The 59459-nt window shown below is 44.1% G+C and overlaps 2 protein-coding genes across 4 annotated transcripts in view; one reads left to right on the top strand and one right to left on the bottom strand.

The window, feature by feature from the left end:
• The first annotated feature begins 1218 nt into the window (after window positions 1-1218).
• LOC110486561 (neuronal pentraxin-1) lies at window positions 1219-10558 on the top strand. The gene is made up of 5 exons (XM_021558260.2): window positions 1219-1762; window positions 2185-2392; window positions 3465-3709; window positions 4009-4188; window positions 8439-10558. The coding sequence occupies exons 1-5, from the start codon at window positions 1301-1303 to the stop codon at window positions 8658-8660; spliced, it is 1317 nt and encodes a 438-aa protein (XP_021413935.1). The 5' UTR covers window positions 1219-1300; the 3' UTR covers window positions 8661-10558.
• A 37056-nt stretch (window positions 10559-47614) lies between these two features.
• Window positions 47615-59459, bottom strand: part of LOC110486560 (SEC14-like protein 1) — an 18753-nt gene continuing 6908 nt past the window's right edge. For 2 of the 3 annotated variants that reach the window (XM_036941278.1, XM_021558258.2), the window contains exons 3-17: window positions 56908-57057; window positions 56549-56680; window positions 54911-55039; window positions 54409-54541; window positions 54100-54209; window positions 53747-53936; window positions 51865-51953; window positions 51676-51746; window positions 51415-51586; window positions 51119-51253; window positions 50796-50930; window positions 50350-50604; window positions 48503-48681; window positions 48135-48236; window positions 47615-48023 (exon numbers count right to left, since the gene is read on the bottom strand). In XM_036941278.1, coding sequence (XP_036797173.1) covers window positions 47951-48023; window positions 48135-48236; window positions 48503-48681; window positions 50350-50604; window positions 50796-50930; window positions 51119-51253; window positions 51415-51586; window positions 51676-51746; window positions 51865-51953; window positions 53747-53936; window positions 54100-54209; window positions 54409-54541; window positions 54911-55039; window positions 56549-56680; window positions 56908-57057 — 2055 coding nt within the window. In that variant the 3' untranslated portion in view covers window positions 47615-47950. Of the gene's footprint in view, window positions 48024-48113; window positions 48237-48502; window positions 48682-50349; window positions 50605-50795; window positions 50931-51118; window positions 51254-51414; window positions 51587-51675; window positions 51747-51864; window positions 51954-53746; window positions 53937-54099; window positions 54210-54408; window positions 54542-54910; window positions 55040-56548; window positions 56681-56907; window positions 57058-59459 lie in introns of all 3 variants that reach the window. The other variant, XM_021558259.2, reaches the window with a different exon arrangement.

Genomic DNA, 59459 nt, shown 5'->3' with positions numbered 1-59459 from the left:
CCCCAAAAGGCGTGGGGATCATCAAGATGTTTTTTGCCAAAAGTGAGACGAGCCTTTTATGTTATTTTTTGTCAGCAGTGGTTTTCGCCTTGGAAACCTGCCATGGATGCCATTTTTGCCCAGTCTCTTTCTTATAGTTGAGTCATGAACACTGACCTTAACTGGGGCAAGTGAGGCCTGCAGTTCTTTAGATGTTGTTGTGGGTTCTTTTGTGACCTCTTGGATGAGACGTCTCTGCGCTCTTGGGATAATTTTGGTAGTCCGGCCATTCCTTGTAAGGTTCACCACTATTCCAAATGTTCTCCATTTGTGGATAATGGCTCTCACCGTGATTCGCTGGAGTCCCAAAGATTTAAAAATGGCTTTGTAACCCTTTCCTGACTGATAGATGTCAATTACTTTGTTTCCCATCTGTTCCTGAATTTCTTTGGATCGCAGCATGATGTCTTGCTTTTTGAGATCTTTTGGCCTACTTCACTTTGTCAGACAGATTCCATTTAAGTGATTTCTTGATTCAACAGGTCTGGCAGTAATCAGGCCTGGGTGTGGCTAGTGAAATTGAACCCAGCTTTACAAAACAATGTGATTAACCACAGTAAATTCATGATTTAACAAGGGGGGCAATTACTTTTTCACATAGGGCCATGAAGGTTCGGGTAGCTTTTTCCCTTATTAAATAAAAGTATCACTTTAAAAACTACATTTTGTGTTTACTTGGGTTTATCTTTGAGTAATATAAAAATGTGTTTGATGATCTGAAACATTTAAGTGTGACAAATGTGCAAAAAAAATCAGAAATCAGGAAGGGGGTCAATACTTTTTCACAGCATTGTATATGGGGCTATCAATGTCACAGGTCACAGGGGAATCAGCCATGCTGGGGAGGGTCCCTGAACTTCCTTTCGATGTGAATTCAGTTCTGTTGGTTTTTCCTATATGCACAAAACGAACACAGCTGACTCTCCTGATACCCAGTAATGCCATTGCTGTTTGCCAATCCGCACATTTTAAATGAATAATACACGTTAAGAAATGACTAATTGTCGTCGTGAATGATTTAGCATCCGGGAGCCTTGAGTTTCATCTTTGAAAGTGAGGCTCCTTCCACCTTGACGTCGAGAGGCGATTAAACTGCGAGAGTGAGATTCCTCCCCTCCTCTCCGTAATGGGGTGAATCTGATCAGCGCAGACCACGCGCGCTATATAAACCGGGCGCGCGCCACGGACGGATTACAACAAAAAGCTACAGCTCCGTGGTCCTGATATCACTCGCAACACACCACCGCTGCTCCTAAACCAAATGCAACACAACACACACGGCGAAATGCAGGCCATTAAGAAGGCAATCTCTTGGAAACTTTTTATACTTTCTTACTTATTCGTGGAGGGTTCGTGCCAAGACTTTGGTGGTGGACAGACTCAATTTATTTGCACGTCGGTGCCCAAAGATATGGACATATGCGCCGCTACCTTGCAAAACAGTATGCCTGGAGAGGATCTGAAGACCACCGTAATGCAGCTCCGGGAGACCGTCCTACAGCAGAAGGAGACCATTATGAACCAAAAAGAGACTATCAGAGAACTGACTTCCAAGTTAACTCGCTGTGAGGGCCAGAGTGCGCCCGAGCCCGGACCTGGGGGAAGGAGAAAAGAGACGGGGATCAAAAATACTATGGGGGATGTATCAAGGGGTCCCTCGGACACTTTGGCGCAACTATCGCAGACTTTACAGTCTCTAAAGCAGAGATTAGAAAATCTCGAGGTATGTGGAGAACCATAATCTTAACGAAATAATAGCCTTTATACATTTCACCAATCATTTTGGGTGAAAAACGACATGTTTACACTCTGGGCTAAATCACGTTGCACTGTCCTGTCCAACTCGCACTGCCGCCCTCGTACATTGTTTATCACATTTACTTCCAGGAGTGAACAGCCCTCCACCATGTAGGTTAATACTCTGCACTAATCGTGAAACTTAACAAGTCATGCTGAGGTCAGACACCTTGCCGGAGACGAATTTAGTTGCTTGATGTAGGCTACCATGTTGCTAACAACACAGGGCAATAAACCTTAAAGAAGTTAATCTGGCATTAGCTTTGCAATGTCCCTGTGCATATGGGTTGTATTGTTTCTCAGTATTATTTAAAAGTTTTCTTAACTAATCATTATTTCATTCCACAGCAATTCAGTCGGAACAACAACTCGGTCCAGGCGAACAGTCTGAAAGACCTGCTACAGAGTAAAATCGACGATTTGGAGAAGCAGGTGTTATCCCGCGTGAACAGTATAGAAGATGGCAAGCCTGGGCTGCGGAACGAGACGGAGCAGCGCGGTAGAGTGGAGTCGACTCTCACATCCCTGCACCAGAGAATCACCGACCTCGAGAAAGGTGCGAGCTCAAAAACGCGCCAAATTCTTGGCCGGCATAGTTTAACTAATTAGTATCGCCGTTTAAAAAACAAAAACGAGCTATTCCGAAATACCTTTAAAATCCAACTGAAGTGGTGTTTATGACTAATGAATGTCAATATACGAAATCAATTGGTAATATGGTTGGTGTCCATTGCAACGCAGGGGAGGGGATGGGATCCGGCGAATAGCTGCATTGCTTTGCACATCCAATTCCACAAAGATGTGTGGCTTAAGGTGATTTACTTTTCAAGGCATGCGTAAAAAAGGATGGTGAAACCATCTGTATTCAGCACTTTTCCCTTAATTCATGCAGATCAAAATGTTTAAATTCTATTGAAACAGCCGTCTCCACTTGCACCACTAGCCGTTTGAGCAGAGCAAAGTTCGCCAGGACCCTATGGAGCTCCAGCTCCTTATAGCGGGCAACAAACATGGTTGTAAAGTTCCGCCGAGGGAGGGGTGAGGAGAGACCAGGACCGCTATTCCAACCCCTTTGCTCATGTGATGCCTATCATGCCGCAGAAAAAAAACGTGGAACCACAAGAAACACGATTTTGTTGTATAACTACATTAATCAGTCAACCTTAAGCAGCAATCCGCTGCAAATCTCCCCTGCGCATTACGTGATGCTCAGCGACATATTTTACAACCTTCAAAAAAATAAAACTCAAATCCTCACGTTCATCTTGACCTGACAATCACAGTTGGTTGTTAAAGACAGGACAAATGTCCAACAAATTGGTGTCACTCAGATAGCCGATATAAAAGGCTCTAACTTCTATACAGTGCTTGACTTGGAGTGAAATATGTTTCTGTACTAATTTTGGGTGCTGGTACTGTTTATATTTAGGTTCAGGGCACCACAATATGTTTTAGCTAATATTTTATAAGAGGAGCAGGAGCTCAAGCAGTAGAACATTTGAGGTGCCAGTACTCAGTACCGATGAGCTCCTGCCCAAGTCAAGCACTGCATCTATAGGCCTAGGCTAGTCCACAATAATTATTGTGACAGGTGACATCTTTAACCTTGTCCTCTGTTTTGTTTACAGGTCAGAAAGAAAACAGGCCGCTGGATAAATTCCAGTTGACATTCCCGTTGAGGACCAACTACATGTATGCCAAAGTGAAGAAGAGTCTCCCTGAGATGTACGCATTCACTGTCTGCATGTGGCTCAAATCCAATGCATCCCCAGGGGTGGGCACGCCGTTCTCCTACGCAGTGCCAGGGCAGGCCAACGAGCTGGTGCTGATTGAGTGGGGGAATAATCCTATGGAGATACTCATCAATGACAAGGTATACTCACATGTTATTTTACATGATGCATATATCACCAACAGTATACAAAATATTATTTGAAAGCAGAGTATTGCATTGAAACTATTCTTAATGTATGTTCATGCTGATTGGAGCATGAAGGCCTGCACTGCAAACTACAAAGAAATATAATTTTTGAATTAGACCACACTGACTAAAAAGCCTCAAGCTTTTTAATAAGTATGCAAGGTTATTTATTTTAGTTTGCTGCAGTGATAAAAATGTAAAAAACTCCACCCACTCCATATGCTAAAATAAAATACTGAAATCCATTCCAGGTAGCTAAATTACCATTCATTATCAACGACGGGAAGTGGCATCACATCTGTGTCACATGGACAACTCGAGATGGAGTATGGGAGGCTTTCCAAGATGGAGTCATGAGGGGCAGTGGAGAAAACCTTGCTCCATACCATCCAATCAAACCACAAGGTGTTCTGATATTGGGACAAGAACAGGTATGTCCATTACAATTTTAATGGTCCGTTTTTAATCAATAAACTTTGGTACCTTAGGTCATAATATCAAAAGGGACATGGCCTATAGCATAAACATAGCATCTGTCAGACCTTGAGAGAGAAAAAGGCTTATGCATCAATTAAAAAACTGAGCCGCTGACTCCATAATAAGATGGAGGAATTATCCCGTTTAGGCATGAATTTGGATCAATTATCAAAAAAAATCAATAAAATAAAATAATATTTGTCTCATGCTTCGTAAACAACAGGTGTAGACTAACAGTGAAATGCTTACCTCCAGGCCCTTCCAATCAATGCAGAGAGAAGAAAAGAGAAATAATAGAAACATTGACAAATAATAACACAAGGAATAAATACACAATGAGTAACGATAACTTGGCTATATACACGGGGTACCAGTACTGAGTCGATATGCAGGGGTACGAGGTCATTGAGGGAGATACAGTGCGTTCGGAAAGTATTCAGACCCCTTCTGCTTTTTCCATATTTTGTTACATTACAGCCTTATTATAAAATGGATTGAGAAAAAAACTTTCCTCATCTACACACAATACCCCATAATGACAAAGTAAAAACAGGTTTTTAGAAATTTTAGAAACAACAGAAATATACATTTACATAAGTATTCAGGCTCTTTATGCAGTACTTCAGCACCTCTGGCAGCAATTACAGCCTTGAGTCTTCTTGGGTATGGTGCCACAAGCTTGGCACACTTGAATTTGGGGAGTTTCTCACATTCTACTTTCCTTCAATCCTGACTAGTCTCCCAATCCTGCCGCAGAAAAACATCCCCACAGCATGATGCTGCCACCACCATGCTTCATCATAGGGATGGTGCCAGGTTTCCTCCAGACATGACGCTTGGCATTCAGGCCAAAGAGTTAAACCTTGGTTTCATCAGACCAGAGAATCTTGTTTCTCGTGGTCTGAGATTCCTTTAGGTGCCTTTTGGAAAACTCCAAGCCGGCTGTCATGTGCCTTTTACTGAGGAGTGGCTTCCGTCTGGCCACTCTACCATAAAGGCCTGATTGTTGGAGCGCTACAGAGATGGCTGTCCTTCTGGAAGGTTCTCTCATCTCCACAGAGGAACTCTGGAGCTATGTATGAGTGACACCTCCCTGACCAAGGCCCTTGTCCCACGATTGCTCAGTTTGGCAGGGAGGCCAGCTCTAGGAAGAGTCTTGGTGATTCTGAACTTCTTCCATTTAAAAATGATGGAGGCCACTGTGTTCTTGGGGACCTTCAATGCTGCAGAAATGTTTTGGTATCCTTCCCCAGATCTGTGCCTCGACACAAACCTGTCTCGGAGCTCTACGGACAATTCCTTCAACCTTTCTGTTTTATATTTTAATACATTGGCAAACATTCTAAAAACCTGTTTTCGCTTTGTCATTATAGGGCATTGTGTGTAGATTGACAGAAAAATCTATAATTTAATACATTTTAGAATAAGGCTGTAACGTAACAAAATATGGAAAAAGTCAAGTGGTCTGAATGCTTTCCGAATTCACTGTATGTACATATACAGTAGGTAGGGATAAAGTGACCAGGCAACAAGATGGATAATAAACAGTAGCAGCAGCATATGTGATGAGTCAAAAGAGTTACTGCAAAAAGGGTCAATGCAGGGAGTTAAATAGTGAACCAATAGCTCCCAGGACTAACTATTTAGTGAACCAATAGCTCCCAGGACTAACTATTTAGTGAACCAATAGCTCCCAGGACTAACTATTTAGTGAACCAATAGCTCCCAGGACTAACTATTTAGTGAACCAATAGCTCCCAGGACTAACTATTAAGCAGTCTAATGGCTTGTTCAGGGTCATGTTGGTTACAGACTTGGTGCATTGGTAGCGCCTGCCATGCGGTACCAGAGAGAACAGTCTATGACTTGGGTCTTTGACAATTTTTAGGGCCTTTCTCTGACACAGCCTGGTATAGAGGTCCTGGATGGGCCATACGCACTACTCTCTGTAGCGCCTTGTGGTCAGATGCCAATCAGTTGCCATACCGGTGATGCAGCCAGTCAAGATGCTCTCAATGGTGTAGCTGTAGAACTTTTTGAGGATCTGAGGGCACATGCAAATCTTTTCAACCTCCTGAGGGGAAGAGGAATTGTCGTTCCTTCTTCACGACTGTGTTGGTGTGTGTGGACCATGATAATTCCTTAGTGATGTGGACACCGAGGAACTTGAAGCTCTCAAGTTGACCCACTACAGCCCTGTTTATGTGGATGGAGGCATGCTCAGTCCTCCGTTTCCTATACCCACAATCAGCTCCTTTGTCTTAATGATGTTGAGAGAGAGGTTGTTGTCCTGGCACTGCATTGCCCCTAAGGTGCAATGTTGAGGGTCAGAGAGGTGGATCTCTTGTTCCCTACCCTTACCACCTGGGGGCGGCCCGTCAGGAAGTCCAGGATCCAGTTGCATAGAGAGGTGTTTAGTCCCAGGGTCCTTAGCTTAGTGATGAGCTTGGAAGGCACATTGGTGTTGAACGCTGAGCTGTAGTCAATTAACAGCATTCTCACGTAGGTTTTATTTTTGTCCAGATGGGAAAGGGCAGTGTTGGAGTGCAATAAGATTGCATAATCTGTGGATCTGTTGGGGCGGTATGCCAATTGGAGTGGGTACAGGGTGTCTGGGATGATGGTGTTGATTTCAGCCATGACCAGCCTTTCAAAGCATTTCATGGCTACAGATATGAGTGCTACGGAGTGATAGTCATTTAGACGGGCTACCTTCACATTCTTGGGCACAGGCACTATGGTGGTCTGCTTGAAACATGTTGGTATTACAGACTGGGTCAGGGAGAGGTTGAACATGTCAGTGAAGACACTTGCCAGCTGGTCCGCGCATGCTCTGAGTACACACCCTGGTAATTAGTCTGGCCCTGCTGCCTTTTGAATGTTAACCTGTTTAAAGGTCTTACCCACATCGGCTACGGAGAGCGTGAACACACAGTCGTCTGGAACAGCACGTGCTCTCATGCATGGTTCAGTGTTACAAGGCTTGACGCAAGCATAGAAAGTATTAAGCTCGTCTTGTAGGCTCGCATTACTGGACAGCTCGCGGCTGGGTTTCCCTTTGTAATCCGTGATAGTTTGCAAGCCCTGCCACATCCAACGAGCATCATAGCCGGTGTAGTAGGATTCGATATTGGTCTTGTATTGAAGCTTTGCCTGTTTGATGGTTCGTCGGAGGGCGTAGCAGGATTTCTTATAAGCGTCCGGAATAGTGTTCTGTTCCCAAAAAGCAGCAGCTCTAGCCACTGGGAGTGTGAGAAATGATCATTTTTTACTCATGAAACCAACATAGTCTCTGGGCAATTCGTATTATTCTGTAGGTAAATCTGTGACACTCCATTTAGTAGGATATATTACATCATGTACATTACATTATGAATGGAATAGCGATTGTACAATATCATACAAATTATAGGATGTATAGTATCATATTGTACGTCTTACCCGGCCGTACAATAGCATATGAACTGCATGAAGTATATTATACTACACTTTGGGGGATGTATACTATTATACGTCTTTCTCTGGGACCAGGTTGCTTATTGCGCCAAAACAACAAAGGAGCATTATATGGGGAGAATTTATGTTGGCGGTTAGGGGAACTAACAACAAAGTTAGGTTAACTTTTGTAAAAGGTTAGTAGAACTAAAATGACAAAGGTTAGTAGAATTTACGTAGCAGGTTAGGTGAAATTGGTTAAGTTTCAAAAAAGAGTTAGGGGAAGAGTAAGTTAAAATGCTTCAGTTGTCCCCAACGCGACTCGATCACACAACCTTTGGATTGCTAGACAGTTGCAGGTTACTCCCATCCATCCTCCCCAACCAATCTCCCTTTCTAGCTAAAGTAACTACACCATTACTAGGTATTATATGTCTTGGAGGTGCTCAGAAATACGTAAAGTATGAGGCATAGCTGACGAAACAGGGCAACCCCAATTCTGATTTATCAGCTCACACTGCAATGGCAAAATGAAAAGACGTTTGCATGGTAACGTGATTCATTAGTCAAAACAGTAATCTGGATAAATGAAAAAGTCTACTAATTTGATATATGGGTTATCCTTGGTTTCCTCTAACAAGCTACATGGATGGAAGCATGGATACATTATTTAATGCACAAATTAACTCCAAAGGTTAACTTGAAATAATTGTTTTCCTTTGTGTTAGCACAATATCCATCTTCATGAATTCAATATTATTTTCCACAGGATACGCTTGGAGGGGGCTTTGATGCTACACAAGCTTTTGTTGGAGACCTGGCGAATTTTCATATCTGGGACCGGAAGTTGTCTATTGGAGAGATATACAACCTGGCAACTTGCAGCAGCAAAGCGCAGATAGGCAACGTGTTTTCGTGGTTGGAGAGCAGCATTGATATTTACGGAGGAGCCTCCAAGTGGACATTTGAGGCTTGTCGTCAACTGAACTGAACTGCAGGGAAAAGTGAAAAGCCAATGAGAAATGCGTGTGTTAAAGCCTCTGTTGATAATACGTCTGATTTGATAGATAAAGAAGCATTTATTTCAGTAAATGACATCTGGATTTGTTATAGATATTGAGTACTTTGTGTGGACACTTACTAGATTTCTACCTGTCTAAAATAAGACTCTGACCTTCTTGTTCATCTTGGATATTTCAGTTGGATAGTTTTGGCATCTGGTTGGATGCTTCAAAGCGCTTCGTTCAACTGGCCGGTTTGTTATCTCATGGTCTTCAGCGCAATTGACACATACAGGCCAGCATATCACCACAACGCAGTGCAGACGCAGACAGCACTCCCCGACAAAGGACCACTTAGAACGTCCACCATAAGTAGAATTGGTGACCATGTAGTTGTCCCCAACGAGGAAATCAGGGAGGGGACTGGGGATCTGTCTCCGTCCGTTAGTACATTAGTGCGTTTGTACATTAGTCACGCGTGACATCTCAGACAGCACTGGCCCGGTTGTGACAAAACTTGAATGACGCGTCTTGCGTTAGATATCTGGCATTTACACTGATTGGCCAGATGATGGAGCTATAACAAGATATGTTAAATATTTAAAATACAAACTTTGAAAGGTCACACCCATTAATTACCCCGTTTGACCTAAAGTCATGAAATTCGGTGCATATGTCCCTCTGCTAAAAAAGAAACAAATTTGCCTCAGGGACCAATAAGCTTCACCATTCTGGATTTCCGTTATTTAGAATTTTGTGAAAAACACTTAAAACGCTACTCTTCTGGTACCGAATGAACAATCTGCATGAAACTTGATATGTGGCATCCATGACAATATTTTCCAGACTAGTACCTAAAACAACATGGCCACTATTGACCAATAAATATTCACTTGGGCTTGGTCGGGCAAAAATTAGTCAAGGATATTTGTATTGTAACAAACGCTGTCAAGACTCAACATATGACTCAGAGTGATGAGTCTAGCTAACCCACAAGATATCTCAGACACCACTGGCCCGATTTTGGGTGAATAATGCCTCTTGCCATAGAGATCCAACATTCACAGAATTACACTTATTGGCCCAGGGGGGGATGCTATAGTAATCAACTGTATGTACGTTAGTCACACATGATATCTCAGACACCACTGGCCCGATTTTAACGAAACTTGGGTGAATGATGTGTCTTGCCATAGAAATCAGTCTTGTGCAAAATTATACTGATTGGCCCAAGGGGGGTGCTGCATCATTTGTGGGTGACGACATGCTTACTGTTGCCTTGTTTTTATTGGACTGGGGACACGCATTTCAACCAATTATGTGATTTTGTTCATATTCCCACTGCCTGGGATTTTCACTGTGAACGACGGGTAGACTTGAAAAGGAATGTATACTTAAACGGTTATGAAACAGGCACAGCTTTCTGCTCTATCGCTATCGTTTCTCTATCACCACCTGCTTGACGCAATTTTGTGTAAAGAATCTTTTTTGCCAACATACAAGCCTGGGTGCCTTGGGATGTTGAAATAACTCAGCACATTCATTATGATTTGCAAAGTATTTTGTGTCGTATTTATTTTCCTGTAGGCCTACAACGAGATTTATTTCCAAAAGAGATGTTTATTATCATAACACATTACATTGGATAATAACATGATTATTGTACTTAAAAGCAATTCATTGAGGTGTTTGTACTTTAATGGGAATGTTATCTGTACAGTAACAGCATGACTTAACTAATTGCTGCAGCAGCATCAACACAATCTGCTTTTACTATCCTCCTTTTGGGTTGAGATTTTATACTGTATTGTTATATGCTCAAAGCATGGCAACACTGAAATATGAAAAAGTTCTAATTTTTTAAATAAAATTGTGATACCTGAATCTATCCCTGTGTGAGTGTGACATTACTGTCACAGAGTAACCCATGCATGTCACAGGACTACAAATGTTTTTGAAAGCATATGAGAGTCCTCTTATATTTCTCTATAGTCTCAACTAACATTGTCAAGAATCAATGGCAGGTTCAGAGACCTCTGTACACCACTCCCTTTATTTCTTCTTACTAGATATGCACAGACAGATCAGTGGATGAACCGGGTCGGTAGTGTAACATCACTACTGCTCTCTTCTTATGGGAACCCTAAACGTTGAACCCTAAACGTTGTGGCCAGGACCCGGAGAGGACAGAGAAGGTCAACACTATCTGCCTCCACCTTAAAAGAAAAGCTAGTCCTCATTACCACTGGATAAATCTCCCGGCCACCGGCCACCGACATCTCAAGGTGCATTCCATTGCCACCAAGGTCGAGGGGTACCTGGGAAAATTCTGTCCTCCTGACATAAAAATACACACACACACATAAGAACACACACACACCAGTATTCCCGAAGCTTGATGTCTATTAGCAATAGCTTTGAGTCGACGACAGGTAGAGAGGAGTGTAACGTAGATACGCAGACGGCATGCCCATTTCCCTACATACATTCTTTACATACAAACACTTGACTGACGTGAGAATAACGTCCAATTATAGTAAAGCATGACAGCTGGAGTTCAGCAACATAGCAAAGTGTAGAATAAAGGGGTCCACTCTATCAAAACAGCACTTGGTTGTTACACTTTGCATAAGAGGGAGTGAAAAACTACAGGCAAAACATTTAAAAACTGATATATCTAAAAACAAGGGCCCTTGTTATAATAGCTTTTTTTTAAACTAGGCAAGTCAGTTAAGAACAAATTCTTATTTACAATTACGGCCTAGGAACAGCCTTGTTCAGGGGCAGAACGACATTTGTCTTACCTTGTCAGGTCGGGAATTCGATCTAGCAACCTTTCAGTTACTGGCCCAACGCTCTAACCACTAGGCTACCTGCCGCCCCATTGCAATGCATCCTATATCCCATATACAATCACAGAAATACCATATAAAACCGCTAGTATATGGTTCCATTGGCAGAGCTTGACCTATAGCTAGTAGGGTTCACGAACTCAGTAATGAGGCCAGGTCGATAATTCATGGTAAAACCACCTCAGTTGAGTGGGGGCTTCTTTTCCCCAGGTGCCATCCTGCTGTAGCCTATACATATCCCATAGCCATTACCACCTGCTGTTTTGGACACAGATGGAGTTGGGCAACAGAGATAATTCCTACTGTGGTGGAGAACAGCAGACAGGTTATCTATCCCCTGAGTGACCTCAGCCTCTGCGTGGCCCCTGGAGCACAGGCCAGAAATAGACCAGAGATATAATAGGTCAACCTTGTCTTCACCTCTGGACCATGTGTGTCTGGTCCGGATCAGGCTTTTTTTTGGTCTGACCCAAATCCTAGCCCAGATGTTTTGAGGTGTATTTTTATCCTAGCTGGACAGGAGGGACTCTGGTCAGTACTACGTGGCTAATAGCACTACTATTCTGATGTAAGGTTCCTATCAGGGTCATCTCCTCCACGCCTGTTTGTCCTTATTATATCATGGTCTGAAATGTAACAACCAACTCCAGTCTTTCACCATATTCAGAGACACCTATTCTCTCTCCCTTGGTGTGATGCAGTAGGAGCAGTACGAATAACACTGGGGCGGTAATGAACAGGTAAAGGCTGGTAGCTGGAGGCTCCTGGATAACAAGCTCACAGTGCTGCACTGGGAACCCAATATCTTACTACAGGTGTATTTTAGCATCTCATTGCTTGAACTTCAATCCACAACTCGAAGGTAACTGGCTCTCAACAGACAGTCAACAAACCAGTAATATCTACCATGCTCCACACAACAGTACTACATATTCAACTATATTGTACATTATAAACTGGGTGGTCCGAGCCCTGAATGCTGATTGGCTGACAGCTGTGGTATATCAGACCGTATCCTACGGGTATGACAAAACATTTATTTTTACTGCTCTAGTTACATTCGTAACCAGTTTATAATAGCAATAAGGCACCTCAGGGGTTTGTGATATATGGCCAATATTTATTTTATTTCACCTTTATTTAACCAGGTAGGCTAGTTGAGAACAAGTTCTCATTTGCAACTGCGACCTGGCCAAGATAAGGCATAGCAGTGTGAACAGACAACACAGAGTTACACATGGAGTAAACAATTAACAAGTCAATAACACAGTAGAAAAAAGGGGAGTCTATATATACATTGTGTGCAAAAGGCATGAGAAGGTAGGCAAATAATTACAATTATGCAGATTAACACTGGAGTGATAAATGATCAGATGGTTATGTACAGGTAGAGATATTGGTGTGCAAAAGAGCAGAAAAATAAATAAATAAAAACAGTATGGGGATGAGGTAGGTGAAAATGGGTGGGCTATTTACCAATAGACTATGTACAGCTGCAGCGATCGGTTAGCTGCTCAGATAGCAGATGTTTGAAGTTGGTGAGGGAGATAAAAGTCTCCAACTTCAGCGATTTTTGCAATTCGTTCCAGTCACAGGCAGCAGAGAACTGGAACGAAAGGCGGCCAAATGAGGTGTTGGCTTTAGGGATGATCAGTGAGATACACCTGCTGGAGCGCGTGCTACGGATGGGTGTTGCCATCGTAACCAGTGAACTGAGATAAGGCGGAGCTTTACCTAGCATGGACTTGTAGATGACCTGGAGCCAGTGGGTCTGGCGACGAATATGTAGCGAGGGCCAGCCGACTAGAGCATACAAGTCGCAGTGGTGGGTGGCATGAGGTGCTTTAGTGACAAAACGGATGGCACTGTGATAAACTGCATCCAGTTTGCTGAGTAGAGTGTTGGAAGCAATTTTGTAGATGACATCGCCGAAGTCGAGGATCGGTAGGATAGTCAGTTTTACTAGGGTAAGTTTGGCGGCGTGAGTGAAGGAGTATATACCATTGCTAAGGGTCTAGGCGTTGCGTCGTGCCTAAGAACAGCCCTTAGCCGTGGTATATTGGTCATATACCACACCCCCCCGTGCCTTATTGCTTAAATATACCCTGTCCCTGTCCCTGACCCTTTGACTCACACTCCACACAAGTCATCCCATTCACAGCTAATAAAGCATTTGACAGGTGATGTGTGAGGACGAGTACTGCATACAGTTGGCCCACTCAGAATGATCTGCCCTAAATTATGAATTGTATTTGTGTTTGTATGTGTGTCCATAGCTCTGACCACTATGTTATTCTCACAGATGCCTGGTCCGGTTGACCAGCTTGACCGGTTGGCCTGTGTGACCTTGCCGTCTGCATCCAGCTAGCTATGACTGTATGAAGGTGGCAGCTAACAAGATCTCTCTCTCCTGCCATCTTCCACCTGCTTTGAATACATAATGAGAAAAAGCCAGGCACTGTCCCACCAGTGATCAGAGCCTGATGAAAAATGCATGACCAGGGTGGGTAAACAGCTCCTCAATGTGGGTCAGCAGAGAGGAGAGGAGGAAATTATGCAAAGGTCATATTGATGTTGAATATGATCCTCACTTCTTGTGATATTTAGAAAAACCTTGGGAGGTGCGTATTGGATTGTTGATAAGAATGTTGGTCCGTGACAGTACAAGTGGTTAGAGTGATAGCGCTTCTGATAGGTCAGCTGCAGAGCTTGGAAAAACATGACATCATCAGAAAGAGGTCATAGAAGCACTACATCCAGTATGACTCAATGTCATTAGTCAAAGTATCAATAACCCATGTGGGTGGGAGTGGCCTTAGACCAATGGGAGCGTTTCCTAGAGAGGCTGAATGAAGGGTGACCCTGAGAAGTCCAATATCACCAATTACCATTGTTGTAAACCCTACCATTAAAGGCCTTGTGAAACTCCTTTGTAGTTAGTTTAAAACTCCTTCCCAGCTCATTTGAGCAAGCACAAGCAGTAGATCACTGTTCAAATCAAACCTTATTATGCTAAGCATTTCTGGTCAGCCTTATTAAATATGTACCCTATTCATAATTGCACAGCATTAGCAAACCATTCCCATTCATCTCTCTGGTAATTATTTCATGTTGGATTACAGCAGGCAGAGCTACAGTGGATCCCCTCTGACTGTCCATAACAGAGGCCAACAGAGCCCTGTGGTAGACTGGCGGAGAGACAAGACAAGAGGCGTTTGTAAGGCGAACTGAAACAGAATATACATGAGACACATCCATATTCGCCCATAATCTCACAGCCTTCTCTATGGCTGTCAGACTCATGCTCAACACTCCATGTCACTGAATGAATAATTTATTTCATCCCGGGAAGCAAAGGAAATTCTCCTCCAGATTTCTCTTCTGCCAGTGCACCAGCCAGCCACTCAGATTCACTACTTCTTCCACCGCCGCAGTTGACGCTTTGCCTCTCTGGGGAAATACAAACACAAACATTAGGCTGGGCAGATTCCTTTGAAGAACCCTCCCCGAGCTATCCCAGATAGGCAGGTATCTGATAACTTCTCTAGGGGTACAGTCATTTTGGACCAGTGCTTTTAAGAGAAGAAGCTAGTTCAGCGTGCTTTACATACACATTTTCTGCTCTTATCACCAGGGATGAATATCACTGCAGGTTGTATGAAATCATCAGCACAAATAAAATGTGGGGAGTATATAGATGGTAAGTATCAAACTGCAGCACCCTCAGAAGTCACATTTTGAGCAGTTCAGTGGGTTTTGGGTCATGGCGTCTCTGGGGGCCCATACAGTTTGTCTTGTCTAAAGGATGACAGTGCAGATTAATGGGCCAATCCAGCCCACTTCCTGTTGGCTCTTCCTCCCCTGGTGCTGTGCCACACTCTGCAGCTCAGTGCCTGCTGGGAGGCCACAGCCCCCTAGAGGGGGTGGCAGAGTGCTGTTGCCACCAGGGATAGGGGAGGGGAACACATGTTATGTTGTGTGTGTCGTCCCCCCCATCCCACCCAGTAGGAGTAAAAGGGTCTACTGGGATGGGTGAGAGACCAAGTGTACTGTAATACAATACACTGGCCTTGATCCTAGATCAGCTTTGCAGAACCCCCCCCCCCTCACACCTTCTGGCTGCCTGCCTGCCACTGAGAGGCCTTAGCCACGGGAGGTGTATGACAGAACCCCCCCCCCCCCCCCTCACACCTTCTGGCTGCCTGCCTGCCACTGAGAGGCCTTAGCCACGGGAGGTGTATGACAGAACCCCCCCCCCCCACACCTTCTGGCTGCCTGCCTGCCACTGAGAGGCCTTAGCCACGGGAGGTGTATGACAGAACCCCCCCCCCCCCCACACCTTCTGGCTGCCTGCCTGCCACTGAGAGGCCTTAGCCACGGGAGGTGTATGACAGAACCCCCCCCCCCCCACACCTTCTGGCTGCCTGCCTGCCACTGAGAGGCCTTAGCCACGGGAGGTGTATGACAGAACCCCCCCCCCCCCACACCTTCTGGCTGCCTGCCTGCCACTGAGAGGCCTTAGCCACGGGAGGTGTATGACAGAACCCCCCCCCCCCCCACACCTTCTGGCTGCCTGCCTGCCACTGAGAGGCCTTAGCCACGGGAGGTGTATGACAGAACCCCCCCCCCCCCCACACCTTCTGGCTGCCTGCCTGCCACTGAGAGGCCTTAGCCACGGGAGGTGTATGACAGAACCCCCCCCCCCCCACACCTTCTGGCTGCCTGCCTGCCACTGAGAGGCCTTAGCCACGGGAGGTGTATGACAGAAGCCGACACCACAGGAATATTATTCAAAACGTTGCCACAGTCTCTGCACCCTCTGGGAACGATGCCAGGGGCTGTGTTCCATAATCAGGTCAATCAGAGACAGAGCAACGTCCCACCATCTCTCACCCCCACACAGCACACCACCCTGCACCTCCTCACCATTCCTGGGTTTGGGCACAGAGCACAGCCTACTGGTGCCCTGCTATGTGTGTGAACATACAGAGAAGGTTTGACAGGGCTGGTGCCAGAAGGGGGGAAGAGGGGGGAAGGAGGGGGAGCTTCACACCTAACCAGACAGAAACATAAAAAGGTGAGCTATACTGACAATTCTATGTGTCTGAAAAACAGGAAATCAACAGCAACTCTCATGCATACAAATAAAACAGAAACTATAAATTAGTGGCAGCAGGCAGAATGTGAACAAAAGTTCAACATCTGCTAAGTTGGGCACATTGGTCATTTTCATAAGAACCCCAACAAAAATAAAATATGAAGATAAGAACAAAAGCTGCAACCTTAATCATTTTTCTAGGATTGAAAAATTGGGATCTCACTCCAAAGGATTACAACTTCAAATGAAAACAGATTGTGTTGGGAAATGTTTTCTAAAGTATGACGAAAGCTAGCTGCAAAGCCAAAAGAGAGATAAAAGAAGTACTCTAGTCTCTAGAACACAAAGGGATGTATGTATCACTGTCTCTTCTGTACTGAATGGAACTCTTTGAAAGATTCTAAAGAATTTAAGATTTCATAGGGCTGAGTCACAATCAACCCAGCCCAGACAGTGTTGACAACTTGGATTAAATAGTGGCCAGGAGAAGATGTTGGCCAGAACCACATACAGTACCACTTCTACACAATGGAGGACAGACACATAGATGGAAGTACAGGGCAGGCAGTGTTAAAAAGACCAGCGGTCTTTTTTTTATTAGTGGTATCTACAAGTCACCCCAATTGTATCAGCCAATCATAGTTCACCATTCCAATGCAGCTCACTGAACTCCATCAGAGTGAGATCGTAGTCAGACGAGGATGGACGTCTTGGACTGTTCCTCACCAATCTGTATTTGACCTGTGTTTTAGTGCGTTCATCTAAGTGTAAGTACTGTTGACATGTCATTGGTATTTTAGTTGGGTGTGACTAAGGCAGTCGAGATATTTACCAGTTATTCCTTTTCCATGTGTGTCATGCTATTCCTAGCCAGCTAGCCTAGTCATGCTAGCTCGTCTACGCTGTGTACCACACGCCTTGTTTAGGATAGCCTATTCATATTATTATGTTCATATTGTCTGTGTACTTGTAGTCATATTTATTGACATGTAGAGCCTTTATGTAGTGCTCCTGTGCACTGTATTCAGCCTGGTCTAACAAGTAGTCTTTCTTTGCCTTCCTCGTGGTGCAGTTTCTATTCCACAGTGGTCGTGGTCTCGTGCTCATGCAGAATCTGGTTGCATTACGGTCATGTTTTCAGTTATTTGCTTACCAGTATTTGGATCTTTATGCTGTAACTGCATTCCATTGTTGTTTCTGTATTAGTAATCAGTAATTGAACATTGTAGTGCATAGATGTGTGTATTGATGTGCATACTACGCTAAGCCAGTATATTGGTTGTATACAGGCCATACTACCATGATACGACAGGACAGGCCATAGTATATGCTAAGCTAGTTTACCTATTAGAGGCCATATGTATCTGTGTATGATATTGTCCAACTGTGCTACTGCCAATGCTCTGTATGGTCATTACTGGAATCTCTCTTAATTTCTTCATAGAACCACTCTTATACACTCTCACTTTTACTGTGAGCCATCATTACAGAGGAGTGTGGTGTGTTGAACCCAATATCTGCAATAAACCTGTTCTGAAGGCATCTGACTTGTTCTTGCCGGACAGACCAGTGGCTGAACCTTATCAACTGGCAGCTAAATTAGAGTTAAGGGTAACTCTCAAATGGCATTCATGTAGAATGCAGGTATTATGAGGGTATGCTAAATAGACATTCATGTAGAATGCAGTTATTATGAGGGTATGCTAAATAGACATTCATGTAGAATGCAGGTATTATGAGGGTATGCTAAATAGACATTCATGTAGAATGCAGGTATTATGAGGGCATGCTAAATAGACATTCATGTAGAATGCAGGTATCATGAGGGTATGCTAAATAGACATTCATGTAGAATGCAGGTATCATGAGGGTATGCTAAATAGACATTCATGTAGAATGCAGGTATCATGAGGGTATGCTGAATAGACATTCATGTAGAATGCAGGTATCATGAGGGTATGCTAAATAGACATTCATGTAGAATGCAGACATTCATTGGGGGTAAGAATTGTGAGATGGATAGAAAGGGATAGGACAAAATCATTCAGAGAAATGACTTTATTTTGGAGAAAGAAGTGAAGGAGACAGTATTCATTCCTAACCTCATCAAAGCACATAACCATTCTTCCTTATTCACACTTCTGATTTCCAAAGGTCAGGAGACTTAAAACAATGTCTGTATTGCAGTAGTGGTGTGTTTTATAGAATGTAAGACTATCGAGAGGGCCAGTCAATGATCGACCAGAATAGACAACCTACCTTGAGACATTCTTCTTATCTGTAAAGTGGAAGAGTAATGTATAACCATTCTGAATCACAAACCACAGGAAAATGAGGCATTTGTACTGTTGGGTAACCATGACTGTCTAAAGGATATAATTGTAAATCTTAATAACACAGGGATATATGAGTTTCATCATGTAATTATTTTTAGATGAGTTTCTTCATCTTCTGCTGAAAGCCTGGTGCTTATTTTTGAACGGTGAGAGTAATGCAATCATTGAGAGATTAAAAAGTTCCAAGAAGCTTACTGATGTTTCCAAAATATTCATATGCACCACAAACATCCACCGAGTGATACTTCACTGCTCTGAACTCTGTGCGCACAACTGCCTCTTCGGGTGACTTGACGCAACCGGCATCATCATCGCCAGTCTGAGACACACACAGACTGCGTCATCACCGCCTCTCCTCTATGAATAATCCATGTCCTCAGAGAATCATACTCCCCCCATGCTACTGGAGTGGACGTGAAAACAGTCAAATTTACATCAACTTTAAAAAAAGAAGTTATATAACAGTTTTAGAGTTTACGGCAGCCCTGAAGTTATCTACGTCAATAGGAAGATAAGAGTAGAAGTGGCTGAATAATTGTGTTTCCTTTTTTCCCTAACCCTATGCACACAGTAGCACGCCACAGGCCATATCAGGGTCAAGGACACCTGGCCTTATGAGACAGAGACGGTGGCCCTGCTTAGCACTTGACTCCTGGCCTGGTGATGTCTCTGTCCTCTGATGGGAATTAGCAGAATACAGGCATAGCTGTGATCAACACTGACTCCCACAGACTCAGAGCAGGCCCCTGTAGTCACAGATCCAGAGCTGGCCCCTGCAGTCACAGACCCAGAGCTGGCCTAGAGCAGGCCCCTGTAGTCACAGACCCAGAGCTGGCACAGAGCTGGCCCCTGCAGTCACAGACCCAGAGCTGGCACAGAGCAGGCCCCTGCAGTCACAAACCTCAGTGATCCCACTGCTCCAAAGGGTCAGGGGGCAAGACTGTCACCACCAGAGTTAAAATAGGCCACTTATGATCCTAACCTTGGGACACTGGATGGCTCTGGAAAGTCTCATTACTAACTTCCCAAGTCAACATACTTTTTTTGTCACGCTATGTGGAGACCATTACAACATCCAATGGTGTGCTTCTGCTGGAATGGAAAATTATTTTAACAATGTCCCCTCCGTCCCTGAACAGTCTCTGCAGCTCTGGACAGGCTCACACACCGACTAACTGTAACACAGCTAATGAGAGTCCTGCAGTCTGACACTGGTGTGTGTGTGTGTGTGTGTGTGTGTGTGTGTGTGTGTGTGTGTGTGTGTGTTTGAAAGAAAGAGTGTGTGAGAGAGTGAATGTGAGTGTACCTACCTGCAGCTCCTCACAGACACATTGATTCCATCTCCCCTTGTCAATCCCCCCCTCCCACCCTCTACATCTCCTGGCTGCATTCCCTCACACACTGCTCCTTTCCTCCACTGTCATTCTGCCTCCTCTTCATACAGTCGATAGGACAACATGGCTGCTCATTATGGGATTGCAATGGTAGAGAGTCTCTGGCAGCATGGACACATGGAACACCAGCCAGCTTCACAGATACAGCAGGTGAGCCTACAGCACCAACATGATGTTTACAGTGACGATGCTATATGCATTCCAAGACAATGTGGACACACTGGACAGGAATGTATACAGTGATGATGCTATATGAATTCCAAGACAATGTGGACACACTGGACAGAGATGTATACAGTGATGATGCTATATGAATTCCAAGACAATGTGGACACACTGGACAGAGGTGATTACAGTGATGATGCTATATGCATTCCAAGACAATGTGGACACACTGGACAGAGATGTATACAGTGATGATGCTATATGCATTCCAAGACAATGTGGACACACTGGACAGGGGTGTCTTGATCGGTCTATAGGCTTGAGGACATGGTGACTGCCTGGTCCCATTTCTTAACTTAGACCATTTACTGTGTGTGGATAGCTATTGAGAGCCTGGGTGAAGTGATCCATTAGAGTGTAACTAGACTATGTCATGTCCATTTAATTGTCAGTTCAGTGGGAACCAGGATGATCATTTCACTAATGGGCTACAGCCATTAGTGCACCACAGAGATAATCAGCTGCCAATTTATGCCTCTAATGAAGGACTGGCACCACTCGAAATGACCCCAGGTCAGCTCATTGGGGAAGAATACTGGGTAACATCAAATTAAATCAAACTTTATTCGTCACATGCCCCGAATACAACAGGTGTGAGCAAGACAAAGGAGCTGATCGTGGACTACAGGAAAAGGCGGGCCGAACAGGCCCCCATAAACATCAATGGGGTTGTAGTGGAGCAGGTCGAGAGTTTCAAGTTCCTTGGTGTCCACATCACCAACAAACTATCATGGTCCAAACACACCAAGACAGTCGTGAAGAGGGCACGGCAACACCTTTCCCCCTCAGGAGACTGAAAAGATTTAGCATGGATCCCCAGATCCTCAAAGCTGCAGCATTGAGAGCATTATGACCGTTTGCATCACGGCGTGGTATGGCAACTGCTCAGCATCTGACCCGCTACTCACTGTTTATTATCACCCCTACCTACATGTACAAATTACCTTGACTCGGTACCGGTACACCCTGTATATAGCCTCATTATTGTCATTTTATATTTGTTAAATATTTTCATCTTGAACTGCACTGTTGGTTAAGGGCTTGTAAGCATTTCACGGTAGGGTCTACACATTGAGGGAGAAGTTGTTGTCCTGGCACCACACAGCCAGGTCTCATCGGTGTCAGTGATGAGGCTGCTGTCGACACTGATGTGTCAGCAAACGTAATGATGGTGTTGGAGTCGTGTTTTGTCACGCAGTTGTGGGTAAACAGGGAGTAAAGGAGCACACACCCCTGAGGGGCCCCAGTGTTGAGGATCAGCGTGGCAGACGTGTTGTTGCCTACCCTTACTACCTGGGGGCGTCCCGTCAGGAAGTCCAGGATCCAGTTGCAGAGGGAGGTGTTTAGTCCCAGGGTCCTTGGAGGAAATGTCATTGAGTGATGGTATGTTTGGCTACAGGAGGAGTCAGACAAGGAGAAGTGTCATTGTCTGTCCTTCCTATTGTAACAGTGTCACCCAAATAACGTCTGTGTGAGTACAGTATACTCCACAGTCATTGTCCTTGGGATTGGATTTTTGGTCAGCAAAGAAACATCATCCAGACGTTAGTCATCTCTAAACAAAACCCCATTACTGATTTTCTATACAGAAGACTGAATCGCTCACATTCACTCAAATATACAAAAACACATTGAAAACCATCTTGTAAGTGAATGAACACATTTAATCTGCACCGTTATGTAAGCTGAATGGTGTGTGTGGTGTCTAGTGTGTCAGAGTGCAGATGATTGGTGTGTGTGGTGTCTAGTGTGTCAGAGTGCAGATGATTGGTGTGTGAGTCCAGTGGATGATTCATTAGAATACTTAATTACTTTGGTGGTTAGACACTGGGACTGGGCTAGAGCGTGAGACACTATCTGTGTCACAGCCACTTAAGCAATAAAGACAGGATAACTGATCGTGAAGCCTGTAGACGTCATCGCCGAGCAGCGCTGGGGGACCTGTGACAAGGATGGAGGGAGAGGAGAGGAAGAAGGATGGCAGCGGCTAACTGTGCCTCTCTTAAGAGCATACAGGACAGATGAGAGAGAGGACTGTGACATGAGTTGGTAAAGAATGAAACAGGCTTGGGTTGTTGGACCACAGAATAATAATGTACTACTCCATTCAAACTTAACAGCCTCCCTGTGGCACATGGGAAATAGGAGACTTGAACAACCACATGCCCCGTTTGCCCTTTTCATCAGTGACTCTCATAGGGCCATCTTTCTAGAGCAATTGTCATTGTCAAGGAAATGTCAATAAAGTTAGGTTTATATTGAGTACAGACCGAAGCCCCTGTGTGTTTCTCTGCAGTACAGCATGGAGCAAAAGATCAGTGCAATTAGGCATAGTCTCTGACACAGGTGGATGGAGAGAACACACCGCGGACTAATGATCCAGGAAAAGGGCCTTTAGTAAATGACTGTATGTGTGTATGTGCGTGTGTGTGTCCAAACAAGGTGACTCAATCTATCCAAGCACCACCCTGCTCTGACAGCAATACCCTGGATAGACACAGAAAATATTACATCTCTCCCGGGCCAGAACAAGAGCTTCCCACCAACCAAGAGAGACATCAATCATTTGGAGGCCGGGACTGGAGCCACCGGGCCAAATCCAACTGATAGACTCCACAGCAACTCCATTACAGGAATATGGAGCAGTCATACTGTACCTTGCTAAACAATGCAAACCAGCACAGGGATGACCTCAGCAGAGTATAAGTACCAGTTCTGCCCCATAGTCCATAGTCCTGGTGGACACATCATGTAGCAAAACATCTGGCTCCTGACTAAGATACATACGCCCCGTTTATACCTGGTTCTAACATGCGTACTATGTTCTGCTCTTGTCCACATTCTGATTGTACCAACATTTTTAGAAAGGTATAGATGATTAAAGGGTAGAACTAACCTGTCTCAAGACAGTCTAACCCCAGCTCACGTTCCCTGTTAGTGGGTGAACAATCCAACGCTTGGTGAATTCTGCTTCACAATTGTTTGATTGTGATCAGATATTAGAAGTGTAAACAGACTAGATCAGGTCAAGATCAGGACAAAGGACGCATTTTAGCGGAAGGTAAACGGGACTGGAGTGTCATCAAGGCTAACACAACGGGGTACATAACTGTTATAACATAACCAAAGGTATAGGTCATTCTGTGATTCATGCCGTGGTATAATATGATGTCATGGGACAAATGTATAGGCTGTACTATGAAGTGGAAACATGTTCATCTTTCATCCCACCAGAGTAAAACATACAACAATCCGCCATAAAGGGGCAGGTATAAAATAACAGTTGAAGCAGATAGCAGCTGTATTTTTCTGTGCCGTTTAGCCATACTCTCAGGCTATGTGGTTAAGATCTGATGATCTTTGTTGCAGGGCAGGTGGAGGGTTATCTGGATTTGGCCAAATCTCTACCCTGGACCTGTATTTATGGACCAGAGCTAATCATACCTGTCACATCAAAGAGCTAGCATTTCTACTGTTTCCCTGTTCAGTGCTGACACCTGGATAGGAATGTTTATTTGTAGGATTTAGCCTGGCACACCACCACAAGGAGCACACAGAACCACTCACTGTCATTACAGGAGTAGCGTGTACTGTGTTTAAATGGGGAAAACAAACTGTAGTAGAATCAAAGTTCAGTAGGATACGGCAGGTCAAGGTGAGTCAAGTTCGAAAGACGTGCCATTCAAATCAAAAAGTGAGCTGAATACATATGAGCAGCCTTTCTAGGGGTGGTGCCCAGTAGGAACCTGGGAGTAAACAGTGTTCTTGTAATGCTCAAAGAATGTGTTTGCAGTGACAACACATAATATCCATTGAAGATACTCATTGCAGTCAAAAGCATGTGGCCTAAGACAGATTGTTGTCTACCTGATCTCAGTCAGCACTACTCCTGCTCTTCAGAAGCCAGGCTCTTGGACAGCCTCTTGGTTCTGAGAGGGACTTGACTGTCAGTCTCAGCCCACCAGAGGAATAGTGACAAAGCTGATGAAGGCTACTGAGAGCTGAGCTGCTGATGAGACAGATGCTGAGGGCGTCAGAGACCCAATGTGGAAGACGGCGAGAGTGGCACGAAGGCTCTTTCTAAAAGGAAAGTTAAATATATGTAATAAGACAATTTAGTATCTTTATTAAAGAGGATTTTACAATGAATGACTGACCCATTTGTGTTACGTCCATAATGATTACATATGATCATTGAACTAGAGCACATTCAAAACACATTTGACATCAACCCTGCGCAGGTCCTAAAACCTGGCACAGTGATATTGAATAATCCCTGGTATGACACAGGCAGAGGAGTGGTGTGACACAGCAATAATCCTAGGACGTGGCTCTCACCCCAGGTCACCATAGGGACCTGCTCCTAATCCAAGGTCAATTTCTCAACCAACCAGTCTGGTCATAACATAACAACATATATATGTTACAACAGGACAATAACTGACTACATGGGGAAATGTTCCATTAAAGTGCTATTTGTGTCCTTATTTTTCTTGGATTGTAGAGTTTGTTTACAATATAAGGCTACATACACTACAAACAATTTATGATAGGCTAAATCCATTTACAGCAAGACAAGAACACATTCCCCCACAGATTTATTGTGTGAGTCAAACTGTGAAGAAATGCTGGATTTGAAAGTGAGAGACAGTGCCATAAAAATGCAAATTCAAGGTAATTGTAGAGAAGAAGCAAAACAAACCAGATTATTTCATTTTGGACAGAGTGAATTAATTCCTTATTGATGTTACAGAACTCACATCCCTGTGGCCTTTTACCAAGTTATGTATAGTAGATGTAAGGACAGATGCAGTATTTGAGACTTTTGTTTTCAAAACATACTCTACTTTAGAATTTCATAGAACTTACTACTTGATATAAAATGACATCTATCACTCGTTGAAAAGTTCAGTCATTTTGAGGACAACTAGTTTTGCTTTATTGCATTTATATTAATGTAGAGTCTGAATGGGTAAGTAAACCAGCTCCAGCAAGACCTGTGAAGAAATAATAGGCACCACAAGTACTGAGAAGCTGTCCATAGCCCTGCCTAGGCAGTGTGGTGCTGAAGGACAGCCTTGTCACTGGTTGCTGTCCATGGTCCTGTGGAGGTGCTGAAAGGACAACTCTTAAGATGAGTCACTGGGCATGTCCTCTCATGGTCCCACAATCACAATTAAACATTGTTTTATTTTGAGTGACTCAATGTGTTGTTTATTCAAGGTCAAAGTTCTGAACACCCTCCTATCTTGATCCCGCTTTAGTGCATAGTAGTAGTGCAATATATCAAAAAGAATACACATTTAAACCTGTAAACAACTATTTTTTTATACTGTCATGCAGTGTGTTTGCTGCATAGAGACAGAAATTCAGAGAGCTGTTATTCCATTTCAATAAGATCAAACAAGGGCCTGATATGAAACCACTCTCTCTCATTGTGGTAAATATCATTCTTTCCTGCCTCACAGAGAACTCTTTTTAACCCAGACCATGAGGACAATCCATTGCAATTCACTTTCTTTTATGTGTGCAACACACTAACAAGTGTGTCCTCACCCCAGCCCCTCCCCAGCTCAGTGCTAAATTGTGTGGTGACTGATCTAATCTCCAGCTCATAAATCAAATTTTCATGAAAAAACAGGTCAGCAACGGCTGTTCCAATTTCTATGGACGTAGGTCTGTTTTGATAATCCCACAATGGCTACAATAATTTGATATCGAATTGACATACACTTATATGAAAGGCCTCGAATGAGTCGGTGTTATCATGGAAAGTGTATCCTTACAAGCTTTAGAAAGTAAACTGAACAGTGAAAACAATTTAAAGCTTTTAACTAATGGTCTTATGACAGATAACCAGGTCCAGTAAGACCAACGCAGCGCTCTATTCCACACAAGGCGAGCCCTATGGGCTGGGTCAGGGGCCCATTTAATCCCTGATGGCGTGACTCGCTCTGTAATTACGTTATTGTCTCATGGCGATGCCACAGTTTAACACTAACACAGCGATTATTGTTAACGTTATTTGATTCTTTCATCATTATTTCCCCGTGGGAAAAGCCTGACATGCCCTCCAACCTTGACTACCTAGGTCAGCTTTCGAGTAGTTAGAGAAGAGACTACCATCTGCATTTCACACAAACTAAATTATTGTGAAGAAATGGTTCCATTTTTGAATCTATTTACATTATATGCTCTAGTAGAGCAAGTTGCTAAAACAAAGACATAGCATCAAACTCAGTGAATTACTTTAAACTGGACTTCACTGGCTCACAGACAAAGCACTCACAAATGGCAAAGTTTGTGCTGAGTTTGTGCTCAGCAAATGCAGTCGATGAAGAAGAGCAAACATTTCCCCTCCAAATCCTGGCAACCAATTTTGAGGGAAGGCAAAAAATATCATGACCCCACATAAACATTTACCTGACATGTTTTCCTGCTGCAGCCTACCTGACATATCTAGCCTTTAGAAGGCCTCTGCTGCCTTAATATTGATAATGCTCTGCTGAGGGGAAAACTCATTTTGCAGAGATGGAGGCAGGACTGTGCTCCCCAGGTGCCTGTTTGGGGGAGAGTGTTTGACCTTAAATGGAATATGGCAGGCCTGGTAATTAAAAGAGCTTCTCCCCTCACTTAGTTTGGACTACTGAGAACTATACTCCACTCCTGACTGGAGTAGGAGAAGTAGAGTGGTGAGGAGGAGTCTACCATGTCTTGAAGAGACTTCACCATACATTTTATGGATTCAGGTTCACTCAAACATCATTTTAAGCTTTGTTTTACTATTGACAGTTACAGCTGATTTTGGGATTGTATATCAATTTGCTCTCCTTTAAATATTTGTCATCTGAAGTATTCGTTTCAGTCTCTGAATTGTTTCAACAAACTTGATCATGTAACTAAGAAATTAGCTGGAAAGAGACTTGAAAATGATTTATTGTTTTGTGGAATAGTCATGACTGGTTCGAGCTATCTGTTGTGTCGTAAAACCATGGTGGGGAAGGATATCGTTGTTACTTAACGTGGAAGGATCCAAGTACAGCTTTGCGATCCACCGGCCCTCTCCCCGCTCGGCTCCATGGGATATGTAGTGATTTTGCCAACACAGACAGTCTTGTACCCTTAACTGTTTTTATACTGACTATCTTATTTGTTGATTAAATCTGACTTTATTAATATAATGAACAATCCACGAATGTCATGAGTTCATTGACATGAGAAAACTAGAGAAAATAGAAACTCTACAGAACGCCAATGGCTATGACGAATGGCTCCACGGAGCTCCTCCACCTCACCACTCTATGCCAGCCTGACAGGGAGTTGTTTAGGGTTAACTTCTAGCTCGTCTAGAAAACAGACATCTGTCACTGAGAGGACATGGAAGGCAGACAGCTTGAGCTACAGTAAAATAAAAGTATGTGAGGAATTGAATGAATCAGTTAAAACCTCTCAATTAGACTGTAATTGCAAAATGTTCATACTTTCTCTCTGCCATTTTCTCCAAACCCTTAATTCAAGACAACTCTTACGAGTTAAGGTGAAGTAACTTTGCTGGCATGTGATGGCAGGCAAAGTTAACGAGGAAAGGCTGTGGGATCCAGAGATGGACAGCAGTACTGTATTTTAAACATGCCACACTATCAGATGCAATAGTCATTGTAGCCCTCTCTGCTGAGCTCTTGTTTTCAGAAGTGGGACAATATGAGGGTACTGTCCAAGGTAACATATCCTTGCTTGATAAACACTTCATGGCGCTCCTCATCAATCAAAGCCATTCTACCGTGTATTCACTCATGTTATTCTTCTCTTCACAAAATAAATGGGAGTAGTGCTCTAACAAATGAATCCAGGCTGCAGAGGAAGGTGTGCTGTAAAATAATGAATCGTACCGACGCCCACTAGACGTTGCTTGTGCAATCACACTCAGACACATGCAGATGCACACACACACACCTAGATACATGTGCATGCCAAGATACATGTATGTTAAACCATGGATGTCATTGGTAGAGGAATAGCATGAGTCCAGTGCCTTTAACTCACGGGTGACTCATACTGTACCTTGTAGGAAAGAAAGGGTACACATGCTGTTTTCCTTACAAGTGTAACAGATTGTTATTTTTCCCTTGAACCAGGCTACTGTGTTGTGTAGTGTAAACTAGCTGTGGGTAATGGCACGTGTGGGAGGCCTTCTGAGTGGCAAATTGAGTGGAGGCTGGTTACTGATACATAAAGAGGATTGCAGAGCATGAATGTGTTCCTGGTGCCTCGTCATGGTGTTTGCTCATCGTTATGTCTGCGTGACTCTGATCCCCTGGCATCAGTCAGCTCTGTTCTGCCATTCAGACCCTCTGAGTAATGGCCTGGGTGACAAAGCCTGTCTGGGTGCCATTTGTCAGCATTTGTGGCCAGCTTCACTGACTGGAAGAAGAGTGAAGTGATGATTCATCCCGAAGTGGGGGATATTTAAAGATCAGAGCTGGCAACACAACCCATGGCCTGGCCTGGCCAAGGATGTGGGCAAGCCAATGAAATCTACTGGGAGTTTTGTAAAGTTGTTTTGTAAATGATTATTTATGCACTGACCTGTAAGGCATCTGAACCAGTCAAGTGTTACTAACATGTCAAAGAGAACCCTTGAGAGTTCACCAGTCCACATACTTTGTAAAACATGGCATCTCAGCAAAGTCAGGGTAACTATCAGTTCTAATCTCTAATGGTTCTAATGCCCACTGACTTTCTATCCAGTCATTAAGCCATATACAAAACATTAGAATTGGTGGTGTTTCTTGGATTGAAAAGCAAGGCAAATACATACTGCAGCTACCCTGGTGAGAGTAACATGTAAGACACAGGTAAGGGAGATCCGTCTGTCTGATTATATCATATTTTTGAAAACGCAAATAGATAAGGACTATTTACTTGGACTGAAAGAGATGCTGGTACTCAGCTCCGGTGAGCTCCTGCCCAAGTCAAGAACTGAGTATTTACCTGTTTATCATAAATCACATATGCTGGTTATCTACATCATTTGCACAACAGCAGGTGTCAGCTGCCAGCAGTGTTCTGAAAGGGAGGTTTGACTCTTATATACCTGGAAGACAGCAAAGGTAATCCAAAGCATTCTGTTTACATCGCAGACGCATCTGTTTGTGTCATGTGGATGAGACAGGTGGCTCCAGACATGTAGAGAGGGAGGTGTGGTGTGTGCGAGTGTGTCCACAGAGGGTAGAAAGTTGTGCTACAATCATGCGATGTCATCTGGGTGGAGCAGAGCACACACAAAGCATCTGGTCCTCAGCACAGAGAAAGGTTTGATAGAGATCCCAGAGTCCCAGAGCACAGTACAGCCTAATCTCTAGCAGAAGGTACTGCGCCTGGAAACAAAATAACACAGATTGCTCCTCATGGACCCTGTATATACAATTTACACGTTCACATACAATACATGAATGGGAATGAACAAAGATCCCTCCCATTCACACACACACAGTTTTCCCTTTGACGATACACAAATCACAATCTTCGGATGTGATGGAAGCACTCATCATAATAGACAAAGGGAACCATCGTAGCTACACTTAGCATGATGGAGTTTAGCTCCACATTCATTAATAGAATGGCTGAACATTGTCGCGCCATTGTAATAACATATCTGCCGTTAGTGTGCCAATTTAGTTACAGATATGCATATGTTATTCTAATGCCTTTAGAGGCCTTGGATCTCTCTATTTCTTCACCTCTCAGTGTGCAGCCCTGTCCTCCCCCTCCTCGTCTCATATTGGTATTCCATCTCATGTACTTCAGATCTTTGCCGTTGTTCTTTTTGTCACTGAAGATTCTGACGCAATGCTATTCACAAAGGCTCCAACAGTGCAGCCGAGGGGGAGGGAGGGGGCGGCGACAGCAGCCTTCATCTGTAAACTACTCAAAAGCCCAGTCCCTCATACTTACAAGTGCTGAAAACATCAATGCTTCCATCTCTGGTTTGTGATAAACATCAAACATGTCCAAAAGCTAAATGTACACTGTATAAGTTCATTTACACTTTGGTCTTCTGTAAACAACCCCGTCACGTCCGTCTCTTTCAAATGCAAACATATGATACGGACTCGTACGCACGCATGTACACACACACACACACACAAAGAAAAACATTTTAGTTGATGTATTTCTATCTGGTTTACCCATCTGATGTTTTTTTTAAGTGTATCAACCATGTGTCATTTACAGTATCTTTATGCGATTGAAAATTCCCAACCATTTTGAATTCTGACTTGTTTCTATGAGAAATGTATAAATGCTTATACAACGGCTGGCTTGGAATTCCCATTGTTAGAGCCTCTCCTGCCCATGATATATGAGACAACATACACATGGCAGCGTTCATAGTGGCATCGTTACCTAGCAACGCACTAAGCTACTACTTTTACAACTACCAGTCTTAGCACCTGTAACTCGTCATGGATGATTTTAAAGTGACTTTTGATTTGTTTTATCGACTAACATTTAATGAATGGTGCCAACAAGAAGAGGAGGATATTAAAGAAATGAAACAAGAAGAAGAGTTAGTAAATGTAGCATCACCTTTTGTTGAAAAATGTATGGTTTGGGAAAAAGTGTTGATTTTAATGCTGGTAATACAGTAATACACTCGAGTCCATGTGTTATGACATTTTTATCATGGTAAAATGTCATAACTCATGGCCTCTCATGTATTATTGCTTAAATAGATCATTTCCAGTAATAGTTTCCAGTAAATGTTCAGATAAATTCTGGTAATATTCCCTCCTATTTACAACCCTACTCTGTGAATCCTTCCCGACCTTCTACCGTTGTCCTCAGCTACCCTGTACTTCTCTCACTGCTGGCCTGGGTATTTTAATCAACCATCCCATTTTCACTCCACCATCCATCCATCCTGTTCCCACTCCTAATGCCATTATAGTTGAGGACGTAGCAACGCTGGATCAGTAGAACAATCAAAAACAACCCAGGCAGAAGTCAACCCAGGATGTCTATCTTCTCCCTGTCCTCTTCCTCCCAACACCACGCAGCCTTAACAGTACTCCACACAGTCCCCCCAGTAGGATCTGCCCATACAAAGAAGACATCTGGCCAATTACTTGCATATAGAGGAGTAGAACTGGATATGTGTTTGTTTCCACACACCGTGATGAGCAGAGTGATGCTTTCTTTGCCTGGCTGGTTGGAGGTGCAATATTGATCCATGGGATAATACGGCAGCAGGATACTGTGTAGGAAAACATGAGATGGCTCCCAAGTCAATAAAACACCACCTTCTCCTCAGAAGGCTATTTACTGTGTAATGGTGCTGAAAGACACCTGGTTCCACACCTCATAGAGAGGGTGATGTGTTTTATAGGCTATGCCTCAGCCCTCAATGGGTGAAATTAAAACACATTCAACTGACCCACATTGAAATGCTGAAAGTGTTTCTGGGAAAGCCATAATGTAATGAAAATGCTGAGTTCATCACGGGTTTGAACAACAACTAATCAAACAGACAGCAAGCACAGCTTATAAATAATCATGATGAACAAGCATATACTGTATGAGAGCAGTCATACAACCACAGTCTTGTTTTTGATATCAACAAAAGTGAGAACAGCGCAGGAATAATATTCTGTAATAGTCTATACCAAACAAATAGCAACTGCTATGATGGAGCTCAGTTCAAACACAGATGGTGTATTAACAATGCTAGGACAGGTTAGATAGAGTTCAAACCCAGACTCTACACCCTTGACAAGTCATTAATATTAAGTCCCCATTCATCCATTGATATAAAGCGGTCTCCACCCCTAGCCTGCACTGGTCAGCCCTGGACCAATAGTTGGAGAGGTCAAAGTAACATCAATTAACCAGTGTGGATGGAACAGAGGCTTATCTGCAAGGCAAGTTATTCCCAGAGTTGTAACCTTAACAGTACACTCTTACAAAAAAAAGGTGCTATCTAGAACCTTAATGGGTTCTTTCAGCTGTCCCCATAGGACACTTTGAAGAACCCCTTTTGGTTCCAGGTAGAACCCTTTTGGGTTCCATGTAGAACCCTTTCTACAGAGGGTTCTACATGGAACCCCAAAGGGTTCTACCTGGATACCAAAAAAGGTTCTTCCTAGAACCAAATAACCCTTTTGGAACCTGTTTTTCTAAGAGTGTAGCTGTGAGGAACAAACATCACAGCCAGCCCAGCAGTAGTAGCAGGCAGGTAGAGTTTGGTACTTAGACCTACCATTAGTCAGGCAGGTAGTCAGTCAGCCAGTGTGAAGAGTGAGCTGAAGAGAAGAGAAGAGTGAGCTGGGCACTGCCCTCAAACTGCCGCCCCAGCCTCACCCCACTGACCCTCTTTCCCAGACTCGCCCAGGTGCCTGCTTGCATTGCTGTGCAATTGAACCCTGGTCTGACTAATTTGGGCCACAGGAGCAAAACCCATAAATCACCTTCCCCCGCTCTGTCTGTCACTAAAAAAAAACTCCCCGCCAGCTGGGAAGCACAGCTTGGCTCGCAGGTTAGCAAGAGAAGGTTAGGGAGAAGAAAACAATAACTCCAGCAGGTATTACCTCGTTATAGACTTGATAGGCTGGCAGGATTCAGAGGGAGGGCAGCAAACATGGGCACCACTGATTTGTTTTATTAATAGCGAATTGATTGTAGCTCATAAAAAATGATTTACAACAGAGAGAGCATGGCTTTGATTGATTCAGGTATTAAAAAGGCAGTTCACTATCCTCAACACAAAAACAATATGCCTATTGTTTGTTATCCAGACCTTGGTAAAGTATCTGTTAAACATCTGTACATTTGGCACATGGTCTTCAGTCTATAGGTGTGAGGTGGGAGTCACAAATAAACAATATAGGGCTAACATAGATAGGAAGCCTAATGTAAGTATCGAGAATACAGACCCTAGCCTGATGAATTCTAACATCAGTCACATCTTATCAGTAGATTGCACCTATGATTCCCACATAAGGCGCAAATTATGGCTCATGCTCGACTAAGTATGATTCATATGTGCACACTCACACCTACACTCCCCTTGGACACTCGTACCTACACTCCCCTTGGACACTCGTACCTACACTCCCCTTGGACACTCGTACCTACACTCCCCTTGGACACTCGTACCTACACTCCCCTTGGACACTCGTACCTACACTCCCCTTTGACACACTGAGCACAGTTAGATGCACACAATAATACAATTATTGTGGATAGTCACATTCCTATATTAGTTTGTATACAATGTTTGCATGCTTGGAAGAATAACACTTTCCTTAATATTACTGTTTACATGGACACATCTGAAATCAGGCTACTGATGGGACTCTTGATAAATGCAGAAAAAAATCAACAATCAAAATAAACGTTCTACCACAGTGACCATTATATTTTTTGGAATACTATTTGATTCTGACTTTGGACATATAAAGTTTGTATGTGAAAACTATTTCTAAGAGAGAGAGAGAGAGAAACTTTCAGCTTTTCCGAACTCACTTAACTCGTCCATTAGAGGGAGGCTTGTGTTACCGGTGCTGGCACATGTACAGATCAAATATACCGCAGGAACCGCAACCTAGACTCACACATGCTGCTATGAGTTCCTGTGGTATAATGGCTAAAAAAACATACTTAATTAATTCAAACAGATGACAGTGCATGGCAATCCAAGCACTTGTTGTTAAGCAGACTGAACGTGTGTCATTCGGACAACTGCGATGACAGCAGGGGCGAGAGATGGGGCTCCAGCTTGGAGGGTTCAGATCGGAACAGGCACCTCAATAACATCATTGATTTAGTGACACTTTATTTTAAGGGTCCGTAATAAACCATTTATATGGCATGTATAAAGTGTGTGTTCGCCATTTATTAATCATTACTCCCACATTTATAAACAATTTACTAATCATTAGTAAAGTATTTTTGCAGCCCCTAATCTAAAGTGAGTTAATACTTTATAAATGTATTGAGTGACCAGTGTAATTTCTCACAAAAAGATGGGCATGCTATTGGTATACAGTCCAGCAGCACCTGGTCAAAGAATAAGCACACAACATAGGATATTTAAGGAAATATATATACAAATTTGTGAAGTACTGTCACAACTTCCGCCGAAGTTGGTCCCTCTCCTTGTTCAGGCGGCGTTCGGCGGTCGACGTCACCGGTTTTCTAGCCGCCAACGATCCACTTTTCATTTTCCATTTGTTTTGTCTTCATTGTACACACCTAGTTTCCATTCCCATACTTATATGTTCCTTATTTAACCCTCTGGTTCCCCCATGGTTTTGTGGGTGTTTGTTCGTTGTAAGTTGGTCTGTATTTGTGAGCTTGATTATTTTCCTTGTTGGAATATTTGTTGTTTTGAGTAAAGTTACGTGAATTACTCATCTCTGTGTCCTGTGCCTGACTGCACCTTACCTGCTACACCTAGACGCCTTACAAGTACCTTACTAACTTTTACAAATGCAGGAGTAATGAATAATTAATGGTGAGCAAACTGTTGGTAAATGCCTTATAAATGGTTTATTATGGACCTTTAAAACAAAGTGTTGCCATTGATTTTCAGTGAGCAACAAACTGATTGGATTCGTATCTGAATCTTCAAATCAAATGGTTAAACGAGACAGTTACACAGCAACATGTATTGAATGGCTTGAACACAAAGGGCTGAAGTGGACGCACCCAGATCAGGACACAACCTTCGGGTAATGGGTCTGGGCTAGATGATAACACTGGTAACTGCTCCTTTCTATTGCTCTGCACAAGGCAAACCTCATAGGTCTGAGGAAACTATTCAAACTGAAATTACATTTTAGCACTGCAGCCCTTGGGAACATTACAATGAAATTCTGCAAATTTCCAACACTCACCTGAGGCACAGACCATAATTAATTTTTATTGTTCTGTGCAGGCAATCAGTACAGAATTGAGTGAGGACTGTGAGCATTTAAAGACGCAATGGATAATTTCCATTACTGCAGTCAGAGAGAGGGAAAAGGACAGTGGGGGTCCATTTTGAATCATCTCCGTTATCACACAATTGGACGAATACACTAAGTACACTACAATACACTATCTCATATCAGGTGTACATCTGCATTGCAGATCAGTAGTGTACTCCATCAGTCACTGTGCATGCACCACTTTGAAGACTTCCTCTCTAGCTCTAATCACGTTGAGTAAGGGAAATCCCCAGCCTTGGCATGAGCACACCGTACGCCGGTCCCTGCCACAGAGGGCCAGTCTGAACCCTTTCATCTACTGAGAGTGTGAGATGCTTTTAATCCGGACCCGGCTGCCCTTGATTCTAACTGACGCTAGGATCAATCAGATTACACTGAAGCATATGCTGGAACAAAGGAGAGGAACGCCAAGGCATGTTGTCATACTATTCACTTTACAAGTTATGGGATACAATTCTGACTGTACTGCTAAGAATAATGTAAACTGCTGCTTAAGTATAGGTTACAAACTTCCATCAATTTAAAGTGATGGTACTCTACTCAAGGACTGACACCCCCCCCACCCCTCTCTCTTTCTCTGTTGTGTTTAACCAGGCATGGTCTAATTGTCTCAGTTGAAGATCCAACAGACTGATCTAACCATAGAGATCCTTTTCAAATGCTATTATTATCTAAATCCTAATTCTATGGTTCTAACCATGAACTTGTTGAGTCATGCTCAGAATGATTAAAATGCCCACCAATGGCACTCAGTCAGTTTGTGATCCAAAACAATATATTAATGCAGTGGATGATATGACAGGAGTGAGAGAACAGGGTCTGACAGCCAGACAGAAACGTTTGCGTCTGTAAGATGTGGATAAGAAAGTGGAGATAAAAAGCTTTGTTTGACTACGTGGAAAAAGAAACCCATAGGATATGCATGAGGTTGTTGGGCTCACTGCTCAAGACATTTCTTATGAAAAGAGACGACAGAAAAAGATAGATGGAGAAAGAGAGAGATCATGAGGACATACAGTATTGTACAGACACAAACGTGGGGTATGGTTGGCTGTGATGTACACGGGGCTCCTGTCTGGTGCAGAAAAGCAGAGAGGTGACATCTGGTCCAGACATTGCTGCAGTGCAGAGTACAGAGCTGCTGATGAGAAGGGAAACAGCACAACCAGGTGGCTAAAAAACACCTTAGCAGCTTGCTCAACCACAGAGCTGTAGTTGCTCCCAAACCCTAACACAACGATGGCATATCAATATTTGGCACATCTGAATTATATTCCTGTACTATCCATTATATCTAACTGTGGCTTAAAATGTTTTGGATTAAAGCGTTGATTAATGCTGATCAATTATTTCCTCAGTTAGGCTATGTCCTACATCCTACCAATAGATATCACTCTGTTGAGCACTCCATCACTACAGTTTCCCACTTTGATAACAGGGGGATTCACTTGAAACTTGACACGTAAATAGCATAATAAGATCATGATCTAACAAGGTCACCTAGTCCTCCTCAACACCGGACGTTAACAAGCCTTTTAACTTTGTTTACAGTAATTCCTCAGCACTCCTGGTTTTACAGGACATCATAGAAATCAATTGTCAAGTCAGACGTTTGCTCTCTATAACCTGGACGGACCTGCACATTTCATAGCGAATTGCTTCCAATAAAAATACAGAAAATGTGGTTGAGCGAGGCAATACTGGGGTATATTAATGTACTCCCTGTTTAGTGCAGTTCACCACGTTGTTGTGTTGGCCTGAGGGAGGAGGACTGGGAGAGGAGGACTGAGAGAGGAGGTCTGAGAGAGGAGGAATGGGAGAAGAGGTCTGAGAGAGGAAGACTGAGAGAGCCCATTTGGATCTGCTTAGTTTTATCAGTGCATCAGGGTGTAATGGCAATTTAATGGAACAGGCTTGAAAGCACTTGCCTTGAGATGCTGACGGTGCAGAGGTTCATCACTCAATACGCCCAGCCACAGAGCCTAGTGATGTCCAGTGAGGACACACACAGGGTGTCAACGAAATAGAAGTAGCAATGTGTTCACTCAGATCAATTCAGTCAAGAGGTAGTTGAGTTATTTCACCTGATCCAGAGAGCAAATTGAAGATGACAAGGGAACTTCATACATTGAAGATTGGTCATGAGGACATACCATCCATAACAGTCCCCTGGCTGTCTCTCAGTGCTCGTCTGCTAGACACACAGGCATGTTAACCATCAGGTTAACCATATAGCCAGAGCCATCGGACAGATGCTCCATGTCTCCTATGACACCTGCAACATGAGTACCACTAAATGCTCACCACTAAACCACACAGCATTCATCATGTCTGCTGTGGAGTGCCACTCCTCCTAGCCCGCCTGCTGAGAGTGACTGGGGGAATAGATAATTCTACGTACACACGGACAAAAGGCCATTTCCCATGATCCATCAGACTTAGACAACTTCTTTAGATGGGATGTAGGAAAACATGGAGTATCCAGACTAATGTTAATATCAGCATTAAAGAGAGCCTGGCAGCAAGATCAAGTCTCATGGGTAATTGTCTGAGATGTGTATCTAGCGGTAAGCCCCTCTCTAGTGAAAAGAGCTCTCCATTGAAAGCAGATTGTGTTGACAAATAACATCTAATATAGATTAAAAAGATTGAGCCCAGCTAAACAGTGATTAAACATGTTGAATAGGCATGTGTAGTAATTCTCTGTCTCCTCCGCCATCAATCAGACAGGATTGTCCTTTCCACAATAAGTTCATAATAGGTTTAGCCGATCAACACTGCACAAAGACTCTGGATGTACAGTCTTATCCTATCTTGACAGGCTATTTACAGCAGTCCATTCAGGCTGCGTGGTGATGGGGCTCAAGCCTTCATCCCTGTCAAGAATTCCCAGCCAGCCAATATGGGTAGTTATTGAGTGTGGGGCTTGTTCATTTCCTAAACAGGCCATTACTGGCAAGAACATGGTGGCACAAATCTAATGTAATGTAATTCTGATGACATTTTCCCTTCAAGCACTGCAGGGCCTGTCAGACTCCATCTACTGTCAGTCTGCTGTCAGAACCACTCTTCTCACAGTCCCCACGGACAGACAATAACAACAGCCCCATCTGCATCTCTGGGAAGAACGACTGTTCCTCTTTTGGACAGCAGAGGAAACGTTGGGTGCATCTCAATTGTCTACAATGGCTTCCTCTGTCCATCTCCGTTCCTTGCTTTGCACTGATTAGAATGAGCAGGCAGGTGAAGCAAATTCCCAACAGACACCTACCAGGTTGCTTTCACCTAACATGTGTTATAAGATTAGTTCAGATGAAGGCGAGGAGGGGAAGAAGCCAATTTAGACCATGAAGATGTCACCCCTGTCTCTATGAATGTACAGCCCAATAACCCTTCCTGACCAGAGTCTACCCATACCACTACCCTGGGCCCCTCAACCAGATGGACAATTAGTGTCACAGTGGATAGCAAATTGGGCCAACGGGCCTATCAGTCTCCTCCACTGGCCTTAAAGATGTGTAATCAAGCCTAGACTGATGGTGTACTTACTGTCAGTGGGCCACATAAACACCAGAGAGGAAAGGCATCCCTCCACGGCCTGAAATGAATGATCTTAATCAACAGTTATGATGAAGCAGTTTGTTCATACGAGCCAGGAAGACACACGGGCCACAAACACAGAGAGATTGAGTTGGTTGCCAGCGTGCATCATGGGAGCGGTTACGGCCTGGCTTACAGTAACGACCTCATCAGTATAGTGAGAGGGTGCACACATCCTCGCTGCCAAAAAGCATTTACCTCACAGAGCTGTGCAGCTTCTACCTTCTCCCTCCCGGGTCTCTGCTTCATTACAGCTGCATGGAAAGTGCATCTAAGGACTCAGTACAGGTACAGGTAACTGCCAAAATAAAGGAAACACCAACATAAAGTGTCTTAATAGGGTGTTGGGCCTCCACGAGCCACCAGAACAGATTCAATGCACCTTGACATAGATTCTATAAGTGTCTGAAACTCTATTGGAGGGATGTGACACCAATCTTCAACGAGAAATTCAAACATTTTGTGTTTTGTTGATGGTGGTGCAAACCGCTGCCTCAGGCGCTGCTCTAGAATCTTCCGTAAATGTTACATTGGGTTGAGATCTGGTGACTGAGACGGCCATAGCATATGGTTTACATCGTTTTCATGCTCATCAAACTATTCAGTGACCACTCGTGCCCTGTGGATGGGTGCATTGTCATCCTATGGGGGCATAGCCATGGTAGCCAATATAATGGCCTGCCCAACATTTTTATACCTGACCCTAAGCATGATGGGATGGTGATTGCCTAATTAACTCAGGAAACACACCTGTGTGGAAGCACCTGCTTCAATATACTTTGTATCCCTCAATTGTTCAGAATTTCTGTTATTTTAGCAGTTACCTGGACAGAACACTTCCAGAGGTTGCAGAACACAGTTGAATACTTTTTACCCATAGAGACTGAGGAGGAGAAGAGTACTTTTTACCCATAGAGACTGAGGAGGGGAAGAGTACTTTTTATCCATAGAGACTGAGAAGGAGAAGAGTACTTTTTACCCATAGAGACTGAGAAGGAGAATAGTACTTTTTACCCATAGAGACTGAGAAGGAGAAGATTACTTTTTACCCATAGAGACTGAGAAGGAGAAGAGTACTTTTTACCCATAGAGACTGAGAAGGAGAAAAGTACTTTTTACCCATAGAGACTGAGAAGGGGAAGAGTACTTTTTACCCATAGAGACTGAGAAGGGGAAGAGTACTTTTTACCCATAGAGACTGAGAAGGGGAAGAGTACTTTTTACCCATAGAGACTGAGAAGAGGAAGAGTTCACTGGATGAATAGACAGAGGGCTAAGGAGAGTGGGACAGAACAGTGGTACTGTTGAGACACCCAGCCACTAAAACAGACGTAGCCACAGGCTCCAAAACAGAAGCCCCTGACAGGAGTCCTGCAATACACCCTCCAAAATAACATCTCACCACAGCATGAGATGGGAGAGAAAAGGGCCAACAGGCAGCCTGCCAATCCCCAAGGATGCCCAGAAGCTAGCTGTCCTGAATCTCTCTGTGTCTCAGTCTCTCTCTTTCCCCCTCTCTTTATCATCCGACCTCCAACCCTTTCTTTTTCTCTTTCCGTCATCCACCTCGTCCCAGAGTATTGAAGGCTGCCATGCAGCCCGCAGCCTGCCGATACAGTCAGCCTGTGTTCACTGAGGCTTGGCAGGTAAGCCAGGGGAAGAAGGATGTCTTAGACACCGCCCTCTCCTCCCTTCCCCACAGTCTGATTGGCCCCACTGGCAGAGACAGATCTGTCCAGGTAATCACAGCAGACTTTTCCCTCCTCTGCACCAACCATGGTTCCATCTAGACTGGGCTCATTCTAATGGGTCAGGGAACACAGACTGAGAGCAGACTGCTCTGAGCTACACAGCTGGGCTCTCAGTCTACCCATGCAGTCCACGTGCTGACTGTCCTCATACACAGGTAGCCAATAGCTGTTCAGCCACTGTTTTGTTACTGCTTTAAGTTCTGCTTTAGAAAATCACTAATCTGTTCACAGAAAATAATCTGCAAAATAATATTCTAGCTATATTGACTTTCATGTCTTGTAGTAAGTTCAGAATGTTTTTCAGTTAGTCAGTACCTACTGTAAATCAAAGAGTGTGCATTCACAACATACCAACCTGAGCCATTAATAATTGAAGAAACAAAATACATTAATGAGCTGAGCCTGGCATTCAGGCTGAAATTGATGGGTGCCCCACGTCAGGGAAAATGGATGGCTTGATGTTCTCTAAACATTTAGGAAGGGCCAGCCTATACCTGACGCGCCAGTCCCGCCCTCAGTTTAAGGGGTTATGGAACGGAAATGTGAAGTCTGGACGGGGGGCCAAGAAAACACACCAGAGAAATAACACCAGGATGGATCTTCAGGAACCAATAAAAAATGTACTTAAACATAACAGAGAAAGATAGCTGCAAACAAGGGCAATGCTTGTAAAATTGTCCTAAATTGAGGATAGATTGATGGCGCTATTGTTCCAGGGAATGCAATGCAGTAAGATATGAGAGAAAGGATGAAGAATCACAGAGAAATAGACGTGACTGTATCTATCTTGTTGTGGACAAATTAAGCAGGCCATCATAGTGTATTACAGAATATGAGTTTGGTTATTAGACAGCTTTTAATACAACTGAGATACTCAATGTTCTCTGAGAATATGTGTTCACATGGCTAAAAACTGTGATCAGTATTCTCTTTTTAGACTAACCTCAATCAAAGCGCTGAGGCACTGAGTCAGAGTTGTAGAAACTTTAGACACCGAATACTAACATGGCACATGCATTACCTTAAACGTTTCTGTTCAACTTCTTCTTCCCTAAAAATGATTTACCAGACTCATCCTTTTCAACTAACAGGAAGGTCAGGCTTTTCAGATGGAAGCGAAGGAAACACATCCCTGGTTTTTAATGAGAAGCCACTCTGGAGCGTGACTTTCTAGTCGTCTGTCTGGTTACACTGTCTTAATATGGTCACATGGAGCACAGGACTGAGAGATGGAGAGAATGTAGCCTGCTGAAAGAATGTAGCCTGCTGAAAGAGAAGAGGGAAAGAGACAGAGGGACATAGAAAAGCAAACATACAATGAGATGCCCTATTGACATCAAACAGAATGAGGCACAGTAAATCAGGTATAGCTAGCAATTCAACATGAATAGCACACAGCATACAGGAAACAAAGTGCAGAGTGGCAGCAGTGACATGACGGTATCACTCTCCTCTATATCAATGGCTTCCTAAGAGATGTACATTTCAGCCAACTCTGGAAAGTGGCACATGGTATGGACTCATTCCCCCCAGCACTATGCGGAATCATCCCCCCAGCACAATGCGGAATCATCCCCCCAGCACTATGCGGAATCATCCCCCCAGCACTATGCGGAATCATCCCCCCAGCACTATGCTCATAATAGATCAACAAATCAACATCAGTGACTCATCTTGGCACTATGGCAGCACTCCTCCCCAGTCTGGACTGTGTGTGCATCCTCAGCATTCGGTCTACAGAGGTCCTCTCTAACCGCTGCAGCATGTCTATGGTTGAAGTGCCACTGCAACATGGCCAATGCATACGCAACCGTGGAGATGGTGATTGACTTCAGGAAATTACCTTCACCATCTCTCCCATTTGAAATCAATGGCTCAGCTGTAAGCATGGCTGATACATTCAAATTCCTGAGGTCCATCATCTCCCACAACCTCAAGTGGGAGGACAACTCCACAGCAATCGCCAAGAAGGCATACCAGATGATGGTTCAGGTCAATCATGACCCAAACCTCCCACCACCTGGTTCATGATGATCTTCTCATTCATGGACTATGTACCCTGCACTATCATCCTAGCACCCTGCACTATCATCCTAGCACCCTGCACTATCATCCTAGCACCCTGCACTACCATCCTAGCACCATCATCCTAGCATCCTGCACTATCATCCTAGCACCCTGCACCATCATCCTAGCACCCTGCACTATCATCCTAGCACCCTGCATTATCATCCTAGCACCCTGCACTATCATCCTAGAACTATCCTCCTAGCACCCTGCACTATCATCCTAGCACCCTGCACTATCATCCTAGCACCCTGCACTACCATCCTAGCACCCTGCACTACCATCCTAGCACCCTGCACTATCATCCTAGCACCCTGCACTATCATCCTAGCACCCTGCACTACCATCCTAGCACCATCATCCTAGCACCCTGCACTATCATCCTAGCACCCTGCACTATCATCCTAGCACCCTGCACTATCATCCTAGCACCCTGCACTATCATCCTAGCATCCTGCACTATCATCCTAGCACCATCATCCTAGCACCCTGCACTATCATCCTAGCACCCTGCACTACCATCCTAGCACCATCATCCTAGCATCCTGCACTATCATCCTAGCACCCTGCACCATCATCCTAGCACCCTGCACCATCATCCTAGCACCCTGCACTACCATCCTAGCACCCTGCACTATCATCCTAGCACCCTGCACTATCATCCTAGCACCCTGCACTATCATCCTAGCACCCTGCACTACAATCCTAGCACCATCATCCTAGCACCCTGCACCATCATCCTAGCACCCTGCACCATCATCCTAGCACCCTGCACTACCATCCTAGCACCCTGCACTATCATCCTAGCACCATCATCCTAGCACCCTGCACCATCATCCTAGCACCCTGCACCATCATCCTAGCACCCTGCACTACGATCCTAGCACTATCATCCTAGCACCATCATCCTAGCACCCTGCACTATCATCCTAGCACCATCATCCTAGCACCCTGTACTATCATCTTAGCACCCTGCACTATCATCCTAGCACTATCGCCCTAGCACCCTGCACTATCATCCTAGCACTATTGTCCTAGCACCCTGCACTATCATCCTAGCACCCTGCACTATCATCCTAGCACCATCATCCTAGCACCCTGCACTATCATCCTAGCAACCTGCACTATCATCCTAGCACCCTGCACTACCATCCTACCACCATCATCCTAGCACCCTGCACTACCATCCTAGCACCCTGCACTACCATCCTAGCACCCTGCACTACCATCCTAGCACCATCATCCTAGCACCCTGCACCATCATCCTAGCACCCTGCACCATCATCCTAGCACCCTGCACTACCATCCTAGCACCCTGCACTATCATCCTAGCACCATCATCCTAGCACCCTGCACCATCATCCTAGCACCCTGCACCATCATTCTAGCACCCTGCACTACCATCCTAGCACTATCATCCTAGCACCCTGCACTATCATCCTAGCACCCTGCACTATCCTCCTAGCACCCTGCACTATCCTCCTAGCACCCTGCACTACCATCCTAGCACCCTGCACTATCATCCTAGCACCATCATCCTAGCACCCGGCACTATCCTCCTAGCACCCTGCACTACCATCCTAGCACCCTGCACTATCATCCTAGCACCATCATCCTAGCACCCGGCACTATCATCCTAGCACCCTGCACTATCCTCCTAGCACCCTGCACTACCATCCTAGCACCCTGCACTATCATCCTAGCACCATCATCCTAGCACCCGGCACTATCATCCTAGCACCCTGCACTACCATCCTAGCACCCTGCACTATCATCCTAGCACTATCATCCTAGCACCCTGCACTCACTACCATCCTCATATGCATCAAACTCATAGATATTTCCCACTGCACATCATATTCAGTACATAAAAATAAAAAAGTTAACATCTCTACATACACAATTTAAAATATAGCTTAGTGAAGCTTGTAGTTCTTAGCTTACATAAGATTGTACATACCGCATGTTGACTTGTGTAACCTCTGCTTCTACAAGTTGTCTGTATATCTTGTACAGTGGGGGGGAAAGTATTTAGCCACCAATTGTGCAAGTTCTCCCACTTAAAAAGACGAGAGAGGCCTGTAATTTTCATCATAGGTACACTTCAACTATGACAGACAAAATGAGAAGAAAAAAAATCCAGAAAATCACATTGTAGGATTTTTAATGAATTTATTTGCAAATTATGGTAGAAAATACGTATTTGGTCAATAACAAAAGTTTATCTCAATACTTTGTTATATGCCCTTTGTTGGCAATGACAGAGGTCAAACGTTTTCTGTAAGTCTTCACAAGGTTTTCACACACTGTTGCTGGTATTTTGGCCCATTCCTCCATGCAGATCTCCTCTAGAGCAGTGATGTTTTGGGGCTGTTGCTGGGCAACACGGACTTTCAACTCCCTCCAAAGATTTCCTATGGGGTTGAGATCTGGAGACTGGCTAGGCCATTCCAGGACCTTGAAATGCTTCTTACGAAGCCACTCCTTCGTTGCCCAGGCGGTGTGTTTGGGATCGTTGTCATGCTGAAAGACCCAGCCACGTTTCATCTTCAATGCCCTTGCTGATGGAAGGAGGTTTTCACTTAAAATCTCACGATACATGGCCCCATTCATTCTTTCCTTTACACGGATCAATCGTCCTGGTCCCTTTGCAGAAAAACAGCCCCAAAGCATGATGTTTCCACCCCCATGCTTCACAGTAGGTATGGTGTTCTTTGGATGCAAGTCAGCATTCTTTGTCCTCCAAACACGACGAGTTGAGTTTTTACCAAAAAGTTATATTTTGGTTTCATCTGACCATATGACATTCTCCCAATCTTCTTCTGGATCATCCAAATGCTCTCTAGCAAACTTCAGACGGGCCTGGACATGTACTGGCTTAAACAGGGGGACACGTCTGGCACTGCAGGATTTGAGTCCCTGGCGGCGTAGTGTGTTACTGATGGTAGGCTTTGTTACTTTGGTCCCAGCTCTCTGCAGGTCATTCACTACGTCCCCCCGTGTGGTTCTGGGATTTTTGCTCACCGTTCTTGTGATCATTTTGACCCCACGGGGTGAGATCTTGCATGGAGCCCCAGATCGAGGGAGATTATCAGTTGTCTTGTATCTCTTCCATTTCCTAATAATTGCTCCCACAGTTGATTTCTTGAAACCAAGCTGCTTACCTATTGCAGATTCAGTCTTCCCAGCCTGGTGCAGGTCTACAATTTTGTTTCTGGTGTCCTTTGACAGCTCTTTGGTCTTGGCCATAGTGGAGTTTGGAGTGTGACTGTTTGAGGTTGTGGACAGGTGTCTTTTATACTGATAACAAGTTCAAACAGATGCCATTAATACAGGTAACGAGTGGAGGACAGAGGAGCCTCTTAAAGAAGAAGTTACAGGTCTGTGAGAGCCAGAAATCTTGCTTGTTTGTAAGTGACCAAATACTTATTTTCCACCATAATTTGCAAATAAATTCATTAAAAATACTACAATGTGATTTACTGGATTTTTTTTCTCATTTTGTCTGTCATAGTTGAAGTGTACCTATGATGAAAATTACAGACCTCTCATCTTTTTAAGTGGGAGAACTTGCACAATTGGTGGCTGACTAAATACTTTTTTGCCCCACTGTATATATAGTTTACTCTGTGCTCCTACATTGAGGCGGAGCTAGTTTGTCGGCCTGTATATTGTTTATTTTGGCAGCACCATTTCACCAAGTTAAATTCCTGTACATGTAAATGTGTTTGGAAAATAAAATAAATAAATGTTTATCAACATAGCTTGGATATGACAGACATTTGGTCGACCCCAACTCAATGCGGATGGTTACCCGATCAAAAGAACGGAATTAGACTGTAAAGGGCACAAAGTTCAATAATTAACTGGCCAATGAGACTTGAGGAAGTGTGGCCCCGAGTCGGAGTTTGTGGACAACATGTGTCCCAGGAGGTCATTAGAGCGGAATGAAATATTCAGCAAACATCCTCCTGGTAACAGACAGCACACTTCCTGTTTTACCAACACTGACAACCCAGCAGGGAGCCCAACAACCAAGCACTGCCAAGCAGGCCGCCTCTCAACCAAGCACTGTGGCCGCCACTACTGTATAACACAATACAGTCAAGGGCAACGGAACAACAAAAGGAAAATAAATGAGTCGGCTTTAGCTAGAGGCATCTGATGAGTTTATGGAAATTAAAAGTTTTATGGAAATCACAGCCGACTGCAAGGCCTCGCACACAACCACAAGGCGGGCGAAGGAACACAATACTGCATTTAAATGAGCAGGGAATAATAAACATGTAACAACCCAGTAGCCTGTACCACCTCGTTGACGCAAGGTCAAATAGTGTTTTAGAAAAGACATGGCGGAGGTTTAGGAACCTCTCACAGTAAAATCTCCGATCGCCATATCAGTTATAACTTATGCCTTTCTCCATTTCAGCAACACAACTTTAAAAGGTTGAGTAGAACGGAAGGAGTGACAGAGTGGCTGGTAAGACAATCACTGGCTGGAGAAGGGCTACTGTAGTATGGTTGTGTGTAGCACCGTTCCTCATGAACACACTGACATCCTATGGTGAATACGGGTAACTTCAACAGTACCATCTGAAACAGTAGTCATCATTGTATTACACAAATGCTGAAAATAAATAGGCAGTGCTTTATTGTTCAGTTTCAATAAAATGGGAAACATTTCACTTCCCTTAAAGAATAATGGTATTGAAAGAAAGAAGAGGATGATGATGGTTTGCAAGACATCTTCATATGCATTTATTCATTCAGCAGATGCCCACATAGCAGATGTTCCACTTCCAGAGCAATCTTAATGTCACAAATTTATAGATACAGATAAAAAAATGTACATGTATATTTTAATAATATATTCCAGTGCTTTAAATGCAGTACTAGAAGGTGGTCACAGGTAGGAAGTCCAGTGTTCCTCCACATGGCATTAAGGATTGGCTATCCTTGTTCCATACAGTTCATAACACTTCTCTCATCCCATTGGGTAAGGTTAAGTCCTCATTGGCAGGGGTTGGTACAGCACTGGTTTTTCTTTAAGGCAACAGGGCAGAAGTCAACAGTATCAGAAGTCAGTTAGATCCTAAATGGGATCTCCATGTTGCAAAACTCAAACTCCTTCACCTCCTATTGGCTGGATGCTACCTTGATACGGTGGAGCTGGACTGTGATTGGCTAGAGGTGGTGGTGGCGGCACTCAGCTGGGAGAAGCCACTGTGACTGGATTCCAGACTGGTCATAGAGCCCCTGGACAGACAGACAGACAGGCAGACAAACACACAGACAATAGATGAAATATCCATCAAACACCTTTTTCATAGAGCACTGTTTCCCTAAGAATCTTTATAAACACCCTTATAAATTAGCACAAGTACATTTTCCCCACACAACTACACACTGACTAAAAAACAAGCTGGCCTAAAACATTTACTCACTGACATGCAGCAGCCCTACACACTAAGCACCAGCATAACAATACACTGCGTTATACAGTATAGTGAATGGTGACTGACCTGAAGTCTTCGGAGCCCAGCACCTCGGTGTAGAACATGACCTTACACTTGTGGGAGGAGACCTGCAGGGAGGCCAGCACGTCGTCCACCCGGGGCAGGCTGGAGGTAGAGCAGGCCGGGGAGCAGTGGAACCGCCATTGGAGGATGTAGAACCCGGGCCACCGCGTCACATGGGAGCCCTGGGGAGAGGAGGAGGGGACAGGTGAGGTCGAGGGTCAGAGGCAGCATTTCCATTCAAACGCAGGCTATAGCTAATAGCACATTCAATATCGAAATGACAGACTTTAAATAGAAACCCATTAGAATTCCCTCACATGTAGGCAAATACTTTTGAAGGCGTTGCCCACTGCTGAATGACACCACATGGAAGTGACTGCAATGATTATTGTGCTACGCAAGGAGGAGGAATGATAGCCTACAAATTGAACGTCAGCTCCTTGCATGTCTCCCTACTGGACCAGGCATTAGATTAGAAGAGGGAAGCTAAATTACTTCCTCTAAATTCTCCTCCTTGGTGGACTGGTATGACATCTCTGTAAATGGTCTATTAGAGATTCATCTAGAAAAATGTAATAAAACACTTAAATATTTATCCTCTGTATTCACACAGCTTTGTCTGTTAGACTCACTGGCACGGGAAACTTAGCGGGATGGTACCAGTTGATAAAGTGTTGCAAGTTTGCTAGTGAGAGTGTGAACTGAAGACAGACAGCCGGAGTAGACAGATGATGGGATTGAAAGACAACCTGAACCAACTTCCATGCGCTGCAATGTTTTTATTTGTCAGCTTTTAGAGAGAGAGAGAGATATATATATATCTATAAATAAATAAATAAAAACCGTCCAAAAGCCAGTAATTTGAAAATAAAAGAGAGCCGCACACTCTAGGAGCTCAGATGCAAAAATGCCAAGCTGTCTTCATCGGGGTATAATCACAAACACTGCGGGATGACTCGTTTATATAGTGTCAAAGGACACAGGTGTCTGTAATCATGGCGTATCCCTGACGTATCAGATTGTAAATCAAGCAAAGCTTGTTTTTCATTCTTAGGTAAATTATGGAAAGATTTGGATCCCTGTTTATTCTTAAGGAGAAGTCCAACATCCTTTTCCACAAGTCTGCAATATGTCTCGATAGAGTGATTGCGATTGGCTGGAGGTATAAAATAACTATTGCTTCTAAAAGGAGTCGGAGTATGTGCAGGAGAGCAACCTACTGGTTCAATAGAAGTGTCAGAATTAGGGGAGCTAAAGTATCCCCTTTTTTGTTGTGTGTAAACTTGTGTAGTCAAATGAATCTATGATTGTATGCTATTCATTTGTTGTTTGTATGCTGTTCTTTGTATGACATTTTAATATTTGATTATTAACCAATGATATTAGGCCACTCTTGGCCATGATTACAGACACCTGTGTCTTTTGACACTACATAAACGAGTCATCCCGCAGGGTTTGTGATTATACCCTGATGAAGACAGCTTGGCTGTCGAAACGTTGGTAATAAAAAATTTGCATCTGAGCTCCTAGAGTGTGCGGCTCTCTTTTATTTTCAAGTTTCCACTCCGCTAGCCAGCACCTCGTCTTAATAGGTGTGCGTTTCTTTTTCTTCTAGATCAAAAGCCAGTAATTACCAGCTAACATAAACACTGGTCAGAGACACTGCATAGGGATGAAGAGACCAGATATGAGCACTGCACAGAACTCCCATTGACATCAGTGGATGTTTCAGTTACACTCACATCTTAGGATTCAGCCCTAAGGTTGGTGGTTAGTCTCCGTAGTGTGGTGGTTATCATATTCGCCTCACACACAAAAGGTCCCCGGTTCGAAACATGTTTTTTTTTTACCTGAACACTCTCTCCCTCCTTGCAGGTGAGTGCTGTCTCCACCATACTGTAGTCTTGCCCCAGAATCCAGGATCTGTCAATCAGCTGCATGTTGTTGGTGGCTGGCGACACGATGCTGCCATGGGCCCCTTGGACGTCCCTCTTGGGGGGCTGGGGCGCCCTCCTGGAGTGGTAGATGTTGAAGATGACATCCCCTTTACACACGTCAAAGTCCCAGGTGATCACAGAAGAGGGCTCGGAGATTTCGATCAGCAGCTGGAACAGGATCGGTAGTGAGTGAACACAGTAGGACAAAACTACAGACAAATGATCATTATGGGTTTTTACAGCTTTTTGCTGTAACGTTGTATTTCTCCACTAGAGGGAGCAACCTAACCCACTGTTTAAGCGCAGTCAACTGAGAAGCTGGAAAACACATACTGTAGTTACTGTTTAGATCAGGTTACCTCATGTGGGGCCCCCTTGAAGACACTGGCAGTCTTGTAGATGGTGTCTGTCCACAGCCGCAGCTCCTCACTTTCCAGCGCCTCTGCTGTCCTGTACAGAGATTTGGGGACCATACCTCCTTCAGGGATCTCACACTGAATATGACATGACAGAGGACACAAGAGACACAATCAGCCCCCAGTTCTAGGAAAATGTCTAATAAGATGACCCACAGTTAACTATATTATGTACTAGCAGCATTAGTCCATATGAATTCATATGCATGTAGAAGGGTACTGTCTACAACAGCCAGATGAGACTCCGGTCTGACAGACAGACTCACCAGGCAGTCTCCTCCCAGGAAGTCAGGGATGACCTCTCTATCAATGTAGTCCACCAGACCTCCAGGCCCCTGGTAGTCATTCGCAGCATACACCAGGAACTTCTTCCTGGTGTTCTCGTCAATGAATGGACTGACCTGAGAACAGTGTACAGACACTCAGGGTCAAAGGTCGTCTCATATGTTTTCTCTGCACATGCAATTGAATACAACAGAACGTGATCAAGTTGGAGAGAGAGAGAGCGAAAGCACTGTACAATGTAATGTACACTACAATGTGTGATGTTAAAGGCTCTCACCAGGGTCCAGAGCACAGGGAAGACCCGTGGAGCCCTCAGTATGAGCAGACATCCCAGGGTCTCTGGGTAGTTGGCCTCCACCACCTCTATGATCCTCAGCAGGGCTTTAACCCCTGGACGCCACAGGTGACGCATGTTTAACCCCTCCAGGTCCACCAGGCACGTCCAGCAGCTGAGACAGGAGGGTTATAGGACATACTGAATACATACTGCATTCAGGGATGAGAGACATAAGAGGAGTGAGTGTGAAATGGTAGCTACCTGATGGGTCGGCCAAAGACTCTGGTGTTCTCTTCACAACGCCTCAGACCTTCCTCGTTGATGGACAGGACCTGGGGGAGAGTGAAGAGGTGAGAGGTTAGGGGAAGGGAGAGCATTTGCGTATAGTATGTGTTTATGTATGTGTTTATACCCAGCATCTGGATGTGTGTGTGTGTGTGTCATACTCACTTGTCTCAGAAGGGACTCCTCGCCCAAGGCGCGTACTAAACCCTTGGTATCCATTTGACCGAGTCGCAGAATGTACAGAGGGCGTCCATCTATAGATAGACATGGACACAAACACGTGACCTCACTGTTAAAGCTACGGAGGATCAGTAATGATCATGACATTAAACAGACGCAGACAGTATTCAGTTAAATCAATAGAGAAACCGAGTCAGATTGTGTTGACCATAATCACATCTACAGTGTATCCATTTACAACTCACATTAAAGTAATTAATGTAAATATAGGCGTTTTACGACCAGCTGTATCTGCTTTTAGGTGGGGGTTATTGTTATTATGGTTACTATGGGCCACTTCCTGGTCCTAGATGTCCGATTGGCTATCAGCTAAATGGAGATAATGGGTCATTTCCTCTGCCCAGACGTTTCTGACACATGCCAGATCTTACAATGCCTGGACAGGTATTTTACATCTGTGCTAACCACATCATATGCTATATCAATCTGTCAGTTGCTGACACAGCAGGAGAACGTGACCAACAGCTGCTCGTCTGACTCATGCCCACAGACTGGGGGATTTCCCTTGACACATAGTTGGCAGGTTTCCATTGACCCAGGTTTATACAAATATAAAAACCTAGTGGCAGTGTAATGGAAACGGCAGCTGTAGGAGAAACGTTCATTTCCCTTGACACATAGTAGGCCGGCTTCCATTGACCCAGGTTTATACAAATATAAAAACCTTGTGGCAGTGTAATGGAAACAGCAGCTGTAGGAGAAACGCTCTAAAGATCACCAACATTGTACCATCTGTTGGACAGGGGCGGATTTTTTTTTGTCCAACATTCTTTATTGTGACAAATGATAGAAACGGTGCTTTCGAATAAATAATGATTGCCCAATCATTTTGACAGTTCGCAGGTCATGTGACATCATCATGTAACATTAAAGCTCCACTCCACATGTAATTCTAAATGCCTACTGCTTGCTAAATCAAAATGTTCAACTATACAAATAATGTTTCTTTGCAGGACAAGGATTGCCCTGACTTTGAAGAATGCCTGAATTGCTTTGCCTTGCTTTTCTGGTTGTTTCACCATCCAACTACTTCTGAGCTAGATGAGTGCAAGTTTCACCATCCAACTACTTCTGAGCTAGAGGAGTACAAGTTTCCCCATCCAACTACTTCTGAGCTAGAGGAGTGCAAGTTTCCCCATCCAACTACTTCTGAGCTAGAGGAGTGCAAGTTTCCCCATGGCACAGTCCATGACATACATTGGCACATGAGAAATGTTTGTCATTTCTTGCATTCTATCCATGCTGACTTTTGCAAGCTACCTGAGACATGAAACGGATCGGTGGGAGTGGGCATACAGGCTTATTATTAATGCACAATTTGCCAAAATGGATAATGAAAACACTTCAATCACTTAACTTTGTGTTCAACACTTGGTTTTTGCAAAAAAAACATTTTATTTTTTAGGTGTGACGTCATTACATCCAGCTGTTTTTATCAACACAAAACAGTTCAACAGAAATGCACCATAGCAGGCAATTGTTCCAACTATTTTTTATGCAAAAATGTAAAAAAAAAAAAAAAACTACAAATAATCACTGGACAAGTTCATGGAAACATAGCTAGTGATGTCACTTCCAGAGAAGCAACCAGACATTACAGTCAGTCATTACCAATACATATAAGAGCTGGGATACATTCACTAGAAACCAAGCGGAAGAAAACACTGAAACTGGTGGTGTAGTACTTCCTGAATTTGTGCAATAAGAACACTACTTTCCCATTTCAAAATATATTTTCATCTTCTGTCTGTGCCCGTTGAACACAACCCTGCCGTTAAAACCCTACCCTGCTCTGAGAGGTACATACCTCTGTCGTGGTGGTGCCAGCCCCCGGTGTAGTAGTCGTGTAGCAGCTGAGGTCTCTCCCAGGAATCCAGCAGGAAGTCCACCTGGTGCTGCTTCCTCCAGGAGAGCGACTGACACAGGATCTCCCGGGCCTTCTCCAGGTTAAAGTCTCGGGCCCGCAGGAAACGCAGCACGTGCTGGTCCTTAGGGATCTAAGGGAGGGAGAGGAGATTGTGTTTATTCCGATGTTGTGGTGTGTGTGAGTCGGATGTGAGTTTTACTTACATCCATGTTCTGTGGATTCAAGTTTTGCTCTTGTTTGCAGCTATTTGAGTCAGAGTTTGAGTGTTAGGTGTGTTCATACGCGTGTCCAACCTTGCCCTTGTGGGTCTCCTGCAGCCACTGGCGTAGTCTTATAAGACAGCTCTCCTGCAGTGGCGTCAGGTCTCCTAGGTAACGCCTGATGTAGTCTGCATCCAACTTGTCTGCAATCGAAACACAGACACAGTCAATTCACACACATACCCAAATGCATACCCACAGTCTACCAGCCCAAGGCAGCCCAAGGCAAGGCCAGAATGTTTGCTTTCAGAGCCAGTGGAATGGGATTGGGACTTCAGCCGTGACAGATCCCTCAGATTGTGTGTGTTTATTATTGTGTTGATTCTGACTCAGAACACTGACCATCTGTGGAGCCAGCCGGTAGATCTGTGGGGCTGGCAGTGGGTGGGGGGGCCTGAGGGGGGCTCCAGCGGGGGACGTGGGTCACCCCCTCATCCTCCAACTCCTTCAGGTAATACTCTATGATCTCTTTGCCCTGGAGGACAGAGCACATGACTGCATAAGGACAGTACAGGTAGCAAGTGTAATGAGCAAACACTGTGAGCAAATACTGCAGGTTTGTTTAGACATGCGCCTGGCCGCATACGAGCACACCCCATTGTGTGACAAAGCTGAGCAGGATATATGGCCCAATGAGCAAATGTCAGAAGATCCTGGTTAACACACTCAGTTTACACAGACCTGCCAGACGGGATCACAGAAGACCTGGAAATAGACTGCACAAGCATGCTCATGTAACACTGGGTCTACATGCTGGATGATGGTATATCCTATAGCCTCATCCATCCCCCACACTGACATGTATACTGTACTCACATGCTCACAGACTGACACATGAACACACCTTTTTAATACTGTTGGCATATTGCTTCATGGCTAGCTTCTCGGCCGCGTTCTCAAAGCCAAAGAAGGACTTGATGTCCAGACTGGCTGTCTGCTCGAAACACGTCCACTCCTCATTCTCTGGGTGAACCTGTGGAGGAAGCACAACTCATCACAAAACAGACACCAAATGGATGAACCCTTTACACTGGTGGGAATTGGCCTATATGGATAGGGCTAAATTGAAATGTTTCTACTGGAAGAAACATGAAAAGCATACGCGTAAGCATGGTAGCAATTGAAAGGGAACAGTTTGGAGAATATGGGAAAATTGTTAGGCCACAAACATTACACATTTACTATATTTTCCGGCACATTTGTTGATCAAATCTGAAAATACTCTGGATACATTCAGTAACATGACGAGACTATTCCTGGAAAATGTGGGTAGGTGCAACATAGGAGGAAAAAAGTGACAAGGGTTTGAGTGAGAGAGCTAACTGACGTCTCCAAGCAGCCACACACCTCTCCACAGGGTGCAGCCCCTACGTAACTTCCATGCACTTAAGACTCAAATAACAGTCCTCAACTATGAGGCGCTTTACTTTGGCTCTCTTGTAGTTGTTATGTAAGGAACACAACCCTGGCATTCCTACAATCACAATGACTGCTGTTGCTTACGCAATCCAAAAATGACCCATTATAAATCGCAATCTGGGCCAGATGGGCATCGATTGAAAGCTTGTTCTATTGCCACCATGACAAGCGAAGTTATAAAATAGGATTTTACAGTGTTAGGCTTTCACAGGGTAACTCAAAGAAACAGGTGGGTCATTTTGGTGCGCATAGAAAGGAGTCACACGTGCATTAACGTACACGTTCCACTGAGACAAACACCGTCTCCTTCTGTTCAGAACAACCAGGGTATGATGCCATGTCATCTGGTAACTGTAAATCAAACATAGTGATCATAAACACTGACACTGTATATGACATGAGTTTTATGATGTGGAAATGTGATGTGCACATTCGGACTCACGTGTGTTTGGCTTGTATGACATCAAAGTGGTATTTATTACCATCTTCAACGTCTCATCCTTAAAAATACACAGAGTCCTCTTAATTTAAATACACAAAGTCCTCTTAATTTACAGCATTTTCCTCACTCAGGCAACTAAAAATGTACACAAGTTGTCCAATTATCAGGAGGGATGGGGGCAACTTCCTGTCGCGTGATGTGCTCAAGTTCAAAACCCATTCTGAGCTGTGAAGTTCAGAGCCTGAGCTCTGTCATTAATAGGCGCTTATCAGTCCCCAAAGCTAACTTTTTCAACCTATATATGGGTACAAGTGGAAAGGCCTACAAACCCTGTTGCAGTGATAAGAGAGTATGGCTGCATTTACACAGGCAGCTCAAATCTAATATATTATAATCACTAATAGCCTTCACACATTTAAGAAAATAAAGAGCGTCAAACACACACAACTACTATATTTTGCTAGTCTTTTGACCAATCAGATCAGCTCTGAAAAAGATCTCATGTGCAAAGACCTGATATGATTGGTGAAAAGACCAATGAGTATACAAAAGATCAGAATTAGTCTGCCTGTGTAAAACGCAGCCCATGTAACCGATGATTATTATAGTTGTGGGGCACACCGTGTAGTTGCAGATCTCATGGACGATGACTCTGTTGGAGAAGGTCTCGTTGACGACCTCGATGTGCAGCGCCCTCTCCCTGCGGTCCAGAGTGTTCTTATGGATGAAGTACAGGTAGTCCACACCAGCCATCTAGACACACACAGTAGACCACGGTCAATCAACAAGATTGACAACACTACCACAACAACATCAACACAACGTCCCTACCAGGATATTCAGGTCTGAGGGGAAATAATCACTAATAGCCTTCACATTAGAAAATAAGAGAATCAAACAGACACTATTATACATTGCTAACTTGAGTAGCTTCACTGCTCAAGAGAAAAGTTAAAGGTGAAAGGTTAAAGGTAAGATACCCTTTTGAACAGCCGGGGGGCGTCTGCCTCCACCTTACAGCGCCTCTCAATGAACACAGTGGCTCCGTCATCACTGTGCTCCTCCTTCACCACCTCACTGTCCACAAAGATGGGGATCAGGGGGCAGTTTGGAAACCTCCGCACATAGGCCTAATGGGAGAGAGGGAAGGAGGAAGAAAATATGCAATATTACTCACATGATGAAAACAAAACGCAATCCATGACATACAGTGAAAGTATTTTCTGGGTTATAATCACTTTGATCAAAAAAATGGCCACCGTTACTGTTTTTGTTTCCATGGCGAAGCAGCAGAGGTGGGGGGAGTTGCGCATCAAGGTAAAATAAATTGCATTACAAGCTGCTGTTCTATCACACCTGCAATTACGTCTGACAGAAAAACAGTCTGCGTTGTTTGCAGAAACGTCTTCGTTGTTGTGATATTGCAAACGGACATGGCAGTTTCACCATTAAGCAGTCATCTGGCAAGGACAGGGTCTTTTATACAAGAATGACTGTAGAGTCTGAATGGTTTGAGCTACAAACTATTAAAAGCTATATATGAAAAGCTGAGACTCTCACAAACATGTTTTGCCCTATGACTCTCACAAGCTGCACAAGAGTCATTAGAAGGTAAAGGGTTCTTCTACATAGCAGATCCCAGTACATTTATTTTATTTAACTTTTATTTAACTTGGCAAGTCAGTTAAGAACAAATTCTTTCAACTTTCGTCTCTCCCGAGCCCGTACGGGAGTTGTAGCGATGAGACAAGAAAGTAGCTACTAACAATTGGATCCCACGAAATTGGGGAGAAAAAGGGGTAAAATTCAACAACCACAAAAATAAATAAATACCTTTGGATGGGGCCAGTGTCCCCTGACCCCCCCTGTCTCAGTCTCCAGTATCTATGCTGTAATAGTCTATTTGCCAGGAAGCTAGGGTCAGTCTGTCCTAACTGGTGTACTGTGTGATCTTAGCTATGATCCCTCTAAAGCCCCCCCCCCCCCAAAAAAAATCAGCCACACCTCAAAACAAGATATGGTATCAACAGTAAGCTGAAATGAGCCATTTACGATTCCCCACATGGCAGCTTGTCATTCTTGCTAACAAATCTGGCCATCCAGAATCACAACAACACGCTGACTTCTGCCCCACGGAAGTGCGCACATTGTTTTCGTGACGTTGACAGCGAACCTATCTATGGAACCCTGACCTGTTCACCAGATGTGCTACCTTGTCGTGCTGCTGATCCAGTTTCTGCTGCTCTGCCTGCGGCTATGGAACCCTGACCTGTTCACCAGATGTGCTACCTTGTCGTGCTGCTGATCCAGTTTCTGCTGCTCTGCCTGCGGCTATGGAACCCTGACCTGTTCACCAGATGTGCTATCTTGTCGTGCTGCTGATCCAGTTTCTGCTGCTCTGCCTGCGGCTATGGAACCCTGACCTGTTCACCAGATGTGCTATCTTGTCGTGCTGCTGATCCAGTTTCTGCTGCTCTGCCTGCGGCTATGGAACCCTGACCTGTTCACCAGATGTGCTACCTTGTCGTGCTGCTGATCCAGTTTCTGCTGCTCTGCCTGCGGCTATGGAACCCTGACCTGTTCACCAGATGTCGTGCTGCTGATCCAGTTTCTGCTGCTCTGCCTGCGGCTATGGAACCCTGACCTGTTCACCAGATGTCGTGCTGCTGATCCAGTTTCTGCTGCTCTGCCTGCGGCTATGGAACCCTGACTTATTCACTTGTCATGCTACCTTGAACCGGACCTGCTGTTTCAACCCTCTCTCTCCAGCACCGGCCACCCCTCAGAGCCTGGTTCCTCTCTAGGTTTCTTCCTAGGTTCCAGCCTTTCCTGGGAGTTTTTCCTAGCCACTGTGCTACATCTGCATTGCTTGATCTTTGGGGTTTTATTCTTATTCATTCCTTTACACTTTGTGTGTAAAAGGTAGTTGTGAAATTGTTAGATTGCTTGTTAGATATTACTGCATGGTCGGAACTAGAAGCACAAGCATTTCGCTACACGCGCATTAACATCTACTAACCATATGAAGGTGACCAATAAAATGTTATTTGATTTTGATTTGAATATGAAAAACAAATCTGTTTACATAAACGTTCCCGAGAACGGAGGAATGTTGTCGTCAGTGATAAGCGGTAAACCAACATGCCAGGTTTGGTGTGATGATGGTGTCAGGACAGGAGTGATACTGTAATGGCTGTCAGTGGGCCAAACCAAGGATCAGTCAGTGGGACAGTCAGTCAGAGGAAGCCTCTAGTCTGGCTAGGCCCTCTATCTAGTGTGAACTGCTGTCATTAGAACAGCCTTTTTACAGACAGGCAGCCCCACAACCTTTAAATCAACTGACAATCTTTGAAGTGCCTTTGAATCACGCTGACAGTGTGTGAATGGAAGTAGACCAAAACATTCCCAGACATTTAACAGATGTTGCCGAGACTAGAACTGAGATAAGAACTCCTGGGGGTCAAAGGTTGTTTTTTTTATATTTGGTGAAGCAGAGCCACGGCTGCAGTTAGAGAAAGAGAAAGAACAGAGC

This window comes from Oncorhynchus mykiss, chromosome 13 (genome assembly GCF_013265735.2).
Source record: "Oncorhynchus mykiss isolate Arlee chromosome 13, USDA_OmykA_1.1, whole genome shotgun sequence".
NCBI classification, from domain to species: domain Eukaryota; kingdom Metazoa; phylum Chordata; class Actinopteri; order Salmoniformes; family Salmonidae; genus Oncorhynchus; species Oncorhynchus mykiss.
Note: the sequence above shows the minus strand (reverse complement) of the source record. Positions and strands in the feature narration are given on the sequence as shown.

Coding starts and splice junctions, on each gene's coding strand:
- LOC110486561 (XM_021558260.2), top strand. CDS start 1,301: ATGCAACACAACACACACGGCGAAATGCAGGCCATTAAGAAGGCAATC. Junction 1,763..2,184: donor AGAGATTAGAAAATCTCGAG/GTATGTGGAGAA, acceptor TTCATTCCACAG/CAATTCAGTCGGAACAACAA. Junction 4,189..8,438: donor TGATATTGGGACAAGAACAG/GTATGTCCATTA, acceptor TATTTTCCACAG/GATACGCTTGGAGGGGGCTT.